This window comes from Magallana gigas, chromosome 1, assembly GCF_963853765.1.
Source record: "Magallana gigas chromosome 1, xbMagGiga1.1, whole genome shotgun sequence".
Lineage (NCBI taxonomy): Eukaryota > Metazoa > Mollusca > Bivalvia > Ostreida > Ostreidae > Magallana > Magallana gigas.
The window spans coordinates 25,951,288-26,012,235 of NC_088853.1; the positions used below are offsets into that span (position 1 = coordinate 25,951,288).

Sequence of the window (60,948 nt, forward strand, 5' to 3'; positions counted from 1 at the left end):
TGTTTTTTAAAGCAATTCCACCGTCCTCTCCCGGGAGCGCCATTTTCGAAGGCCGAAACCCGATGGCGTTTGCATAAACAAGGTGTCCGCTGAAAACGCTGCGCCCTTGAAACTCCCATTCCCCTTTTTGAGGCTTCAACGACATTTTAGATATTTTATTTTCAACACATTCAGGGAGAGATGGTTTTCGCCCCTTTATTTGCGTCAATTTCGCTTCTTTCAGTTACTTTATATTTTGGGGTCATGAAATGTCTCGGCAGCTTTTCTAATGGACATTAGATTTGAACGCACTGCCTGCACGGCTTTAACCACATTAGAATAATGGTATTGTTGTAATTTTCGTCCAGCCTCTTACTAGGACCGTTTCTCTTGGGTAATATGATTAAGTTGATATTAGATTTACAGGTCTTTGAAATAAGACACGCAAAATTTACGGGGCTTGGGTGGGGTGCTGCTGACTTTTTTCCATTTCCATAATAAAAACTAATTTATGGGGAGGGGTTGTTCATAGCACCAACGTGTTTTAGAAGCAGTTGATTTTTTATTTCGTTGGTATGGACCCACTAATGTTAGTATGCATTTACTAAAAATTAATAAAAAAAATTAACAAATAACAAGAAAAAGGAAGATTTTATTAATATACACGTAATTAATATATTTTAAGAACAACCGCGTGACCTTCCCACAATTGCTTTTTTAGGAATGTGTTCGTTATCTGTCTCGAACCCTAAGTTGCATCACTGTGTCGGTCCGGAGTATGGTCTAAACTTGGTAGAATCGTCCTTTGCTTTAAAGAATACCAAACCATGTGGCAAGTTTTCCTCGAATTTTCGCACTATAACTTTTGCATATATTTTTTTTAAGGTAAGCACATCTACTTTTCATCCCTCTGTCTTTAAAAATTGCGACAGCATATTTATCAAAATGATTCTCAGGCTTGTTTTTAACGTACAAAATGTCGTCGATTTCTAGGCTTCTTTGACTCCAGTGGTGCATTCCTACAGCATAAATGCCTTTGATAATAAAGTTTATCATTGTTTTCCTGAAATAAGTTTTATGAAAATTTGTATTTTAATCAATATTATGTATCTCGTTATTTCCATATATCGCGCTTGACCTATCAAAAGATATGATATGCAGATCGATATATTAAACTAGATTTTTTTTTTTATAAAAATCATGCATACTTAAGGGAAAAACTAACTGGAGAACACATAGAACTTAACTATTTTAAATCAAATTTATTTTTAAAATTAAAACTTTTATTTGTCCAGAATTTATAACATTGCTTAAATTCTATTCATAATGATTGCATTCGGTTATTAGGCTTGTATTTAAACAATATTGTTTTTTCCTTAACATCCCATTCATAACATTGTGGATTCTCGGATCAAGGTAGCCGAATGCAATTAAAACTGAATCTGAAGTAAATGCATCCTCTTTTTCGGCAACTGAACTATAAATAAGTGGAATGCCGACACTTAAGTTTTGGGAATCATTTTTCCAATTCTTTTCAATAAGTTCGTAAAGATCACTCAACGTTACTTTGGCTCAAGAATCTAAGAGCGTAAAGTTCACTAAGTGGTCCAGTAAGAACAGGCCCAGGAAATTGACAGCACAAAGTGTAAGGCTCATGGCCATAAAACCATATATTATAAAGTTAAGCCATACACTATAGGTTTATGTCCATAATCATTGAGCGTATCTATACAGTTTTAAATATTATCTTACCTGTTGATCGATCTGCTGCAAGCATGCAAGTGAGAAAACCATCTGGTCATACTTGCACGAATATGAGTTTTACCCATAAGATTATTGAACCAGTTTCAAGACTTTCAGTTTAAATCTTGGGACAAATTTCGTTTTGATTCAATTTTGAAATATGAAATAGTGACGTGAAATATACAAGAAAACCTTCACAGACTACGTTTTCATTTAGCCTCTGTCACTTCATTAGTTGAGGTTGACTTCGTTGTGAAATAAGTTTGATCTCTTAACCTTAACATTAAACAAGTAATAGCTTTCCAAAAAGCTTGCCTGACTAAACAAAATTATTCAATGGAAGCATGCATGTGTCAAATAGGCTATCTATTGCGATCTTTTGGAAGAGAATTAACACACACGCACACTTGAATAGTACTTGTTTATAATAAGTAATGTATATTAGTTAGACACGCGAGTTATGTACCCTTTTCTAGCTGTGCTCCGTAAATTGCAGTTTTTTACTATAGGAGGCACTCTAGCTCCCAGGTCGTCTATCCGAATTTTTTTAAGACCGGGAGCTACAGTCCTGCAGCTAACCCTTTTCAAGATGACTGAAATTGCCCAATCGATCGAAATTTGTGTGTGCTTCGATCGGCGATTTAGTTCCCCCAGTAAACAATCCAGCAATGTGAATACGTATTAGTTCTAATCCAAACTGATGATTCTTTGGCAATGTCGATAATCCAACACCAATTACTGTACTTACATTGTACCGTAATAGACAATATGTAAGAAATGGTTGCTATGAATGTGGCTAATCTATTTGAAAAGAGGGGAAAATCTATAAGCCCGTGACCTGAAACAACCGGAAGCTCCGTGAAGTCAAGTACACAAAAATCGCATACGTCATTTAACCTACTTTCTCTTTTAAATAGCAGCCGCGCTCTCGATAAACACCCTATTTGTAAGCGACACTTTCATGTGATGATTTGTAGCTTAAATGGCAGATACAACCGCAGGGTTTGTTATACAAAATGTTCATTCGACGTTGTGTTTCGTCAGAGGAAACACTGAATCAAGTCATCGAAGCGCACTCAATACACACGGATGTCAATTTGTGTCATGGTATGCAAAAAGATTTTCAAATCCAAGATGCTAACTTTTAATAACCATGTTTGTTTAGTTTAGTTTTTACAAGATTAATTGAGTATTTTTTTATCTGATCATAATTTCTGTCTGATGAGAATTTAAAAAAACGTAACTAAATTGCACGACTGTGTCCGTACGTACAACAGCTAAACAGCTTATTTATTGTATTGCTTTTTCTAATCAAATCATTAAAAAATTATTTGTACTTATTCATCACGTTAATATTATTATCGGAAGCCTATAGCTAACATATCATTTAATAATATTTGAGGAAAAGAATTCTTGTGCAACAAGTTAGAACAATATGGCTCTGAATTTATCTCTTACCCAAACTAACTCTGACGCGGACTTGAGGGAAGCCAACAATATCATACGTACTTACAATGAGGCCCTCACCCAAAACTTACAAAATAGACAGGAAAAGAAATTCGTCCGTGATAATGTCAGTTTGAAATCCAACAGCAGGACAAATAACATTACTAACGTGTCTCGGAAGTAAACCAAAGCAGTAGACTCTTTGTACGGTAAACATTTCCAACCACAGACGGGGAAAATTCTAACGCTAAGGTTTGTCCTGTACTGAACGTTTCTAGTGTATCTCTTACCGAATCTGAAACATCACTACTTTCCAAAGACTCAACTTTTGCCCTACACCCCGGTGTTAAAAGAGAGATTATTTGAGCATGTTGAGACATAGGAATTTGTCCAGTATTAAATTTTCCTGCCTGCACGAAAATAAAACTGGGGTAAATATTTCACTGTATACAGTGGTCCCCATCTTAATTATGTATAATTCATTTTAAAGTAGAAGGCATTTTTTTCTAGAAGCATCAAATCTTTAACTAATACTGTATTTTCTTTATTATTCAAGGTCCATATATAGCAGTTACTATACTTGTAAAGATCTGAAAAACAACATTCTGGAGCTGTTAAAAGAGTATTAAATGTAAGTACATATGTACGAGCTATCAAAAGCTATTGGTAAATTGCCAAAACTTACATCTTGTTTTTATGCAATCAAATTTTAAGAGCTCAATATTGATGTTATCAGTTTGATTTTGACATATCTACGGTATTTCTTTTTTACTTTTTATCTTAAAAATTGCACATTTTGTTTATAATTGTTTGCTCTGTTGATTTTATTAATAATAAAAATTATTTTATTTCAATTGTCATTCATTATTTACAGAATTGGCATGCACTATATGACCCATGTTTTAATGAAGGAGGCCTTAGTTCTTTGTGTCTCAGAACAGGACTGTCATTAGAAGAGGCAGAAACAATATGCAAAGAAAGCAAGACATCAATTAGGAGGCTATTGAAGAAAAATAAATAATTAGGTCCGTGTTCAGTGCACTTTATTCAAGATGGACAGTCTGAATGGACAAGTTGGAAAATATTACATGCAATATGTCTTGAGAAATGGTTTTGAAAAAAGTTTATATAGTGTATGTATATATATGTGTATTGTTTGTTATGGTTTTGCCAAGAGTAGTATATAATAACGTAAACATTTCTCAGTAAATAGATAAGATATGTACTGATAAATCCACATTGAATGTTGATATGTACAAAACTGTATAACTTATCTGATCCAGGGGCCCCTTGCAACCCTAGGTGACGATATATCCAAGGGTCTCTGGGGAGATTTTACTTCACTTGTTAAGTAATTTATTGGATACAAAAAAGTAAACATTTCCAAAAGGCATACCTTTTTAATGTTGATTTTATTACTCTTTTTGTGTTAAGCTCCCTTCCAAATTAGAGATTGTATTCAGCTCATATGCAGTTCGTCAATTTTACTTGAAAAAAAATGTAAACACTTACTTCCTTGTTGTTTCAATCTTGTTTAAATAAATAAAACTAAGTATTTCATAAACATTAGGTCTTACTGAATTCACTGAGCCTCACATATATAGTACTGTATAAGGTAGATAAGTTCACGGGCCTCATATAGAAGAGAAATTACTTAGACTGCAAATGCTGCTTAACGGAATAAAACGGCAACAAAAGTCTCACCAACCTAGTAGAAAACTTATCACCACCAAAATCTTACACGACATGGTAACATCACTTCAACAAGGGCACCGCTAAGCGGAGCATCCCCTCGCGACATGATTTATTGTGTGTAAGGATGTATTATTTAGGAATATATAGTTATGTTAATGATAAGACCACATTCTACTAACCCTCTATTACTGCAAAACCTACATTTTCTTTACCTGTACTAGATCTAATTCCAAAAAATATCAAGTTGTTGATTTAACTGCTTACTTTCGAAGTGAAGCGGACGATTGATAACTCTTACTCAGAAAGTTCGATTGATAAGTTGATTATGACATTGATTTAGTGAAATAATAATTTGTAATAGTATTAATGGTTTGGAAAGGCACATGCTTTTTTTTATTTTTTATTTCACAGAAATGTGCAATCTATGATAAATATTTTTAGTTTTGAACGAATTTTGTCATTATATATGAACCCCCCCTCCTCTACAATGGTTTAATTTTATCTAAGTTTTTGCATAAAAAAATTGACCAATTAATATGATGTTGCATTTGTTTTAATCTTTTACGTTGAGGCATACATGTGCAAAGGTTAAGGAAATTCCATTGGAAGTTTTTTTTTTAAATTTACTAGAAAATTGAGATCATGCCGAGAAATCCTCCGTGTAGGAGAACCGTTAGCAATTGGTAATTATATGAATATGTCAAAGTATTATGACTTGTCTATTAGTTTGTTGTGATTTTGCCGCCATTCTTATTTAACGTGTTCTGCGTGAACCCGGTGTTTTTTATTGACTTTGCCATCCAAATATGGTGTCAGAAGGGAATATAAATTAAAAATGTCGAAGTTTATTCCACCAGAAAACTTTTAGTTCACCAGGCCGACCGAATGACCAGAATGGAAACAGAGATTCACTCGATTCCAGATAGCAACGAAGCTCACGGAGGAGGACGAGGAAATCCAGATAAGTTCCTTAATTTATGCCATGGGACCACAAGCAGAAGGGATATTCAAATCATTTGCATTCTCTAATGGTGATGAGAGGAAATATAAGAAAGTTCTGGAGAAAGACAAATTGATAATAAGAGACAGTGTTTATCAGCAGTAAACAATATATAGAATTAAACACAATCATAATTTTAATATTTAATTCAATATGAAACGAGAAAAAAAAATATTTCTAAACTTAAATTTTTAATTAAAATTCAAAACTTTTCAAGAATTAGGTGACCTGAATCATACTTTGTTTTAAGGATTTTTTTTAATCTGCAGTACCTTAGTGTACATTTGATCAATGAAGGATAACCATAAATAACACAAATAAAACAAAAATGCGTTTTTGTAACAGTGGAGATTATTTTGACTTTAAAAAAAATTATTCAGGTTTTTACTCTTCAAATGAACTTTAACTCGACGCCATTGTGGCCCTTCAGGCCTTTGATTTTGTACCTGGAAGGAATATTTATACCCCCGCAAACGAAGTTTAGGGGGGTATATTGGTTTCACCCTGTCCATCTGTCTGTCCGTCCGTCTGTCCGTCTGTCTGTAGACGCAACTTTGTCCCCCCTATAGAATTTTTTATTACTGCATGGAACAGTTTGAAAATTTGTACATATGTTGAACACCATCTGAAGATGTGCACCTGCAATTTTTGTTAAGATCAGACAAGATTTAATGATTTTAAAACAGTTTTCATTTCCCTTATTCTATATATTGTACACTAAAGTTGAAAAGTAAGGGAGGTAATCCTTACAGATTTTATTAATTAATTAATAGAAAACACTCTAAAATATATTTATATAAATACATCCAGATGGAGTTTTTTGTCTTTATGTCTTAATTAATAAACAAATTTTATTTTTTATAAGTATTATATCAACTGACAATGCAAAGTTTTTGTTTGTCAATGATAAATTCTTAGGAGCTAATAAGAACATCAAAGACAAGTGTGGCTGAATTCATTTGTCCCAAGGGAGCCTTTATCTGAGCCATGGTTCAGATGGAGCATGTGTATAGGGGAAATTGATAATCTGTAAAATGGGTGATGGTTTTGGGGCTATTTTAAAACTGTTTCATGTAAACCAAAAGGTCTATCAGTATAAGGAAATAAATAATATAATTATTGATAAAGAAGTTAAACTATTTTTAGAGGTTGTTTAAATTTATTTGTCAAGTAAATTGATGAAGTGACCCTATTGGGCATTAATTTAAATGAAATTCAAAATTACTGATATGATTGTAGTGTTTTGGCAATTTTAAAATTGTTTGTAATATTAAATTTTCTTTTTTTACATATTTTTACATAGTATGGTAATTATGGTAATGTTTTGGGAGTTTATTAAATTTAACAAGTTCATCAAAGAAAATCATAGTCCTATGGGATCAATTTTCTGATATGGAGTTCCATTGTGCCATAGGAGAAAGTGAGGAAAATTTGAAACAACTAATTGCATCTGTCAAGACTCTTATTAGAAAGATATTGAAAGTTTTATCAACAGAGGAGATTGCTTGGCTACCGGTATTTCTATTCACTGCAAAGGGAGGGGTTATTGTCATTTTGTTGGTTTTTCTTTAAATGAATTAAATTAAAAAAATATATCATCAAATACATACATTTGTAAATGTATTACTGTTATAGATATGTATTTACAGTGAAATTCTGACAATTTTGATTTTAATTTTTCTTTGTTAACTAACTTTTTTTTTTACAATTCTAGAAATTTTTTTTTGTATGTGTTCCAAACCTTTATTATTCAATTCAATTATTTGTCCCATTTGAAATTAGCCTAGCGGGGGTATTAGTCCCATTAGGACAGTTCTAGTTTGAAACAAAATATGCAAGATGTAATGTCTTTTTTAAACTACATGCATCATGTTGAACTAAGTTAGAATGTCATGTAGATTGACTTTTTCTACTGTTATTTACATTTACAAAGTGTTATATCGCTGTTATATATTTGTAATCAATGTTATACCTCTGACAATATATTTTGAATTTTAACAAACCTCTGTGTTGCTTCCTATTGCCTTTTAAATCGAGCAACTAAAACAAACTTTTTTCCCTTTATGTCGAGTCCTCTGCCTGAGAGTTCATCTTTTAGCTGGCTTTTTGTAAGGCTCTCAACATTCACATAACGGCGGTCTCTTTGATCACTAAGAACATTGGCTAACTGCATTTTATAAATAACTGTTCTCAAGTCATCTCCTTATATAAAAAATAATTCAAAATAAATCAAATAGCTAGCAAAGCCATCTGTTATCATCAGATAAGTTACAAATGTAAGAAATGTTTGATTTGGAGAGAAAAATAAAAATTGTAATAATAGATTACACAATCTTACCATTTGGCTGCGACCACTTCTTGACTTTTATATTCAACTTGTCGTCCCCTTTCTCTACCCATATCTTATAGGAAACACCTATCCTTCTAAGCTCTTTACAAAGATCATCTTCAGTTTTCTGGTCAATGGACCACGTTACAACCTAACAATAAACAAGGTGCATTACATGTATTATTATCTATAATTAATTACACTTATGCATGAATGTATTTTCACTGCCTTAAATTACAGGAACATTTGGTATCGGTCTTGATAAAGTCAAACCTTTAATAACTCAGTGCATTTTGATCATCAGAATATAACAAATTATTCTGCTACCTGTTTAAAAAAAGTTTTTGAGAAATCCTAATCCGAAGATGAAGGTTATCAACAGGCATGTCATCATAAGGAATGAATGGACATAAGTCTTTTTCCTTGTATCCAAAGGTGTTTTCTGACAAGTTCCTCACTTGTTCTAATTGGCATCTTTGAATTGGGCATGAGGGAACTAAAATTGAAATGGAACTTTGTAATGTAATGTAAAAGTTTTAAGAATTGTACAATTTTAGAATGATAATGTTATTTACTTACTACTGAAATCACATATCTGTTTCTTAGAGCAGTGGCACCACATACAAAAGTACTGACACTGGGCCCATTGATCCCTCTTATTATTGAAAGTGTTTTCCAATCACATGTAATAATCCTTGAAAATTTCAAAATTTGGTGACTTAATATCATGAAAATATGACTTTAAAACAGCAAATTATGGACAATGTTACAATAAACTCTCATTAGCAACTGTTCCTCATGTTAATATTAAAAGAAAATTCAAATTTATAGATAATTTACCATTTTAATTTACCACTGAGAGAATAAATCTAGTGATTAAAATTATCTACTTTGATATAGTTGTTTGATTTTCCCGGTTAGAAGTAATTTTTAAAAAATTTCCATGGGGACTTATTTTACATAATATACCGTTTTGTCAATTTTCTACAATTATGAAGGCCGGGATTGAGTAAAATTTAGACAAAGTATCGGACAATTCCAAAAAAGTCGAACTAACATAGATTGTAAGAACTAATTCAAACTCATAAATTTTGGAAGCATATTCGAGGAAATCCAGGACAATTACAAATTCAAACTTTCAAAACCCCGTCTTTCAGTACTCTCAGTACCTTGATTAAAGAAGAATTACACACGTGCATGATGTTCATCAACTCCTAATCACTGTGTTTTACATAACATATAACCTTTTTATCAGTTGTGAATGTAAGTGCCGACACATTAAACATGCATTTGTTAATCCTTTTTGTGAAAATCTTGATATTGCTTGTTCCCATTGTCTGCCCTGTTTAGGAGAAAGCAACTTTTAAACCTTAGAACGCCCGGCAATAAATTTGGTTAAATGATATAATACAAGTGAAAACTGTCAATGTGACAGCAAACCGGGTTTTCTTTTATGTGAACTGTATCCATAATCCATGTCAACCCGTATCCAGTGAAATGGATAAGGTGAAAGGGTACCCTATATGGCGTATATGCAATATTTTGCCCAAAAAAATGACTAAGTTCAAAAGCTGGTATTTTTTTCCATAAATTATCTGAAATCAAAATCCTAGCAATATGCACACCTCTGATATATGTACAATTGATCTGCAAAAGAACAACTTCCTATCTTGAAAACTGTACGAGGAGTTATCCGTACAATGAGGGTACCCTTTTGGTAGCCGCCCGCCCGCCCGCCATTTTCACCATTTTAATAACCGAATTTTTCCGTTGGAAAACCCGGTTAACAAGTATTCTTTAAAATACACGTGGTTTAAAGAATGTGAATATTAATTGCACGTACGACTTAACATTTGGCGTAGAACTTACAAAAGGATAACTCGTACAACTGTTTTCTTTATATGTATATAAAATCAAAGTCGAATATTGTACGTACAACTAGAAAAATACCTTGACTTCCATTTTACTGCAAAGACACTATAATAAACCATGAAGGTCCAATTTGGCATGATGCTCACACAAGAGCAAAGCACTGGAGGCTGAAGAAACATAAATTAGTCATGATCAATTCATAAGATCCTGACAAATAAAAGCTGCTGAATGCTTGACCACAAGACATTATACTGAGTATAACCAGAAAGCAAGCAGCAAATTAGAAAATCAAGGGACAGCAAAAGTAAGAGTGCGCAATTCAAAGCCAAGGATGGGCGTCGCAGAGGTCCTGGCCATAGGGGATGGAGCAGCCCTCCAAGTATTTGAGAAGTCAAACAAGAACACAGATCAGCAAGACAGGAAAATGCATTCTGAAGGATGTGGCCTAAGCCATAGAGACCACAGGACCCATCATGCAACTCCGCCCGAGAACTGCATGCACAGTGCTTGAGAAGGACAACCCTAGCAAACAGGAGTAGAACTCCTACAGAATGCTCCACATGGGGAAGACGTGTGAGATGTTCAACACTGCCTACCAGCAGCACAAACTACTGAGTCTTAATGCACTACTACCTTGAGATTGACTTTGAAGCTTAACAACAAAAGGGAGTCTGCTGGAAGGAGACCCTTAAATGCCGGTACTGCAATTTCCGTACAGGACAAAATAACCTGTACGAAGAAATGCAGACAAACAACCGGTGTCCAAAGACTGCTAAACCAAACATAAGCCTATGGGTAGCCTTAATGGACAATCCAATAATGGGGACCAGCCTACAAGAAATATTCCTGGCCCTCAACTGTCCAGCCCCATTCTACACTGGACTGCAACGCAATGGGGGTAAGGTTGGTCCCAGGATGGTGGCCATGGTAAAAGAAGACTTGAGACGTGAAAGAACCTACGAGAAGGACACTCTAGAAAAGTGCGGATGCCCACGCCTCACACCCATACCAGTTGAAGGTGACGGCCGCTACAACAACCCACTGTACTGGTCTCGGGACAAGAATCCATTCCAGCTTGCAACACACAGTACTTACACCAGAAGTGAAAATGTTACCTCTGATAAAAAAGAATCATAGGTGTCACTGCAAAAAACAAGCTTTGCCGTAAGCGTACAAAGGGGAGCAAGTGCCAAGAGCATCCAGGAAAATGCTCAGCGTCCCTAACAATGGATGCACCCATCGGCTGTGAACACATCGCCACCGACGAAATCTGTCAAGACTTCCTTACAGACAGAGAAGCCACCCTCATTAGCCATATGACTACAGACGGAGACAGCGCTGCATTCCACGGTGTGCTGAAAGCAATGAGGGAACATGGAAGGACCGTGGAAGCCCTGAGAGATACCCGGCACCTTGCCCTGTCCCAGAAGAAGGCGGCGGACAATGCAAAATTTAGCCAGAACATGTTCCCCTGGAGGACCGCCCCTGATAGGCAGGCCAAAAAAGAAAATTTTCAGTAGACCTAATGAAGAGGTGCACAGCTGAGTATGATATAGCACAGAAAAAAATCTGCGGGGATTTAGAAAAGCTGATCCATACCCTAAGCTTTGCAACAGATGCCATAGTTGAGTGCTAGTCGGGCCAATGCGGCAGTACTTGCACAGAACACTCACTCGTTTGCAGCGGCCTACCTACAGACTGCTGGCCAAAGGAGTACCTACCACCAAACTCAAGGACCTTTAACCCCACCCTGGAGGATTAAAAGACCATACGCCGCCTCGTGGACTTCCGGTTTAGCAGGAGTACCATCACCACTACCAGATATGGTACAAATACTCAGAAGTCTGAGGCACTTCATAGAGGATACTCTAAATCCAATCCAAAGAATGTTACCTGTGCTGTGAGCTTTGAGCCCCCAATCTATTCTGCCATCCACCGGATGAACCATGGTCCTGGGAAATCCACCGTCCTAAAGTGTGCTGCCTTTGGTGCTCTCCTGCCTGAAGATACCCGGGTGACGAGACAACTAAAAAGAAAACGGGAGATATACATAACAGACAAGAAGAGGAAAAAATCATCCGTGTACCGCACAAGAAGACGGGCCTTCGTCAAGGAGAATTTCGAGATGTACTTCCGAAAAAAAACTGGTACCGAGGCTGGATATTCCAAGGGAATGAGTGATCCCCCATACCAAAGAGTGTCACTAAGAACAAAAGTGAACACTCGTACAACAAGCAACAAAAGTGACTTACCTCTACCGCTCAAAAAGACAATCAGGATAGCCGGCATGTTTTATCATTGACATGTGCTCTCTCTAGACTTAAGTGTAATGGATTTATGCAGAGTGAATTGTGACATATGTGTGAAATATGTTTATCATGTGGAATATGTAATGTATTTGTGTGCAACATGTACAAAAATCTGTGTGCCAGGAAAACATTTCTTGTGTTGTCAGGTAATGTAATTTTGACCCTACCATACTTTGATTATTCCCCCTCCTCCGACAATTTGTAGCTAAACTGTTGTAAAAACAATCACACCCCAAACTATTCACCCTTCCCCTATCAACTTTTTCTAATAAAACTTCTAATTTCACTCGTCTCCATTCAGCATCCATGATTTTTGTAAAAATCCCTTTAAGGACAAAGACTTCCTATAGATGCTAATAGTAACCCATGAAACTAAGGTAACCATAAACACTTTTTTTCCGAGTTTTCTCTCTTTAGGTTGCACAACACTATTAAATTCCCCGATTTATCTTACCAAACCCACTCAAATTTAGACTGCTCTCACACTCAGCTGTGTTTTCTTTCAGCTTCTCAGCCATACTGCCTCAGCCGCCGGCTGAGCTGACTTAAATACCCTTGGATCAGTTCATTCTAAGGGATATCAGGTCATTCCATTTTTAAGTTTGCGTTCAATTCGTTTCAGTATATTTTTACATATAGGTCCTACTATAGGTATATATATTTAAAGTAAATGATAGTATAATTTATTCTTAAGCAGGGGGAAGTGTAGCAGGAATAGGTTCAGTTCACGTTAATGATTCCATTTGTGACCCTATTTTCGTTTACAATAATATTTGGACGTTTCAAGTTTATATACTTACTTCTGTTGGTACTATAAATAGGTTCGTTTTGACATATAGATCGATAATAATCCTTCACATGTGTTCGAGCATCATAGAAGATATCCAGTCTTTGTTTATATTTTTCTATTTGTTAATATACCTGAATATACCATTAACAAGCTTTTGCTTTGAAAGTAACACCTTAGATTTATCTAAAGCACAATTAACAACCATAATTTTAACCATTACTCGCAATCGACGTCATCAAACAGGCAGTTTTAACATTTGACAAAAGGCGCAAAAACCCCCAGAGGAAATTCGAAATAGCAGTAAATATGAACGAATTCGTAATGTTACGCAGTATATAAATCAAAAGTTTTTTCTTATTAGTAACATTTGTGCTAATGAAACATATTGATGTAGAAAATATGCGTGAATACCAATGAATTGTTGATTTACTTACCCATTGAATCTTTCCACGAGCTATGTTTAGATGGTTTCGGAATAGATCAGTCGTAAAATTACCATATTCTCCTAATATAGACATTTCACCTTTTAAACCGGCATAAATTACAATCGTTACCCATCGGGATTTGTCCACTAAACAACGTAACACAAAGCATGAATGGCGAGATCACATTTTCATAATATCGGGATCGAAGTTACGAAGCGCCGCCTAGCGAGTGTGGTGGTTGCTACTTGCAATTATCGATTTTTATGAGGCTTGTACAATAGTGTTTTGATAGTAATTTGTTATCAGACACGATTGATTGCCCAAGCGTAATGACGCATGCCAATGTTTACACAACACAGTTGTAGGTCGTCCTACGGGTTATTTTTATACAATTTAATGAAGGTTATAATTCTTTTCATAGCCTTTAACGTTAAATGACCAATTTATAAATCTAATTTGGGCTAATTCTCACAATATCCACCGACTAGTTGTTTAATTTTCAAAATTCTCTTAAATTAATGAATCATAAACGGTATTTATTGTATTAAATGATAGATCTAAGTTATGAAAAGGGCAAGTTTTATATTTTATACGGATAATTATTGTAGATTTTTTTAATCGTTCTTCGAAGTACAGGAATATTTTTTTTTAATGAAGAAAAACATGGCAATTTTTATATATCAAAATTCTTTAAATAGAATGAATTCAAACCGGTTACATTGGTACTAAATGATAGATCTCTATTATGAAAAAGTCAAGTTCCATATATAGTACAGAAAATTGTTGTCGAAATTTATTTTCTTAAAACAAAAGGTGCACATATGTTTTTGCATTTGAATCAAACTTTTCTGCAAAATGATTTACGCCATTGGATATAAATTTGATTTACAATGCTTGAATATATTTTAAAATTGTATCTGGTGACTGTTTATGCCTTAAATGATGTTTGTTATAAAAAATAACAGACAATATTACACATTATGTCGACATGTTTGCTATTCTATCTGAAGAATATAATGCAATTTAAGATGTAATTAAAGAAAAAGTAAAGATGCACAGTGATGTGTTTGATAAAAAAAAAATTCAAATTTCTAATATGGATATTATTTATTGCAGAGAAATGCCTCGTCTCAAACGAAGAAGTGGTTCCATTGGTCAAAGAAAAAAGTACCATTCCAAGAGACATCCAAGTCAAAGTCTGTCCGATAAATGCGACTCCATATTCTCTAATAGTACTACAGCACAACCTCATGTGGACCACAACTATTTATCTCTAGCAGCCCAACACTAAGACCATGACTTTAGTACTCTATCTGCCCAACCTTCGGTCCTACACTATTCATGCCTGACCTTGGACTACTGTTGTTCTACAGGACAGATCACCACTGACATTATTTTGCCAACTGAAACTGTGCCTGTTGAAAATGTGACACACTGTCTGAACACATATGGATACCCTCAAGGAATAAAACTTGGTAAAGAACAGTTCCCTTGAATGGGGATCACACAAATTTGAGCTGAAGATGTCTTTCATGTGTCCCACTAAAGGTGACTCTAAGAACTGGGCCTGGCTCTGTGCCTGTTGAAAATGTGACACACTGTCTGAACACATATGGATACCCTCAAGGAATAAAACTTGGTAAAGAACAGTTCCCTTGAATGGGGATCACACAAATTTGAGCTGAAGATGTCTTTCATGTGTCCCAATAAAGGTGGCTCTAAGAACTGGGCCTTGCTGCAAAACCTGGCCAACCTCACGATCACACTTTCCCCGAACGAGTTGTGCATAGGACATTCTTATAATCTTGTCAGCGTTTGAAGACTTGCCTCATGGAGAATACTTTCAATGTCCCCGGAGCAGGAGGGGGAAGGAGACTCGTTGTTTTCTGCAGTGGCACAAGAAGTTGCTGTTACTCTATTGTCACTAGCTAGAAAAATAAGATAAATTTATTAATTAATATTTATATAATGCTACAAGATATTATTATTAATGAATTAATTTTTAATGTAAATATATTTTACGAACGATTCAAAATGATCACCACTGACATTGTCAACTGAAACTGTGCCTGTTGAAAATGTGACACACTGTCTGAACACATATGGATAGCCTCAAGGAATAAAACTTGGTAAATACTAAACTAAAATGCAGTTTACAGGAAGTAACGTTTAACAGTGACAATTTAATCCATTTTTTATTTTTCTCAGTAACTAGTGTTTCAATTTCTTTTGGTACAATCAAAGTGAGCATTTTGCTCTGGTCACAAACTGTGAAGTCCTTTTGTTTTTCTTTTTGGTCTTCCCTTTGAACACAATCACACTTGTCTTCCAGATAAATGTTTTCTTTATCAATGTTATCTTTCATCATTGGTGCATTCAGTCCATTTGAAACTTTTATTTCGAGCTCTTTTTCCAAGCCATGAGCAAACTATAATAAATAAACTGGTCAATGCATTTTTTACAAACAGAATATGCACATAATAAGAAATGCATTAAATCCAAAGACCACAGAGGGAATACAATACGTCGGAAACGAGTCCCAGGTGTGCAACGGAATTGAAGGGTTCATTTACCAGGTACGTGTACCTGTGTGACGGTTCCTATTTACGAGCGGTGTTCAGCTTCAAGGTTCTTTTGACATTATTGCAAGATTTACCGTGGATTTACCGTGGATTTCTAAGAATAATATTTCTAAGAATAATATTTTAGTCCCGTGATCATGATTTATTGAAAATTGAGATGAATCCATGTGTCTGTGTTCGTCCTTCGCTCTTAATGCAAATAGTTTGCCGTTGTAAAATATATACACAGTTGGAAATTCCTGAGCAGTATTCATGTTCTTAACTTCTGATTTCTATGGCTGCTCATCATTTTGAATAATGGCAGGATCTGCACGGTTAATATTGGTGCCGATACCTATGTTTGTCAGTTCTTTAATTCTAGAGTCCTATTAGCAAATCAAAAGTTGTATCATCTTATTTTTAAAAGCAGATAGCCGCCTATTTACATTCCTTTCTCTAAAAAACGTTGAATTTTGGCGGCAATGCTTGTCAGTTTGTTTGGTGGATAGTATATTTTTTGTTTAATATCATTGATGAATCTTTGAATCAAGAACTGCAAGTTTTCAATACTTTTGAATCGTTAGCTTAATTATATTTAAATATACTACAGTTATATATTTATGCTCAGTGTTTGTATGATTATGTACTATTAACCAATTTAAATAATAGTGTTAATCATTATTAAATATGTCTTGCATTCTGATTCACTGTACATATGCATATTAGTTTAGTTCTGAAAAATTGAAGAAAAAAAAGTTTCTGATTGATTTAATCTCTATGGATATTAGTACTTTTTAATTCATAAAACAATGCTGATTTGTAATAAATAATACTTAATATCAAAATTGCAGTTTGACTGAAAAACAATACATGCATTAGTGCAAGTATTTTGCTTCATTTTTCTACTATTATTTCTGTTTGCAAAATGATGACGAATTTTACAATGTTACGAATATTTAATGATTATATGATTTTTATTTTTGATATATTTAGTTATTGATTTGAATGTTTTTAGGAGGACATGGCAAAAACCAAAAAAATAAAAAAAAGTACGTGGACAGAATGTCACCGTCAAGACTGTACATGTAAGCTTGAAAGATAACACAGACACCATTAAAGTCTCGCTCTGGAGGGATTTGGCAGAACCATCATTTGTTGAAAATTTTCTCCGGATGACAAATGTGGTTGTGACTGCATTTAATGACGAAATCTCAATATCGTCAAACTCTAAAGACCTTTTTACACGGATGTGATTTTACAGATCTGACTCGCCACATTTTACAAATCAGACCGTGTAAATAGAAAAATCATAAGACAGATACGAAGTCAGATGGAATAGAGACATGCTCTATTCTGTCTGGCTAGTCAGATGGTTTTGACCAATCATTTAACATTTGACCAATCATATCATGCTACAAAATCAAACACAAAACCAGGCCATATGCTCACCATGGAATCTCGAGCACTGGAGTCACGACACTCAAAGCTGAGCTTGCTCCACAACGGGAAGAATAAATCATTTTAATTTTTAAATATGTTGGTGATAAATACCTTTTGTTTTGCTTTTCTTGTACTGCCTAGTTATGTGTCCCCGAAAACCAGATATGGAGTGCAGGATCTTCCTGGAGTCGGGGCACTGGTAACTGTGTTCTTCTTTTAGTGGCTGGTCACAAGACTTCATGGTCTGTGTTCTCCCCTAAAAGTTAATCCAAATCAATGACATTATCCCAACACAAGAAATCTTCCTGGTTCCTGGTTCTGAGTATTCTTCATCAAATGTACCAGAAGGGGTATACTTTGCTCTGGATAGAGTTTTTGTTCTCAGATTGTTATGGAGTGCGCAGCAAGCCAAAACAATTTTCTGGGCCCTCTCTAGTTCCATATCAATTGTACTTTTAAAAGCTCTAAACCTACTTGCTAAAATACCAAAAACATTCTCGACATCTTTTCTTGCCCTAGAAAGCCCGTAGTTAAAAATTCCTTTTGATTAATCAAATGGTCTTGAAGGATACGGCTTCATTGGGGTATATTGGTTTCACCCTGTCCGTCTTTCTGTAGACGCAACTTTGTCCCACCCTATAGAGTTTTTTATTACTGCATGGAACAGTTTAAAAACTTGTACATATGTTGAACACCATCTGAAGATGTGCACCTGCAATTCTTTTCAAGATCAGACAAGATTTAATGATTTTATGATAATATTCATTTTCCTTATTCTATATATTGTACACTAATGTTGAAAAGTATAGAGGTAATCCTTACAGATTTTATTGATTAATTAATATTATTAAAACACTCTAAAATATATTTATATAATACATGTAGATGAAGGTTTTTTGTCTTCATGTCTTAATTAATAAAAAAATATTTTTTATAAGTATTCTATCAACTACAATACAAAAGTTTTGTATGTTAATGATAAATTCTTAGGAGCTAATGCGAACATCAAAGACAAGTGTGGCTGAATTCGTTTGTCCCAAGGGGGCCATAATCTGAACCATGGTTTAGATGGAGCATGTGTTTAGGGAAAATTGATTATCTGTAAAATGGGCGTTGGTTTTGGGGCTATTTAAAAACTGTTTCATGTAAACCAAAAATTTCTATCATTATAAGGAAATTAATAATAGCATTATTGATAAAGAGGTTAACTATTTTAAGAAGTTGTTTAAATTTATTAGTGAAGTAAATTGAACTGACCCTATAGAGCATTAATTTAAATGAAATTCAAAATTACTGATATGATTGTAGTGTTTAACTTACTAACAAACAAAAATGTGAAAATTCTGTTTAACAAAAACATGTCAATATTTAGTCCTTCTTTGATCCAAAAATTTCCCTAAACAGTTCTAACTTCTTTTCCTGCATTTTTCCATTTGATCCATGAACAACTTAAATTTCTGATCCTGTTTTTCTGATTCCTCTCTAAAAAAAAGTCTGAAGGCTCTGACCTAGGGCGCTTTCTTTTCTCTTTGAAACATTTTGGCGAGTCAGTCTCCTTTGTTAAAGTGTCATCAGATGAGGAAGAGGTGGAAGGTCCTGCTGCTGATGACAGGGTGAACATGAAAAAGTTGTTAAAGTAAACACAACTTGAAGGGAAAAATGTCATTAATATGTCACTAAAACTTTCTAAATCTAAAGCAAATATATACAAGTAAATGTAAACCATCCAAAACATCAGAAGTATACTAATGCAAATCAGTGGAATGTTATATACAAGAACAAACTAACAATGTAGTACTTTTTAGTTTTTAAAAGTAAGTTAGATTGTAATACATTGATCTCGTTTTCTCATTTCAAGTTTAACATATGTGTAAAAAATCAGTATTTTTAAGGAAGTCAAATGACATTACTAATTAACTAGAATAATGAGATCTCAAGTATCATGCAAAAAAAAAAACCCACCAAAAACAAAAAACTCACAGAGATAATACATGTCACAAATTTACAACTACCTGAGTTTTAAAACTATTCTCTAATAAATGATTGTATAAAATTATTTTATCATTATTAGAAGGGAGCTGATATTTCAAAAAGAGAAAAAAACTTAACAGTGTACAATTCTAAGAAAAGTTATAAATGTGTGATAGTTTTTATAAGTAATATTTAGAGTACCTTTGAACGAGTGTATCTTCCGATACCGGTCGAGGGGGCGGAGCCCCCGAGACTGGTATCGGAAGATGCACGAGTTCAAAGGTTACTCTAAATGTTTTGTATCATTGCGTATTCAAATTATTGCATCAGTTTTAATAATAAAACTGTGATCTAACATGAAATTGGCGCGGCTAAAATTTGACCAATCGGACCTCAATCTGGAAACCACGAGAACAAAATTCAGTTTGCAGACAGTTAATTATGGAGGACGGCATGGATTTTTTGTTGTCCCAATGTGCGGAATCTGTAGAAAATCAAATATTTATGGAAGATTCGTTTGATTCTTTAACTCTTTCCCAAATAAGTGAATTACCGGAAATGAAGAATGAACTCGACATGGACGTTGATTTTGATATAGGAGATGTTTTACAAATGTTGGAGACTGCTGCTGAAAACGCCCAAAATTCGACCACTTCCGAATCTGAAGTTGACGATAAAATGAAAAAAGAACGATTTGGTCAGGTTTCAGATGATGAAATTCAACGTTTAATTGACTCCCAAACAAATTCAAATACGCGCAAGAATACCAAGTGGGCGATTGAGACATTCAACAAGTGGCGTATCGCGCGGGTCAATGTACCACTGTTGACCGAGATGACGAGTGAAACTCTTAATTACTGGATGCAACGATTTGTTTTGGAGGTTAGAAAACAAGACGGATCGGAATACCCACCGCGTTCGCTCTACTACATTGTGTGTGGTTTATTACGTTACTTGAGGGATGAAAGCATTCACAATATGAACTTTTTAGACGAAAAGGATCACAGATTTGCAGTATTTCAGCGGGTTTTGGACGCGCGAATGAAAGAACTGCTGTCAAAGGGATTAGGAACAAAAGTTCGCCAGGCGGATCCAATTTTACAAGAAGACGAAGAAAAAATTTGGAGCCAAAAAGTATTTGGTATGCATTCTTCTAAAGCGTTGCAATACACAGGGTTTTTCTATAACTGTAAACTGTTTGGACTACGTGCGTATGATGAACACAAATCACTGGAATGCGATCAGTTTGATTTAGGCTGTGGTGACAGAGGGAAATACATCCATTTTCATGGACGATCATCAAAAACTTATAAAGGAGGCCTAAGGCATATTCAGTTGCAAAACAAGGACATCAAACACTACTGCCTCAATGGTGAGTTAAACTTTGTAAATATTATTAAAGTATAAAATGTATATTTTTATAATGTGCATTTTCCCATGAGATATTGGTTAAGGTTTCCCGTTATTAGGATTTATGGAAATAGAGTAGCTGTATTTAAATTTTTTATATTTGTAAATACAGTACTTAACGTGACCATCGAATTCTTGTTTTGTTTTTTCAGCGGAGTCTGGCTGACTTTTACCTGGCATATATCGACGCCCTCGGACACAGGGGTCCATTTTACAGACGACCTTTGGCAAGTGGTATCAAGTACAGCGAGCAGGTTCTTGGGATAAACAAAATCAAGGGTCTGATGAAAGAGATAACCAGAAACGCTGGACTTGTCGGGAATTTTACAAATCATTCCGGTAAAAGGACTTGTGCTACCCAGCTGTATCAAGCGGGCGTCGACGAGCAAGATATCATGAGTAGAACCGGTCATAGGTCCGAATCCGCTGTTAGGAAGTACAAGCGTACAAATTCCGTTCTTCAAGAAAGTGTTTCGAAAGTTTTGGATCCGCCTAAGAAGACGAAATGTGATATTGCATTAACGCCCGAGATTGATCTTGATGTATCGCCATTATTAGGAAAACATCCCGACATCGACGAGAAAAGTGATTCCTCGAAGTCAGTCTTTAACAATTGTGTTTTTAATTTTACGGCATAAAACAAATGCGTGTGAATTTTTAAAACTATGCACTTTTGGATCCTAATTTTGCACTCGGTTCAGTGTCATGCTTTAAAAAAGTTTGTGTTTTGATATATGCAAGGAAACATTTTTTTTTCATTATTTTGTCAATAAATCTTTTTTTGCTTGTTTCACTTTATTTATAATCTGAATATGGTTTATCTGGATACACCACAGCTGTTAGAGCACAGCAAAACCATGGTGTATCAGAAATAAAAACACAAAGGTCATCAAAGCAAAACCATCGCAGCAATGATACAAATTTAATATAAGGGGAGCATTTCGCTGTCTTGTGGATCTTCGAGGGTGTTGGCAGCGGCGAGGTTGTTGACAGGGGGAGGTTGTTGATAAGGTTGTGGTCGATTCTGTTTAGGGAAAATTTGCTGGATAATTCTTGGATATATTATAAGGAGGATGAATAGGCACTGAATTAACACGATTACTAATTTAAGAATTCTTTGAATTGTCAGTTCAAATTTTGCCAGAACATCTACAATAAAAAAAAATAAATTAAAAAAATAAGATTACAAAAATTTAGAGTTCCCGTTCAAATGCTCGGTCAAAATGAATGTTTTCGTTTGAACAGGGGCAGACACTATTTGCAATGACTCTCAAGGAATGTTTTCTTCACTAGATGGCATATGATGATATTAATAGAAGAATTACTGAAATATAAATAAAGTATCAAATTAAGCAGAATGATCTTTAGGAATTTCTTGCAGAGGAAAGGCATGATGCTGGAATTGTCTAATATGTCTTCTTTTAAATTTCCTAACACCATAAGCAATTATGGTGATTAGGATGATCAGAAATAGATAAATTAAAAAAACCACATACTGTAGAAGCACATATTTTCGTTGGGTCGAAATTTCGTTGTTTTTGAACCAAATAAAATTCGTTGGCTTTAAATTTCGTCACATCATAATATCTTTGTATTCATTATTACTTTGTTTAAAAATTCGTCATGGATTTAATTTCGTTGATTTCTACTGCCAACGAAAATAACGAAATTAAATCCTCAACGAATATTTCTGCTTCTACAGTACGTTATATTAAATGTAGTACAAACAAGAAAAAAAAAGTTACCTATTACACCAGTCAGAATGTATGCGGTCAATTCCCAAGGCTTATTGTCATTGGAAGGTTGGAGAGGTGTCATACTTGTTGAGGTTGCAGTTACTGTTGTTTTGGGTTGAGTCGTTGTTTTGAGTTGAGCTGCTGTTTTGAGTTGAGCCGTTGTTTTGGGTTGAGTGTACTCAGTTGAGGCGTTACTGTGATAATTACTGTAGACGTTTTTGTGAAATCCATCACCTTAATAGAACAAGTTATGAACAATTAGAATGTGCTATCATATTTGTTCTAATATGTAAACAAAGAATATTCATGTTATGTACATATATGATAGAATTGATTGGGTGGGTAGACTTGATCAAAGTTCAATAGATAACACTTTGACAACACATGTTTCTTTTTCCAATTTTCTAATGAAATTTACAAACACATCGTGTTCTGCATATGTATAAAGCAACATTCAGAGGCGAAATAACATTTCGACAAGGGGCATCTCCTTCTAAAATTTCGATTTTTGATAACTGGCCCGCGAATTCACCTGAAACAAATCAAGTGGAGGATTCTGTTAGTTTTGTCATAAATAAGATTTCCTCTCTTAAAAAGAATCAACTTCATAGTGGCCCTATCCTCTCCATTCGCACTTTAGGATGATTCCTCTTTCACTTCCGCAGTCATTTCCATTAATTGCGATTGAAACTGCTGTAGAAAGTCCGATCGAAAACCCCAACACAATAATCAGACGTATCGTGCCTGCCATTGGTGGCAGGGGATAAATTCGAAAGAAAGACCCGGTCAAAATTTTGAAATAAAGGGAGAACCTGAGGTTTTCCTGGTTATTTGAGGGGTATAAATTGCTAGAATATTTATTGCATTCATTTTGTGGATAGAGGAGCTCATGTCAATGTCATTGATATATGACACTTTTATACTGGTAGCACTTTTCATCAGATATGGAATGGAAATGCGAAACTGTGGCCAAAGTTTTCACTTTCGGGTTGTGCTTGAAAAGTAGGGTGGACTCAGAGCACGAAATGTCACTCGAAAAGAAGGTGATTGACCCCCCATCAATTGGTGATTATTTGCATGTGTATACATTAAGCTACCAATCCTATGGTAGTTTATGGCAGTTGCTCGGGACTGGAGCGTGGTGCTGGATCCGTTAAAATGTGAAAAAGGGCAATTTTCCGGAAAATTTTGAGACCGTCCCTGGCTATTCTATATAGTGCTATATGTAACTTGTAAATTTTTTATTCTGAAATGTTTAACAATTCTCAAGAGTTGGGACCATGTGTCCCCTGCATGCAAACCAATTTTAGAATACTTGAAAATCCACTGGAAAATTAAATCACATATATGAGCACTATCTGCCTCAAATTTCTTCGACCAAAAAAACTATCCCCTGCCACCCACTGTCATCGGTCTACGAAGAAACTCGTACAGGAAATGATTTGAATTCTTTTTATTCAATATATATATGCAAAATCTTGTCTTTTAAAAAAAGATGCACAGAAGAACTTAGAGATTTGTTTGTTTGTATCTTATTGTTTTTTATAGACAAGTAGACAATATTCAGAAGATTAATATCTGTCATTGAAGATAAAATTGAAGTATGAACATTTTTCCAAAAAAAAATCAAATTTTGCAAAGAAATGCGAACGCTAACGCCTGTTTCCTATTTTTTACATTTTACATCAAAATATATCGGAATTTTTGTCAGATATCCTAAAACTAAGTTTTCAACTAAAAAGTATACTCAAACCCTAATCAATTTAATTCAAAAAAAAAAAATTGTAATCAAATTATTTATTTTTTAACAAAAATTTTGCTAACGCGGGGTCTTAAAAAATGTCATTGAAATCGGTCTCTATGAGTGAGGAAAATATTATTTAGCGGCCAATATTTGCATAAAAATTTAATAATTACATATTTACAATATATATTAAAGTAAAATTTCATTTGAATTCATATCTGTTTATTATTTTTCGAAAATTTACAAAGCAAAATCCTTTTTTTGGAATGTATTTCGGTCAGTAGACATATGCCCCCCCCCCCCCCCCCCCCGTAAAACAACAAACCCTTTGGTTTGCGCCGGTGTCTGAGGGTTAGGGGTTGAGGTACATGGCTGCGCAACTTCCTGCAATGACGTTTCTGTTTCAGCGCTAGCACTACCAAAATCTAAGTCTATCCCCTCCAAATTCTCTAAGTCTTTGTTTGTAATTACGATTTGCTGCTGTGTGCACGGCTTGAGGAAAAATGGCATCCCCTGTAAATGATCCGTGATATTTTTGAGATTCCCTTTGCCACGTCCTCTATCTGTTTATTTAACTGTTCTATGTCCCTGCGCACTGCCTGACTTTCCGCTTCGACTGCAGAAAGTCTCTTAGATACCAAATTTAGTACCTCGACATTTTCCTTTTTGATTTGTGCGCTCCCTTCTATGTAGGTCTCCAAAACCTCCGGAAGCTGCTGTGCTTCTTCTGAAATAAGACACAATCCAGTTGTATTTTTGAGTCATACAACACATTTATCAGAAAATAATATCGAATTTGTTTCGATGTTAGATAGATTTTTTTTCTTTAACTAATAAAAAAAATTATCAAGCATGAAACATTGATGAAACTTGAGACTTATCCGAGTCTTGTTCGTCACTCATTGGTCTGTAATACAGCACCCCAAGCAAACTGAAATGAAAACAATATTAATATTTATTTCAAAATAATAAACCCACAAATCTCTATTCCAATCTTTTAACCAGAGCATATCATAATACTGAACAGGAAGTATCCGACCTATATATGGGTATAGTCCACTAATGCATTTTCCATAGGCGGTAATGTTAACGTTATGGTTCATAGCTCCGGCCCTAATTTTCGTTCAGCAACGAGGGACCTCTTGAATGAAAGCTCATCAAATTGTCTCTTTCCTGTTAAAATTTCGTGGTTTGAAGTCAGATTCGTTTTCCGGCAAAATGCGTCTGTATTGAAAAACTCTGAAAATGAAAGTAAAAGTAATGAATTTCTCAGTTTGGAAAGGGTGTACATCAAACAATTTCAATTCTTTTCTTCAAATGATAATTCAATTTTGACACTTGTTTTAAAAATTGCAAATCCTCTTTTCTGACATGTGTCAAGCATTCTGATTTAAAATGTCCCAATAAATGTATATACACTCTGCAAGTATAGGGACTATTTTGCTTAAAGGCACTTCTTTGTTGTCCTACCGATTCTAAAAATAGAGGGATATACCCATATAATGAAATGATAAAAGTGCGACAAGTAAGAATCGGTAATGGCGGAATCTTAATAAATAACTTGATTAATGGTGTGTGTTGAGGACTGAGGGTTGCGGACGATATTGGGCTAGGGAACGAGGGTTGAGTGTTAAGTTAGGGGATCCAGAATGATGGTTGCGGGCTTAGGGCATACGGTTGAGGACTGAGGAGTGTGGTTTGCGGATCGAACAGGGTTAGGGTTAGGGGTTATGAATTTCACAATTTTGGTAAAGGACCTCATGTACATCATAATCATGCATTTAGTTTTTAACAAATGTATATGGGAGTAGATAAGAAGATTTCCTAAGATTTAGTACATTTAACTATATGGTCCAACCCATAGCTTGAACCCATGGGTCATGAATTTCACAATTTAAGCAGAGGACTTCATGGACATCATATTTATGCAACCAGTTTCATCCTCACATATGTGGGAGTAGAGAAAAAGATTTTTTTTTTTAATTTGGCGTTTTTTGCATATTTGGCCCCACATACGGCGCCCCGGGGGTGGTAGAGCCATGCATTTCACAGTTTAGATTTCTCTTACCATTGAGATGCCTCACACCAAAACTGGTAATAATCAGCCTTTGGTTTTTAAGAAGTTAAAAATGTAAAATTGTTAACACATGACGACGGACGAAAACGGATAGCAATAGGTCATCTGAGTTTACTCAGGTGACCGCAAAATGGTGGACCTACAAATCACTTCAACGCATCATTGTATTCGAGATATCAAAGTTCAACTGTAAGTAATATTTTATTTGATAACGTCAATGATTAATAAGACTGACCTCGAACATATATGCCTTAAGTTTGAATAATATTTTGTATATTTACCTTTTCTAGCACACTGGCCTTATGATGGAAACATACAACTGAAACCAATTTATTTTCAAAGTTTTTATATAAATCCGTCCAGTACGACATTTTTGAAATTCTTGTCACGCTGTTGAAGATCTCCAGTAATAAAATGACTGGACTCCATCAATGGATATGAAGAACCAGTTACTTAGAGAAGGGAAGCCATCTTGCCAGCTGCTGAATATAGGACAGTGAGTGAGGTAGGTTATTGACTATGTTTCTTATCATATAGGAATTTATTTGTCCCAAATCAGAATTGAGTTATTTCATTCATCCTTCATCAATAATATGATGTGAAATTTTGTATTGAATATTTTGTCACGTTAACACGGGAGTTTACCCGGATAGCTGTTTACCCTAGCTACATGTTTACAAATCGCACAAAGCTACAATTTGTAGTACAAAATAATGTTTTCTGTATTTACATGTACATTTGACATATTTAGAGGCAGATAATGCAGTGTTCGAATTTTTCTCATGGTTAAATTTTTATGTTTTCATTTATTTTTGTGATTATGATGACGTCACTTTAGCTCAGAATTCTCCAAATTATAAATTTCAACTTGTGGGTATGTGTATATAATTTATATGAAAATGACATTTCATGGTTTGAATGATAGAATAACAAAGCAAAATATTATCATGTCAGAAGCAGATTTTACTTCACTTCATGAAGAGTACAAAAAAAGATAAATATTAAGTATTTAAAGGTCCATGAACTAAGGGTTGAAATCAGAATATTTGTATGACATCACAGGAAGTAATAATGCTGGACAAAATAAAGAGCTACAGAAACTTCAACTCAAGATGGAGGATATTCCAATTGGATTTATATTATAATCCACTTAAGTCGAAGATAAAATATTGATTGACTCTTCTGTTTCATAATGACGTGCATTCCAAAAGCAATACCAGTTTTCTCAAACAGGTTCTTGTAAACCATTCCGTTTTCTGTACACCTAAATTTATTAACTGACTGTGAGGACAAAGCAAGTGTGATGCATATGGTCCACAAGCAAGTGTGATGATGCAACTTTTTCCCCGTGAAGAAATTGAGGGAAAATGCTGTCGAGAGGGACAATAACCGTACTACATGTATGCCCAAATAGTTAGTAAAAACCTGATATGTATTTTATCATACCAAAGTTTTATTTGTTCTCGTTACTTTGAGAAATCTACAATATCTTTAAAGCACAATAGTCCACTCCACACTTTTCAACAGTTGTTTTTCTTTGCGGGGTCAACCTAAAGGTCAGAAGGAAAAAAAACCCAAAAATTCCCCTTCATTATACAATCAAATAATTGGGCGTACTGGGATGAAATCGCTTGGGATTGGATTTATTCATTTGATATGTGGTGGCAACCCACATATTTAATAAGTCATGTTGGGGCAATCAAAATACGTACATGTAGTACACGTTTAACCGAAAACGGAGTTTTAATGTCAACTCATATAAATACAAACATACAGATACAAACGCCTATACTACAAAAGCTACTGTGATAAATCTATAGGTTTTCCCCAAAAGATGACGATAAAGAGACACAACATTTGTAAAGTGTGGATTGTGATCACAACTACGATTTCCACAGATCTATCCATGTAGGTAACTCACGACCAGTTGTGCGAGTAAGCGTTGGGTATTAGTACACGAATGAGATGCTGGCTGTGGATTTTCGACAACAATAATTATCATTCATGTAATATGCCACTTTCAAACGGCGCCACCGTCTAACAGTACTTTCAGTACTTTGATTTGTTAACAAGAGGTCAGTTAACCGAACAGGAAACAGCACTGTACTACAAGATTGCAAGAGTCCGCATCCATAAGAGGATCAAGAACTATGAAATTCTCCGACACACCCCTGCCACCTACAGACATATTAACTAAAAAATTTTCAACTTTGTTGTTGACTTGTAAATTTGCAAGCCCCGTTTTGAAAGAAACTGCTTACTGAAAATTCGTACATACTGTATTTAATCAGTTGTTTTACTTAATTTGACTTCCTGTTAAGGAGACTAGATGGTTAACAATATAACTATCATATCTACATGTACCTAATGTTTTGTTAATCTTTCTTTTGCTATTAACTATTATGGAGTAAAGAAATTATTCATATATTTAACCTTTTAAATGTTTTAAAGGATTTCAATATACAGTCTAAAATTGGCAATGGTCATCAAGCCAACTTTAGGAGTACTGCCGAGCTTGAAAACTTTCAAAATTTGATTTTGTTGTATGCCTCTACAAGATACTCGTACAGTCCACCGAAATAAACTTGCAGCCTTAGATCACAACGGACATTTGGCGCGGGAGACAAAGACTAACAAGGACACAGGGGCCAAGCCCGTTTTAACATTATTTTCAATGTAACCATAAATAAAGAAAGGGGTCGAACTCTGACCCAGATAAAAAACTACCAGCTCGCTTCAACAGCCTGATAAATCAATAAATATCTAACACATTCGCAATATGCATGAAGTTTTAAGAAAAGTGATGTCTGGGATACACTCGTGCCGAATTTAAAGCTGATGGGTCTTAAAATAGCGGAGATATGCGTCATTATTCTCCCGAAATCGCCAGTTTATTTTTACTAGGACATTTACCGGTCCAGGGCACACGATGGGATTTTGCCTATGACCTCAGCAGTATTGAAGGATGGAAGTGTTAGGTTTGTATCCAATCATTGGTCTTAAGACATTTATAATATTTACATAGTACATGTACCGAGAACTCTATATTAACAAGCTCTTTTGATTAGCTTAGATTAAATACCATAGTATATTTGTAATGTTGTTGAGAATTGTAAAATATTACAGGTATCAGAGATCCTTCAACAAGAAAAGTGGAACATGGTCCGTCCAGGAACTGAAGGTGGACAAAACTTATAGTTACATCCAATCTCTGGTTGAAAAGATTGTAAGAAGATGATGATGAAGGAACTAGTGGCAATGTTGTTTTGGAAGCAGATGATCCAAGAAGAATATCAAAGACTCTGGCCCGCATCCCCCCCCCCTCCCCAATAGCACAACTTGTAAAGGAGAAGAAGTCACGATTTGAAGATCCAGACAAAACATTAGACTATTCATGGGACTCTTGAAGGTATTCTATTATACCCCCGCTCCGAAAAATGAGGGGATCGGTTTTACCTGTGTCCGTCTGTCTATCCGTCCGTTCTTTCTTCTGTCTGTCCGTAACAAAAACTTTTGTCGCAGTTTTCACAGCAAGTATTTATCGCAGATGCTTGAAATTTTAACTTATTTGTTTAGGCATGCCATAAAGTGGGATATTTTTTTGGACCAATCGTACGTCAACTTCCTTTTAAATGACGACTTTGTTTATTTTTAGCCCAAATTATCGTCAAAGGTTTCTCAGTAATTATATATTGCATATGCTTGAAATTTTAACACACTATATCTTTAGGCATGCCATATGGTGGAATATATTTTTGTACCAATCAGACGTCAACTTCTCTTAAATGACAACTTTGTTTATTTTTAGCCTAAATTTTCAACGAATTTTCGTCAAAGATTTCTCAGTAGTTTATCGCAGATGATTTTTGGCCTAAATTTTCAAACGAATTTTCGTCAAAGATTTCTCAGTAGTTTATCGCAGATGCTTGAAATTTTAACTCACTATTTGTTTCGGCATGTAATTTTGTTCCAATCGGAACAAGCCTCCTGTTAAATGGCGACTTTGCTTTTTTGCATATTCACATTAGAGCGGGGGTATTTATTGTTGTATAATACAATGCATGCAAAAGGACTGGATACAAATTCTTCAAAACAATAGTCTTTTCCATAATACTTGTACAGTATAGTTACATGTATATATTAGGAGACCACTTAATACTACGGAAGGAATCGGAATTAATTTCTTTACAACTTTGCTACAATACTGCATTAGAAATGTTTATTCCTTTACAAGTTATTAACAAAATCCTTTTGAAGCCTCTAACTCCCTAGTTATAGGGGGCAGCCCCTTTTTTATTCATACCGAATGAAAGGTCTCTGTAAGACCCACAACGTTTGAAATACATATTCTAACATTATTATCATAGGAAAACTAAAACGGAAAATACGTGATTTCTTGCATATTTTGTAACCTCTGTTTCAACACCTATACCTAGCCTTTTATTTGCATTTAAAGGGGCATGGTCACAATTTTGGCAAAGAAGAAATAATATTTTTTCGATTTTAACGTTTTCATTGCTTCAGTAAGGCATTTTTAAGAGGCAACTAAAATTAGAGTGTCATTTGTTGAGTTATTAGCGAGTTACAGAGCTTGAAATTTTTCGCTATGTAAACAAAGCGTTTGTTTACATTTTGAATGTTGAAGTGAAAATTCCAGTTTTAGACTTCAAATGCATGCATTATTCGTTAAGAACTGTTTATTTATGCTTAAAATGAATAAGAAGAGCTTTGTTTACATGACGAAGAATTGTGAGCCTTTTATCTTGCTTAAAACTCATCGAGAGGCATCCAAATTTCATTTGATCATTAAAAATACATTCCTAAAGCATTGTAAATAATAAAAACAGAAAAATAAAATTTGACCAAAATCGTGACTATGCCCCTTTAAATAACAAACGAAATAGGTCTTGCACCAATTCAATGTATCAGCTTCCAAACCAGCCAATCTTTGAGACTCTGCCGGTCATCGTTCAAGCTAAACCCATCCGACAAAAGACCTTAAAAATGAACATAACATCTGGCAAACCTTGTAGCGAGTGTGTGGAAGAACAAGAGGGAATTGACTATCAAAAATCAGAAACAAAGAAGTACAAAGAAAACAAAAAGATATAACCTTGACTAATGTGACTTGTCGAATCTCAGTTAAACTTTATAATGCCTACATCAAAAGTGAAGACAACATCGCAACGAAAAGTGGTGGAAGTACATGTACCTGTTCCTGTATGAAGTATGTATTGAAAATTCATACATCTTGATGCGCAAGTCCCCAAAATATTGCCAGAGGACTAAAACAACAGCGTGAGGACCATGGCTCAACTGGAGTTTAGAATGAAACTTGCCCATTTTTGGACACCACTGACCAAGTACCATGCGGAAGAAGTTTACATATCAAATAAATTTACATATCAAATTTTATTTCTATCGGGCACGGTCTCCAATCAAAATGTAAGCGATAAACTTAAATAATATTTTAGTGAATGTTTACATTGCACATTGCACATTTTATTCATCCGCCATTTCTTGATTAAGCAAATTTATACTATTGCAATGAGTTGTCAATAACCAGGGAGGCAAAGTTGGATTTTTTGTACACAATTTAGTTGAATAAAAGGTATACGAATCTTGTAATATGTTTAATACTGCAAGGAACTTATTTTTTAAGCGCATTAAAAAGGCCGTGGAGAGCATGAATTTTTTGACGATTGCCAATCCAGACGATCGCTAGAAGGCTGCCGAGCATTAGCTCGACGCCTTAAAAATGAGAAATGTCTGTAATGATGTTAAGAAGTGTTAACATTTTGTTTTTCGGAGTGAAGAAATTTTAAGGCATTGATTTCATATATAAGTTAACTACATTTTTTTCTTCTTCCTCACCTGCCAATTTGAATAACAGTTGTGCATAATTAAGACCGCGGAAAATTAACTGGCAGGATTAAAATAAGCAGTTTAAGGAAATTTCATGTGTTACAAAATGGGCGACAACAACAACATAATTAAAACATTTTAACCTCCATGAATTTTGAACACCGACGACCGTAGCATAGTGAAACATTCAATCTTACCTGTTTACAAAATAACCGTTTACAATCTAGAGCGACTTCGGTTCATACTCGAGTGCGTCATCACATGACACGTGGTTTAACTGAACTGACGACTAGCGTTAAACGTGTACTGCATTGTCATGACTGCCTTAGGTGTGTTATATGTTATGCTGGAGAATTTGTTAGACGATGAACACGATAGTGTACACTTTTGGATCGAGTCTCAGAAACTAGACAATAAGCCAGATTATTGCCTAGAGTCAGTTTGTCTCCAGACGACCATATTTGCCTCGTATAACAGGGCTTGCAGAAGATATCAAATTATTCACCAGTTTAATTCAGGCGACTTGAAAAACCACTTTCGCTTAAGCAGAGATATGTTCGAGTAAATTCTTGTTCACATCGGACACAGGTTAGCTCAGAACCTACTAAACAATTGTTAATATTTACGTGTTACATGGTTAACACCGAGTCTACGAGAGAAGTAAGTATTTGCTTCAATGTTGACCTTCCAAAAGTGCAAAAAATTATTGCGAGAACCAGGTGGGTCATGTTAATGCACGTATAAAATTAGAATTTACATATTAATGTACCACTGTACTTTTACCTGTGAGATGTAATGACAACTATGTTTGCACTTTTTAATTATCATTCTACGATCACAATCAATATAGCTTATGTAGAGAAAGCTTCGAAAAGAAAGTTCTGAAGCTAACATTATTTAACAGGTTGGGATTCATCCCTCGATATCGCGATTGCCTCTGAAATGAGGGATATTTCCTTTTATGGTCACAATAAAGTCGCGCCAAAGCGGGATTTTTCGTGCATTTTGATTGTTCCGACCTTTTTGTTCATCTGAAGAACATTCGCAGAATGTCAGCAAGTGTGGTAAGTTAAACACATATTACTGACTATGTGTAAGAGAAAAAATTATAAAAACGATGTATAATTAATAGTTATTGAGAAATATTTATACCAAAAAGTTGTATAAGACCACAAACATCAAAACATATGTTGAAATTTAAAGGTACCTGAAGAGTTTAAATGTCATTCCACCATTATGAATCGCCACCTAGTTGTGTCGATTATAATTAACCAATCAAATTTGATCTTTTCCTTTTTCTATGGCGTGAGCAATGTACGGCGAACTGTTACTGCTAAAAATTAATTATACGAGAAGCATTTTTATTATACTTTTTCTTTAGTATTCCTATAATCGTTTTCCGATTAAACATATAAGAAAAGTCTTGGATGAAGATTTTACCTTCTGTTTAAAGGGGAACATTCGGGGTGTGAGTGGGGTGGGCTGGTTGCATTGATAAAGCTCTCTTGCAATAAATAAATATCCATTCAAACCATCGTGCATTTATAATTTTTCATAACATGTTGTAATATATTGATGTAACATTTCAAATCGTTAGTATTCACTTTATCACCCCCCCCCCCCTTCCTTCTCCAATGCATAAATGTTGTCATTATAAATACACAAATGCATTACAATTCATATATGTACCTATTTTACAAAAAAAGGTTTCTAAGAAAGGGGTGGTGTCCCTTAAATCACTGAAGGTGAAGTCTGTGGTCTTGAGACTGCATCTCTCATCACCAAGACGCTCAGTAGGAGAAAAACACTTTATTCTCCAAAGTTTGTAATTTGAAGTAGTATATTCAGACAATTGCTTTTAAAACCTATCAACCAAAGTTATTTAAGACTGCATATTAATATTACACGTGTAAAATTCATATAGGCACACGAGCTGCACGTCGTGACGGGGGCACATGTTAGAGTTGAGGTACATGTACCCAACTCTAACAACAGGTATCTTTACCGGAGTCATGGCTTGCCAGCAGAGGTGAGAACTGTTTTACATAATCAACAATTTGCAACAAAGATATTAATAAAAGAGTTTCTGAAATCATGTTGGCTATAGTATGTAATTGTACATTGATTTTAGGGTTTTTAGTTGATTAGGAATGTTATTATATTGGTATTCTTTAATATGTAGAAAAATCAGCCAAAGCAAAGTACTGTAGATGAAGAGAAAACGCAGCCTGGACCCTCAACAGGACCTGTGAGATATCCTTCACCTTCACGGCCTATGCGTCAGCTGGATGCAGCAACACAGACGGTTTCTGTTTATGAGGAGGAGGAGAAGTGCCGCATCTGTGGGGAGGGGCGACTTAAGACAAGGGCACTTCGGATGGGATGCTCCCAACCAAACTGCAACTTCTGGGTACACGCCTGTTGTCTTCACATCAGGGCAAAGAGCCAAAGGGCTCTGTCAAAGTTTGAATTGTTTTGCCCTCAGCATTGGAGGGAAGAAATAAATTGATGTTTATTTTTATTATAGTTTTACCTTCTTTACTGGTTCAACTCTCTTAGTTCTTCCAGAAAGAGAATGATGACTTGCTTAGGCTTTCCTTTCACAGTCTACCTACTTTCTTTATAGGACAACACCAGACCAAGGCTCATGTTGTCCAGAAGATCTTCCGCCATTTTAATCAATGATGCCCTAGTCTGGTTGTCCAGTGCGTGGCGTTTTCCCCTCTCTTCTGGAAGAACAAATATTGGTTGGGATTTGCGCCTGAATAAAACGTCGTTGCCAGAAGAATCCAAGAAATCTTGCATGCTATCTTGGCGCGTTTTTTTTCTGGTACCAGTACCAAGGAAAGAGTACTGCAAAGAAATGGCACGGCTCGTGAATGCTGCCTTTACTGCCAAAAGTTGGTAGGAACCTTTAATACGATGCATATATATAATTTAATATGATTGATTATATAAGGAATTAGATATTTTATATTAAACTCACTAGGATGCTCGGATATACATGATAAAGTATATAAAATATATTTCAAGCATTCGTTTGTCTATAATTAATATCATTACATTTTTTTTTTATTTTGTAACAATTTGCAGCGGGTTTCCTACAACCAGGATCTTTCCGCGAGGTCATCTTGGTCGGCGATCGGAGGCATATGATGTTTGCGGCCGATAAGCAACTCAACACCCTCTCCCAGGCCAAGGCATAGTTTAATGACGGGACCTTCAAGCTAGTGACGAAACCATTCGTCCAGCTTGTGTCTATCCATGGATTCACCAGAGCCGAGGACAAGATTACGCAGTGCCTCTTGCCTTCGCCTTGATGTCGAAAAAAAAATATATTAATAGAACTAAGAACTGTAATTTATTAATATTATAAAATCGAGAATTGACTTATTGATATAAGATTTTATATAACTTAATACTATTTTAATTACAGGTTTTGTAGGCGTTTTTGGATCACCTTCCAAGGAAGCCTTCTGTCAAGACATTCAATGTGGATTTCGAGGCTGGATTGTGAACACCTCTGCGGAAAGTCCTCCCCACGGAGAGTATAAGAGTCATTATCAAAAAATAATAGAAAATTTTCAAACAGGTAAACATTTTGTTGGTTATTTTCACAATTTTACAGAATAAAAAGACTTTTATTGTTTGAAATTACTTCTTAAGAATTGTGTAAAGCATACATTAAAAACAATGAAAGCATAATGTACTGGATATATTTATAAACCACATGAAAGTGCAACAAAAAGAGTGTGTGACATAGCAGAACATGGTAATTTGGACATTAAAAAAGGCAAACTTTCTTTAAACATGTCATGCAAAAAGAATTTAAGTGTTTTGCTAACTGTAGAATATTGTGTGGTATTTATTAATGTACAAATTTATATTATTTTTCCTTGACATAATTTTTTATTGACCCGTGACCAAAATTTTGGCGGATTTTGAGAATGACTCATAACCGTTAGAGCGTTCCACTGGAGCTAGGCGGTATTCGCAAAAGTGCAGAACTTGGGACTTAGGTTGGATATATTCTGAAATAAAAACCTTTAAACTGTAATTTTTTTAAAAATAAAACTTTTTTTAAACTAATTTATTTAAATTATTATATATTTTAAATACTCATGTATACAATTGTTAGTAACACTTGCTTTTCATCGTAGATTTTTTTAATTAATGTAAATATTATTCTTTACAAATGTTAGTAACAATTTAAATAAGATATTATCTTTGAATATTTTCAGGTAGCGTATCAGGAGCAAAACGATGTAAACAAGTTCATGCGGAAGGTGATGGCGCTACCCCTCCTTTCAGCGGAACACATAAGGCCTGCCTTCGAGCAGTTGGTTTTGCAGGTTTGCAGACCGTCCAACCCTGTCGGAGACCTGCTGTTCAATGTGAACATAGATCACCAGCACCATTTGGCCTAGTCCATCCTGGTCCGTCTACAACAAGACCATCCGGACTAACAACGATTGCGAAGGATGGCACACCCGGGTGAACGTAGATCATGCACAGGTATATTGTTTGTTAAGTAATTGTTACGAGGTTTACATTCATTTTTCATCATTAACTATATTATAATATCCTATGAATAATTTATTAAGGTATACCAAGGTTTAGAATCATATTTCATAATTAATTATATTATAATATTCAAGCTATTTATAACTTTTGTGGGGGTTTTTTGACAGGGAAGAATAAATGTCATTTTTTTAGCTACTGTTGGGGTTGCTGCGGAAAGAGGCTGAGCTTCTCCATATTGCAGAAGAAGTTAGTGAGCGAGGGAAAACTCATTCGGTATCAGCGGAAGTCAGCAACACAGGTAAAGCATGCTCATTAGGTAGATTTCACAATACTATGTAAAAAACTTCAATCATTGAATTATTTTGTTGAATGAAACAATGTACTGAAATATGCATTTTTAACCGGGTTTTCCAACGGAAAAATCCGGTTATTAAAATGGTGAAAATGGCGGGCGGGTGCCAAAAGGGTACCTTCATTGTACGGATAACTCCTCCTACAGTTTTCAAGATAGGAAGTTGTTCTTTTGCAGATCAAATGTACATATATCAGAGGTGTGCATATTGCTAGGATTTTGATTTCTGATAATTTATCGAAAAAATACCAGCTTTTGAACTTAGTCATTTTTTGGCAAAATATTGCATATAGGGTACTCCATTTCACTGGATACGGGTTGACATGGATTATGGATACAGTTCACATTAAAGAAAACCCGGTTTGCTGTCACAATGACAGCTTTTCACTTGTCATTTATTTGTATTAATTTTATATCGTCAAATCCACGCCAAGATCTCTGAGAATGGAGACAGTATGAGGACAATGAGCTGTCAACCAAGGCCTTGTTGAAGAAACTTGGAAGAGTCTACAGTCCTCAGTGATGGGAGATGTGCAATGTGAAAGACTAGATGTCATTTACCATTATTTATTGCCATGTTTGATGTACACGTTCTCTCTCTCTCTTTCTATATATATATATATATATATATATATATATATATATATATATATATGCTCTATATGATTTCAGGTGATATTGAAGAAAACCGGGTCCCACAGAGGGTCAAATACATAAGTTAGATATATTTCATCTCAATATTAAGAGTATTCGAGTTTAGAAACTTTTGTCTCAGATTTTGACATTCTTTTACTGAATGTTTGTGATAATGATATTTTGTTGAACGGTTACGATACTATTTTTCGTAGAGATTGAAACTCACACGGAGAAGGCATTCTCATTTATGTACCTTTGACCATTAAAGCTTCTCGACGTATCGACATTGAACCTTCATCAGTTGAGTGCATTGGTTAGAAATATGTGAACCCACCTGTAACTTTTTTCTTTGTTGTGTATATCGGCCTCCGAACAGCAATAAGTGGTCACTCGATAAAGTGTCAGATATTTCAAGTAAAATCCTAATTTAAGGTTATTTAAATGTTGACTTTTTAGAAAAATCTCGTTTATATCCCATTAGTGATATCATGCTGAAATACGACCTCACAAGCACAATCCACGAAGCCACCCGAACTACAGACACGACGAACACCCTTATTGACCCGTTTGGAAAAGCATTGACCTTGTGTCTCTTCACTCAGGCGTGATAAACACAGACAATACATTAAGCGATCACAAAGCTACATATATTTTTCTAAAAACGGGTATAATTAAGACTACAAGAATAAGGATGTTACAAAACTTAATACTATTATCGAAAATACCGACTGGAATTCAATTATAAGTAATGCTTTTTCTACTGTAAAGGCTACTGAACCTTTTACAGATAAATATCTGGAACTTGTAAGAGAGTGTATGCCTGAAAAATCGGTAACAGTTAGACCTAAAGACAAACCTTTGTTTAACACTTACGAAAAAAAATAGACTTGGACATAAAGCACTCAAAAGTTATTCTCCTCTAGACTGGGATAAATTCAAGTACATTAGAAATAAATTTAACAACATGATATAAAAACCGACCGACCCACCGACCGACCGCAGCAAAGCAATATGCCCTCCCTTCTTCGAAGAGGGGTAAAGATATTTAAAAACTGAAAGATCTGGTCTACAAATCATGAATTCAGTTTTCATTTCAGCTGTGTGGGAGTAAAATAGATCATTTTCAACATTATATGCATTAACACCTGTACATCCATTTTGGCCCTGCCCTAGAGTCAAAACCCATACTCCAGAGGACATGAAAATTAACATTTCAGTAAAGGACTTCCTGGTTAACATAATAATCAGTCAGTTTTTTATACAGATGTGTGAGAATAGAGAAGAAAAGTTTTAAACATTATATTCATTAACACTTTTTTGCCCCCCCCCCCAAATGTCCTGATCCCCTGACCCAGGGGCCATGAATTTCACAATATGGGTAGAGGAGTTAGTGGACATCATAATCATATATTCAGTTTTTTGCACACACGTGTGGGAGAAGAGAAGATTTTTAACATTTTTACTATATGGCCATATCGGCCTTACCCTGGAGCCCTAACAAAGGGGTCATGAATTTCACGAGATGTTGTTTGATGGCATTGTTGATAAATGCTTTACTAGTCAACTTAAGCGGAAATGTTTGTTTGTTCTTCTTTAATTTATCATCTGCTTACATTAATTACTGAATTTTTTAATACTGAATTACTCATTTTATAAAAATACTTGTACTTATGAGATTTGATATAAAACACTATGATTGTTCAGAAAGAATTGTGATTTTATATAACAAAGTTGAAATTTGATAAATTCTTTCTGGTTCTCTGCCAAAATTATTTGAGAATATTTCCTCAGCTAGAGCCTCTAAGGATGCAATTGAAATAAATCAAGACATCCCAACACACACGGACACTCAAGCAATGGCCCATAGCAGCTACAAAAGCCGTCATATTGTCCAATCAGTAACTTGTGTGACCCCAAACGGTGCAGTTACATATACTTCCGAATTGTATCCAGGTTCAACTATAGATGTAGCGATTGTTAGACATAGCAAAGTCCTACAGAAAATTCAAGCGGGAGACCTTATTTTGGCTGACAAAGGCTTCACCATTCATGATCAGATACCACAAGGTGTCTGATTGAACATACCGTCTTTTTTGTCATCAAGAGATCAGTTTACCCAACAAGAAACAGCATTGTGCTACAAAATTGCAAGAGCCTGCATCCATAAGAGGATCAAGAACTATGAAATTCTCCAACATATCCCCGCCACCTAGACATATATAAACCAAAAATTTTTCAACTTTGTTGTCGTCTTGTAAATTTGCAATCCCCCTTTTGAAATTGCTTACTGAAAATTCGTACATACTATATCTTATCAGTTGTTTTACTTAATTTGACTTAATTTGACTTCCTGCTAAGGAGACTAGATGGTTAACAATTTAACTATCATATCTACATGTACCTAATGTTTTGTTAATCTTCCTTTTGCTATTAACTATTATGTAGTAAAGAAATTATTCATATATTTAATCTGTTGATTGTTTTAAAGGAGATCAATATACAGTCTAATATACAGTCTAAAATTGGCAATGGCCATCAAGCCATCTTTAGTACTGCCGAGTTTGAAAATTTTCAAAACTTGAATTTGGTGTATGCCTCTACAACATACTCGTATAGTCCACCGAAATAAACTTGCAGCCTTAGATCACAACGGGCAATTGGCGAGGAAGACAGACTAACAAGGTTTGTATCCAATCATTGGTCTTAAGACATTTATAATATTTGCATAATACATGTACCGAGAACTCTATATTAACAAGCTCTTTTGACAAGCGTAGATTAAATACCATAGTATATTTGTAATGTTGTTGAGAATTGTAAAACTATTATATAGTATCAGAGATCCTTCAACAAGAAAAGTGGTATATGGTCCGTCCAGGAATTGCAGGTGGACAAAACTGATATCTACATCCAATCTCTGGTTGAAAAGATTGTCAGAAGAAAATAAGACGATGATGAAGAAGGAATGAGTGGCAATGTTGTTTTGGAAGCAGATTTTCCAAGAAGAATATCAAAGACTCTGGTCCGTATTCCTCCTCCCCCAATAGCACAACATGTAAAGGAGAGGAAGTCACGATTTGAAGATCCAGACAAAACATTAGACTATTCATGAGACTCTTGAAGGTATTCTATTATACCCCCGCTCCGAAGGAGAAGGGGGATACTGTTTTACCTGTGTCTGTCTGTCTATCCGTCCGTTCTTCCTTCTTTCTGTCCGTAACAAAAACTTCTGTTGCAGTTTTCACAGCAAGTATTTATCGCATATGCTTGAAATTTTAACTTATTATTTGTTTAGGCATGCCATATGGTGGGATATTTTTTGTACCAATCGGACTTCAACATCCTTTTAAATGACGACTTTGTTTATTTTAGCCCAAATTATCGTCAAAGGTTTCTTAGCAACTATATATTGCATATGCTTGACATTTTAACACACTATATGTTTAGGCATGCCATATGGTATAATATATTTTTGTACCAATCAGACGTCAACATCCTGTTAAATGACAACTATTATTTTAGCCTAAATTTTCAAATTTTCGTGAAAGATTTCTCAGTTGTTTATCGCAGATGCTTGAAATTTTAACTCACTATTTGTTTAGGCATGCCATACGTCGGGATCTAATTTTGTCCCAATCGGATGTCAGCTTCCTGTTAAATGTCGACTTTGCTTATTTTGCATATTCACATTAGAGCGGGGGTATTTCTTGTTGTATAATACAATGCATGCAAAAGGACTGGATACAAATTCTTCAAAACAATAGTCCTTTCCATTATACTTATATAGTATAGTTACATGTATATATTAGGATACCACTAAATACTACGGAAGGAATCGGAATTAATTTCTTTACAACTTTGCTTCAATAATGCATTCGAAATTTTTATTCCTTTACAAGTTATTAACAAAATCCTTTTGAAGCCTCTAACTCCCTAATTATAGGGGGCGGCCCTTTTTTTCTTCATACCAAATGAAAGATCTCTGTAAGACCCACAACTTTTGAAATACATATTCTAACATTATCATCAGGTAGAAAACTAAAATGGAAAATACGTGATTTTTTGCAATTTTTTTTCTAACAAAGCGTTTGTTTACATTTTGAATGTTGAAGTGAAATTTCCAGTTTTAGACTTAAAATGCACGCATTATTCGTTAGAAACTGTTTATTTTTGCCTAAAATGAATAAGAGATGGACAAATCAGCTTGAAAAAGATTTTCACTGGTATATTGAACCTATGTGAACAAAAACAGGGCACGAGTCTTGTTTACATGACGAAGAATTGTAATCCCTTGTGTCTTGCTTAAAACTCATCGACAGGCATCCAATTTTCATTTGATCATTTAAAATACATCCCTAAAGCATTGTAAATAATAAAAACAGAAAAATAAAATTTTACAAAATCGTGACCATTCCCCTTTAACTCATTCAGCCCTACTGACGAGTATTCACGTCATATTTAGCCGCTGACGAGTATAGTCTGGGTTTTCCCCGGCAAAATGGCCGATGTCGACTATACTAGTCGCTTTACCTGTATGTTAAACAAGCAGTGATTGGTCGAAGTTAGAGAAATTCATGCACACGTGGTTATACCAACCAATGAAATACAGGTTAAAATGCTTTTGTGTGAAGTGTTCTTTTATTATGATGCGATATAAATAGCTGAAGAGAAAGGAATTCGGCACATGAGTTAAATTTATCGATCGAAAATGGCGGACGTATTGCGGGAAATATTACAAGACGACAGTGGCGAAGAATTTGAGGGTTTTGAATTGGAAGATGTAGAAAAAGCAGATAATACTTATGTCTATCATCTGCTTGCGTTGGATGATGCCGTTGAACAAGGATCAGACTTCGAAGTGTCCGATATTGAATCAGAATCAGACCGCGAGTCAGAAACTGAAAGTAGTGACGATGACGATATCGTGCTGGCAGATTACAATCGTTGGACAGAGAATTTACGGGACATGTATGTTCCTGCATTCAATGGACCACAAGCCTGGACCTACACAAACACTCGAAGCGGATAAAAATGAAATAGATTTCTTAAATTTATTGTTTCCTGGGGAGTTATACTCAAAGATATCCGAGGAAACAAACGCTTATGCTCAACTCGGCATCAGGGCTAAAGCAAATCCTGGATGGTACGACACAACCCCTGAGGAAATACGTGCTTTTTTAGATGTTTAGTCGTAATGGGGATTATTAGTGCACCTGCACGAGATCTCTATTGGCCAAAGGACAAACTGTTTCATTTGTCATGTATTGAAGAAAGGTTCACAAGAACAAGATTCGAAAATAGTCAGAGGTATTTTCACGTGGCCGACACCAGACAAAATCCACCAAGGAACCAGCCTGGGCATGACAAACTTGTTCATGTACGAACAATAATGGAAACAAATCAGAGAAAATTTCAAACGACAATACAATGCACACAAAGAGGTTTCTATTGATGAGGCTATGATTGGATTCTCAGGCCGGCTTGGTTTCAAGCAATATGTTCCACAGAAACCTACTAAGCGTGGAATAAAAGTGTGGGTTCGTGCTGATCCACACAATGGATTTGTGAACGACTTTCAAGTCTACACTGGAAAGGAAGGAAATGTTCCAGAGGGTAACTTAAGTGGCAGAGTTGTCCTGGACCTAATGGACTCTGTTTTAAATCTCGGACATCATGTGTATTGTGTCAGTTTTTCTCGTCCCCCGATCTGTTTTTGAAGCTTTGAAATGAAGGAACTGTTGCGTGTGGAACAGTAAAACCAAACAGGAAAGGAATGCCAAAGGACTTGGACAAGATTAAATTAAAAAACCAAGGTGACCACATCATCAAACAGTAGGCAAACCTTGTAGTGAGTGTATGGAGGGACAAGAGGAAACAGACAATCCTGTCAACTAACACCAATCAGAGTAACCAAGAGGTACAGAGAAAACAGAAAGATGGGACCTTGAAGAATGTAAAGTGTCCAATGTCAGTCAAGCTTTATAATGCTTACATGAATGGTGTAGACCATGCTCATCAGCTTAAGTCCACATACAACATTGCAAGGAAAAGCCTAAAGTGGTGAAACTACCTGTTCCTGTACGATGTGTGTATTGTAAATTCGTTCATCTTGATGCGCGAGTCCCAAAATCATGGTTCGAGGACCAAAAACAACAGGATGAGGACCAGAACTCAACTGGAGTTTAGAATGAAGCTAGCCCATCAGCTGATTTGACTTTTTTCTATGAAAAGGAAAAGTAAATCTGAATTCAATGTTAAGCATGTGATGTAACATCACTGGCCCAGCACCATGCCGAAGAAGAGGAGGTGTAAACAATGCACAAAATCTTGTGTTAGACGAGAACCATTGAGTGAATGTTCCCAGTGTGATGTCAACCTATGCAGCGACTGCTTCAAACCATTTCTTTAGGAAAAATTTCCAGACATTTATGGACAATAAACAAAGCAATATCATTGTTTATTATGACTTTGAGAAGTGTTTCCTTATGTTTTTCTTTATGGAAATAAACAATTTTTAAGGTATGATAATAAAAGTTATATCTTTAGAATCTGCATTTATTCTTCTTTGTTCCCTGAAAATATGAAAAACAGATGTGAATAATTAATGAAGCAGTAGCTGTTTATCTAGTGACTGCTACCCGCTCATCAGCAGCAGCGATTCTGCTGTGGCTTATCTCAAATAAAGCAGCTGGGGCTGAATGAGTTAAATAACAAACGAAGTACGTCTTGCACCAATTCAATGTATCGGCTTCCAAACCAGCCAATCTTTGAGACTCTGCCAGTCATCGTTAAAGCTAAATCTATCCGACAAAATACCTTAAAAATGAACATAACATCTGGCAAATGTATGGAAGAACAAGAGGGAATTGACTATCACAAATCAGAGCAACAAAGAAGTACAAAGAAAACAGAAAGATAGAACCTTGACGAATGTGACTTGTCGAATGTCAGTTAAACGTTATAATGCCTACATCAAAAGTGAAGACAACATCTCAACGAAAAGTGGTGGAAGTACATGTACCTGTTCCCGTATGAAGTATGTATTGAAAATTGAAAATCTTGATGCGCGAGTCCCCAAAATGTTGCCAGGGGACTAAAACAACAGCGTGAGGACCAGGGCTCAACTGGAGTTTAGAATGAAACTTGCCCTTTTTTGGGCACCACTGACCAAGTACCATGCGGAAGAAGATCTAGAGTAGGTATAAACAATGCATTTCAATTGGTGTTAGACGCAAACTGTTTAGTGGACGTTCCCAATGAGACGTTCATCTCCGTAATGACTGTTTTAAACCATTTCGCTTGGAAAACCTGCCAGATATCTATAAACAATAAAATGAGAAATGTTGTAATGATGTTGAGAAGTGTTTACATTTTGTTTTTCGCTTTGGGAATGAAGAAAGGTTTTGTAATTAACATATATCAGTTAACTACATTTATTTTCTTCTTCCTCACCTGCCAATTGGAAAAACAGTCGTGCATAATTAAGACCGCTGAAAATTAACTTGCAAGATTAGAAATAAACAGCTTAAGGAAATTTCATGTGTTACAAAATGGGCGTCAATAACAACAAAATAAAAACATTTAACCTCCATGAATTTTGAACATCAACGACCGTAGCATAGTAAAAAATTCAAACTTACCTGTTTACAAAATAACCGTTTACAATCTAAAGCGACTTCGGTTCATACTCGAGTGCGTCATCACATGACACGTGGTTTAACTGAACTAACAGCTGACGACTAGAGTTAAACGTGTACTGTATTGTCATGACTGCCTTAGGTGTGTTATATGTTTTGCTGGAGAATTTGTTAGACGATGAACACGATAGTGTACACTTTTGGATCGAGTCTCAGAAATTAAACAATAAGCCAGATTATTGCCCAGAGTCAGTTGTCATTTAACCTCCATGAATTTTGAACATCGACGACCGTAGCATAGTAAAAAATTCAAACTTACCCGTTTACAATCTAAAGCGACTTCGGTTTAATAATTGCCCAGAGTCAGTTTGTCTCCAGACGACCATATTTGCTTCGTATTACAGGGTTTACAGAAGATATCAAATTATTCCCAAGTTTAATTCAGGCGACTTGAAATACCACTTTCGCCTAAGCAGAGATATGTTCAAGGAAATTCTTGTTCACATCGGACACAGGCTAGCTCAGATCACTGTGGAAGACTTTTCGAGACAGAACCTACTAAACAGTTGTTAATATTTACGTGTTACATGGCTAACAACGAGTCCATGAGAGTCTCTGAGAGAAGTAAGTATGTGCTTTAAAGTTGACCTTGCAACAGTGCAAAGAATTATTGTGAGAACCAGGAGGGTCTTGCTAATGCAGGTATAAAATTAGAATTTACAAATTAATGTACCACTGTACTTTTTACTGTGAGATGTAATGACAACTATGTTAGCACTTTTTATTTATCATTTTACGAACACAATCAATACAGCTTATGTAGAGAAAGCTTCGAAAGTAGAGTTCTGAAGCTAACATTATTCAAATTAAACACATGCACAAGAATTTACAGTTTGATTATCTTATTTTAATACCAGGTAATCAGATGGCCAAATTCTGCTGAACTACATGTCATTGCTACAAGGTTCAAGCTACATGTTTTCTCCCACTTTTAGTGTCCTTGTTGAAACAAATCTTCGCTTATATTCCTGTCCTGGAGGAGACTTTGATTATATAAACATACAATCGTTTCCCTCAATGCAGCCTCAGGTATTTGTTATATGAAAAAAGTTCAAAAAACAGGATTAAAAAAATACAAATATTAAGGTAAAAAACGTTATTAAAACGGAAATAATCCTGTAAAAAATTATACAAGTTGTATTTCAATGGGGATTTTGCTGGTTGTGGGCGACGAAACAGTTCTTCTTACTTACATCTAGAATGGGTGGCCTGGAATTTCCCCAGGATGCAAGTATTGTGGAATTCTGAACTATTTAATAGAGATGAAGCTGGCAATTATATTGACCACGATAAATTCATCACATTGATAGTCCATATCCACTAAAGCCATGGCTTGTAACTCCATTCAGGGATATATTGTTTCATTAGTCGTTTTCTCTGATTCAACTATTTTATGAAATTTAATTATTTTAATATGAATCACATAATATTAGAGTTGTAATCCGTGATTTAGATATTTTTTTATGCAGTAATGCCAGTATGCATATTTAAATTTTCACTTTTACTACCAGTCTATGGGTAATAAATGAAAAATTAATAACCAAAAAAGGGTTTGTTTAATCTACTCAGTTGCATAGTCTCAAAAGAGAGAGGGAAGAAAAAGACCAAAAACAAGGACAACAAAACCAGCAAGAAACCACGCTAGAAATGGATGAGGAGGAGGACATTGACAAATAATTTTTCAGATGAACTTTATTCATTTATAAGCTTACCGGGTATATTCTGCGAAGGACGATGTTCAAAAGTGAAAATTATATGACACATACTGATATTATGTTCCAATTGGTCTTTTAAAGAAAAAAAATAGAATTAGTTTTAGAGTGGCTTTTTAACCAAAAGGCATGCAAGAAGAACAGGATAAAAAAATATCATTGGTCTAACATGGAAACAAGTTTAGTTACTGTTGAACTAGTGTTGTTACCAACATCTGACAAACGTTGGGTCATCTTCACGTGTCAGTTTCAGGTTGAGTGGTTGTTTACAGTGAATTATCTACTCATCAGGAGATAGTGCCTGTTAATCGACCTTGTGGAGTAGCTGTAGGAGTGCACCCAAAAAACACAGATGAATTTTCCAGCGATAGATTTCTCTTTATAGTGGAATTACTGAATCTTCCTCATATGGTGGCTCTGGGAGATGTTAGGTTAGATCGAACCGCGCCGGTTGACAACAAGAAACAGTTTAATGTCGTGTCAACACTTACCCGCAAGAAAGAGGTTGTCTTTCTTCGCTTGCGTGAAATTGTCGTGACACGATCAATCGGACTAAATATGACCAGTGTTTTGGTTGTAAAATATGGTGATGTGAGCAACGAACAGAGAACAATGGAAATTAATGTTTGGGAAAACATGTATGGACAAAGTGCGAACTTGGCACGAAATTTCAAATTTTCTCGCGGATCTAAAGACACAGAGTTCAAATCACGAGTGACTTTTTGTATATAATTATACTAGCGGAAAATAGAAACTGTGCATTATAACATTTAATATAATTTTTCTATATCTATTGTTCGTATTTATGATATTTAAACAATCGATAATGGTAATGATTTTGACTATATAGGATGGTAACAGTCCGGGTGCACGGACTTTTTCATGGTTAGTGAGCACCTGTTGTTTATTGTAGAATTTGTACGCACGTGTTTTACTGTTTGGAATAAGAACTGTAAAGGATTTGTTTCAACTTTTTTTGTTAAAGCTGAACACCGCTCGTAAATAGGCACTGTCCGCTATATTTCTCTTTCAGCACCGCTCTTCCTACACCCCTATATAAGCCATAGACCTCTTAACAGTTCAAAGCATATCGCTGTAGAGGTCTCACCTGTGTGGACATACATCTTGCCTCGCTATGTTACTCGGTCGCGATGAAATTGTCAAGTTTTACGCACTTTTTCAAACCAGGAGAGTACTAACATCAAATGAACTGGTCATTGGATTATTTACAGACATAATATGCACATAAATAACAATTAAATGCATAAAAATCCAAAGACAACGCATGCGCGGATCTAGAGGGGGGGTCGGGGGGGTCCCGACCCCCCTGGAAAATGAAAATTTATTAAATTTACATAGTAAAATTATCGCGAAAATATGCCTCGGACCCCCCCTGGCAAACACAATTATCCTTCGGACCCCCCCTGGAAAAATTTTCTGGATCCGCGCATCCAACGAAAGGAAAACTACACGTCTGCCACGAGTTTCAGATGTGCAATCGGGTGTAACGAAATCGAAGGGTTTATATACCAGGTACCTGTGTGACGGTTCCTATTTACGAGCGGTGTTCAGCTTTAAGAAAACCACGTTAGTTTCAACAAAATTTACCCTTATGTCATGCCACAACTCAATGAAAATCAACGTGATCGTGTTGTTGTAATGCTGCAAGCTGGAATGGCACAAAATACTGTAGCAAGACACGTTTACAATAAAGTCTTAGAATTTAATATTTTATTATCAGTTATTTCGGAGTAGGTTATTTACAATTGAGAAATGCTTGCAATTCTATCATTAATCTGGGTTGTCATATTATTCTTTTATTTTCAGCTAGGATGGCCGATGTTTTAGAATTATCGGTTGAGCCAGAGGAGATGGATGAGCTTTTTGGTGCATCCTTTCCTAGGGTGTGGCCCTCACATGGACAAGCGTGTTCCATCCCTAGCTGTCCATCTGGGGAGCACGTCTTTCACAAAATAGGATCCTACAAGTTCCACAAAGAATTTGTGCCTGTCTGTTGCTGCCCAAAGGAAGGATGCTCATTCCGAGCTTTTAAATTTGCGCCCATTCGTAAAAATTTGGAGAAGAAGCACCCAGGAGCTCAGGGTTGTATTTTATGCCGAAACATCAAAACCCCGAGATATTGTGATCCTGGGTAGATGGTAATGTCCTTGCCTACTGTACATAGAGACGCCAGGGGCAGGGCAGCAGAAGCCAGGCGTCCAGCATCAGCCTCCACTACACCACTATTCAACCTTCATAGATGTTATAACGCTAGGGACATGAAGCCTCATCACTTTTGACATTATTTATGTAATTAAACAAAATTTGTGATTTTGTTTATTTTTAAGGGGGGAGGAATTTAACAACTTTGTTTATTTTCATTACACAGTTTGCATTTTTCTTAAAGTTTTTACAGTTTAAACAGTTTATTGTCATTCTTAAGGGTCAAATACTTACTGTTGAATTCTTTCTACTTTCATATTTTGAACAAGTTAAAATTTATCCTATTTATAGTGACACCTCTACAGGAAATAGTATCCATGTTGTCACTTTTGCCTAAGTTATAAAGTTACCTGTTCTCTGATTGACTAAGTTAGTATAGTTTTCATTGGTTAAAATTAGTGAATAGAATACAGGTATATATAAGAGAGTGTTTGGTCAGTTTTCTTCACTTGGGTTGGGGAGTGATTACCTAATGGTAAGTCTCCCTTCCTATTCTTAGCACTTAAACCTCTAGGTTTAACAGCTACATGTATAAATATATTAGAGTAAGGTTTAGCATAATAAATCATGATTTATGTAGAGTTAGGATTTAGTTCATTTTTGTAGGGTTTAAAGCATTTTATTTTATAATACTGATTTTCTTTGAGGTTTGGAGTGCAAGTTTAGATAGTTTTTTCCCTTTCCAGGTCCTGGTCCAAGCTGTTGTAGATAACTTATTTTTTTCATAAGGAGGATTATATTAGTCATTTTTACATTCATTTGTCATAGAGGAAGAAGTTTGATATCTAAAGAGATGTAGCTCGTTCCTCATTCATCGTTCCTCTTCTGTTGTTATTATTAAAGCTATTTTTAGATTCTATCCCAGTAGGAACATATTTTGATTTTTGGCAATTATTTGGCACTTTTGCATTTTCTTATTTTGTTATTAATTGTAGAATTTAATTAAATTATTAAGTATCCATTGTAATATCAGTTCATTATAAATTCAGGTTATACCTATTTTCATAGTTATTTTCCCTTTGAGTATTTCTGTTTGTTAATTTCCATTTTTCTTCTATTATTATAAAATTCTTGTTGCTATCCTTGACATAAATCAACTCTATTAACATTAATGAATTGTGTGAAATCTTACTGCTGTTTTCATTTCAGAAGTTGACCATAGTTCAGGAATCCCCTTACCTGGGCTGATTTTTAACTGAGTAAGTATTTGACATTAGAGTTACTTTGATCACAAGAGGTATTTCCCTTGTCGTACTAGTTCCGGTTACATGTGTATTTTATTGTCTGTTGTCTGCCACATATTGTCAGGTAAGGCACTAGATATTTTTACTATATGTTTTGAAGTTTCTCGGCTACACAACCAGGTGTGATAAAAAATGGCGCGCGAAAATTTGTATTGATTTTACTTCTGTTTAGATTGAAAGTGACGCAGCAGAAAGCAACCATGGTCTAATGTGTACCACTCAAACTAACAACGGTAAATTGAATGCCGTTCAATTACTAGTACAATTGAGCATAGTAAATGGCATATCATTTTTCTTTATGTTCTCACTGCATTAAATTTATATTCCATTTTCGAACCACTGAAGTATTTACAATCCATTTCTTTTTTATGATATGCAGACGTTCAACAGATTGACCCTCTGGTTCACCCTTTCATCGTGGTGGAGGAGGAACAGACAGTGGGGGAAGCTGTTAGGGAACAGTCCGTCCCTTCAGACATAGACATCTTGGAAGATCTTATTTTAGAACCCGGATGGGAGGCAGACCAAGGAAATGTTAATAAAGAACAGGACAGTGATCTAGACGTTAGCGAGAAGGAAAAACAATCAAGTAGGCTCTTTTTGTACCAGAAATAACAACAATATGGTGCTATACTAGTAACTGCTAAGAAAAGTGAAAGAATATACTTTTGTCGTGTAATGGCAATATTAACGCTCAACTACTAAGTATACTGCAATTTCATTACCGTATTTTACGCGAGTACTTAATACCGCGATTTAGCTGTTTTGCATCAAAGTGAGAGCAAAAAATTGCGATCACATATATTCTTTGTTATAATTACATATACCTTAAATCTCTTCACATTTCTCTTATTTTAGAAATAAACTTATTATACGTTAAACGCAAAGTAACTTTAAAACCTTTAGTTCTAGGTTAATCGGCTTGGGAAACGGGGCTATAATACGCCGTGGGATTTGAAAACAGATGGTACCCTGGGCTCGTCCTCGAGATCAAGAGCAAGGACTCTGCAAGGATGAAATTTTTAGAGCCCGTTGGGAAACGATTTAAGTGGCCAACAAAAGATGACATTGTAGATGTCGATATAAAAGCAATAATTTGTGAAATAGAAATAACCCCCAATGCGACCGGAAGGCTTTGGACTGTCCAAAATGTCGACAGAATAGACTAAAAATTCATAAATGGGTCTTACTAGAAAGGAAGAGAGTTGCATACAAGTTTTCATGAACGTTATTTAATATTATCATTTGGAACATTTAAAGTTTGAAATCGATGCACGCTGATATATTGACTATCAGTAATATAACAAAATATTGTAAACTGTAATTGAATATTACATTTTAAAAAATATTACTTTCAGAATTAGGTATGGAATTGGAGGGAACACTTGTCAATATTAACTATTACTTTTTAATCAAAATACTTTCACCGTTTTTTAATTTTCAAATTTTACAATAATTATCCGCAACATGATATTTATAAAAGAAATGTTCTAAAATTCCAGCGGGTTTCGTAATTAACTATCTAACCCGTTGTACTACGCCATTAAATTACATTTACGGGAGAGATTTTATGAATTTTGATTAAATTTATTCTTTAATTTCATCAGAAGAAGGTATCTCGTACCACGTTACTTGTGTTGATGTTCAATAGCTTTTTTTTTTTACTGAAGATGAGAAGGCTTCATTACTATTTAAGCAGTTGAACATCGTAAGCGTTGCCTCTGCATTATACTACATTTATAGGGTGATTATATTTCGATTGCTATATTCATAATATTATCTGGCATCGAATTGACATTCTGACGACTACTTGATCATTTAGCACTAAGCAACTATCAGTTTTTGGTAGCAAGTTACCATTGAAGAAAAAAAATGATGCAATGTTTCAGTCTTAATGTGCGAATTGGAGAGAGAGAGTAAATACACAATCATGAGAACAATGTTTACAAATTGTTGTTTAGCCTATGAACTGTCAGCTCATTGGGTTTTATGAACTTTGTCTCATCAACCAATAGGCTGTTCATTAGATCTAATGAGTAAGGAGGTGGCTATTGCTCATATTATGCGGCGCAACTCTGAAGTCGATCATGATGCGATCCAGAAATGCATAAAAAAGGGATTTGAAAATAGTGAACTGCTTACGCGAGTAACGACAATCAATGGCATCATTAAATTTTGTTATTTTCCGTAATCTTCTTTAGGGTGTTTTGAATTTCGAATAAATTCTATTACAACAAGGTGTATTTTTCGGAATATAAAAACGCTTTTTTTATTAAAATGTTTTGTTGATTTACATCATTATTATTATTTGTTGGCATTTTTGGCGAATTCTTGCCAAAATAACGAATATCAATGTTACAAAATATCGTAATTTACCAATTTTCCATACATTATTTAGTTTTTTTTAATAATATATTTTTTCTTTTAACGGAATTTTCTTTTAAAATGAATTATCTTATTGATTTACTTAATCATTATTTAATGGCAAAATTATGAAAAGCAATAATGTTATAAAATATCGTAACTTTACAATTTTCGTAATAGGAATTTTTACAAAATTTTCTTTTACCTACGAGATTTTCTTTTATGAGTTTGTTGATTTAAAATAAAAAAATTCTTTTATCGATTTACCTGAAATGTTTTAAAAGGAAATTTGTTTTTCTTGGTGGGTTTTGATACGACAATTTTTAATAGGTTTTATGATAGTTTTTTCTCATAATTAAGCGTGTGTGCATTTGTGTGTTAGAGAGAGAGAGAGAGAGAGAGAGAGAGAGAGAGAGACAGAGAGAGTTTAATATGAATACGTGTCTTCGACCATTTTTTATTTTTTTATACATGCATCATACGTATCATGAATATATTTCAGATAAGGGTGTACAAGTAGGCTTTTAAAAACTTGCTTTACACTTTGTCCAATTTCATATAAACGTGATAAAAATGTTTATTAACATATGCTGTTGTTATGTTGTTGTTTTTTTTTCATACTGGATTTTTCGTGATTGATAAAAACAACTCATAAAAAGTTGATTTTTTCATAGCAAAACTGCAATTGTTAACTTCGAAGCTACAGGTATACGCAATATCGAGAGAATTACGAAAATCATTAATTTTACAGAACTATTTTACGGAATTATTTTTTCCGTCGGGGTTCTATTTTCTAGTCATATATCGAATGATAATTCATGGCCGTCCTTCAACATAAGTACTGCATAGAATCCATAGATTAGTTGTAAAGGGACACAAAAAGAACGATGTTTACAGTTTAAAGACATACTGATTAATTGTGGATAAGCACCCAGTACATTGACGCGTTTCGTTTCTTCCAATTCTTCCTGGTACAAATTGGGTCACCATTCATGATATTGTCAAACATATCGATGGTTTAACACTACACGTAGCTGTATAAAAGAAGTGAAACGTAAACTTGTTATCAAAGTTCAATAAAACTAAATAAACTCTGCACTGAAGTTTTTTTTGTTTAAACTAATTAATGTTTTGTGTTAGACAACTTTATCGTTTGTTTATAGTATGAACAAAAGCAAACGTACAGGGAAAAGGGAAGTAACTGCTACAAAAACTATGAAAGAGGTTATATTACAAAAAAAAGTAATATTACGATTTTTCATAATGGACTGGACTGACAACAGGCATACCGCTGCGGCGAGTTACACAAAATGAAGTTTGTTAGTATATGGACTCATGTGATGCCATGTTTAGGTGGCAGGGGATGGTTTGGAAGGAAAGACCCGGTCAAAATTTTGAAATAAAGGAAGAACCTGGGGTTTGGCTGGTTATTGGAGGGGTATGAATTGCTAGAATATTAATTGCATTCGTTTTGTGGACAAAGGAGCTCATGTCAATTTCATTGATATATGACACTTTATTACTAGTAGCACTTTTCATCAGAAACAGTATGGAATGAAAATGCGAAACTGTGGCCACTTTCGGTTTTGTGCTTGTAGGGTAGAGTGGGTTCAGAACACAAAATGTCATTCGAAAAGAAGGTTACCAATCCTATGGTAGTTTATGGCAGTTGCTCGGGACTGGAGCGTGGTTCTCGACCCGTGAAAATGTGAAAAAGGGCAATTTTTCAGAAAATTGTGAGACCGTCCCTGGCTATTCTTTATAGTGTTATATGTAAGTTGTACTTGTTTTATTATGAAGTGTTTCAAAATTTTTAAGAGTCGGGACCATGTGTCCCCTGCATGCAAACCAATGTTCGCAAATTTAAAAATCCACTGAAAAATTAAATCTCATTTATGAGCACTATCTGCCTCACATTTCCTCGACCAAAAAAACTATCCCCTGCTACCTTAAAGCTGAACACCGCTCGTAAATAGGCACTGTCCGCCATATTTCTCTTTCATCACTGCTGTCCCTACAACCACTATATAAGGCACAGACCTCTTAACAGTTCAAAGTACTTTGCTGTAGAGGTATCACCTGTGTGGACGTACATCTCGCCTCGCAGTGTTATTCGGTCGCGATGAAATTATCAAATTTTACGCACTTTTTTAAAGCCAGGAGAATACTAACATCATATTATTTGGTCAATGCATTATTTACAAACAGAGTATGCACACAGAATAAGAAATAATTGCATAAAATCGAAAGACCACGAAAGGAATACTACACGTCGACCACGAGTTTCAGGTGTGCAATCGGGTGTATCGGAATCGAAGGGTTTATATACCAGGTATCTGTGTGACGGTGCCTATTTACGAGCGGTGTTCAGCTTTAAGTAGATTGACATACATCTATTGGTAAGGATAGTCTGAACATTTTCTGCCTCTCGGCATTTAGAATTAAGTTGTACCGGTAATGTACGACCAAGATTTTAATCCCGCTATGTTCAACATAACTCAGTTTACTGTTTTATGTACAAGACTATTATATGTAACAAATTTATATAGTTGTTGTAGTTTTAAGTCCTATGGTGTATTTGAGCTAAACATAGGCGTTTATAAATTTGGATACCACGTACGAGTTAACATAAACAATATCAATGAGTTAACTCGTTCTTAATTGTTTCTTGCCTAATTGCTAGCGCTCTCGAGCGCTAGCACTGCAGGTTGCACTACAGTATTAAATTCTACTATATATTCTTACCAAAATTGCACAACTTTACATACAGATTAAAAATTCAAAACGAACTTCTGGAAAAAATCCTCTTGACATCTTTTTAAACAACGCTTCATTTACAAGTTTCTAGCAAAATACACACGTGCATCCAGCAAGGCGTGCGACTTTGTTTACATCGAAGTTACACATGTGCTTGAAAATCAAGCCCGGGACTTTTCACCCCCCCCCCCCCCCCCTCCAGAAACAACGCGCATCAAAAATTCAAATGACCTCGCATTATTACAAAACTGGGATAGTTAGACCTCTTACACATTGTTTTTCATCTCATACAAAAATTCAGCTCCTGTCTCGAGCGGAACCGCCCCGAATTCAAAGGAAAATTCGGGAATTATTTTGGCTCCGCCATGTTTTGACGTGAACCTTCAGTGAAATACTGTTATGACACCTGCACTTACGTTAGTCCTTTTCACTGGAATACGCATGCTCGACTCCATAGTAGGGGATTCTGGGAATACTGTTCTACTGTAGATAAACTGTACCATTTTAATTTCGTTTTATCATCTTCACGTGAAGTTTTGTGTTTTATCGTTAATGCCAAAAAGTAACAGTAGCTTCGGTCTTATAATGCAAAGTTATTTTCAATATTATAATAAATAACATGTAGCTAGCTTTATCTTAAATTCCTTCAAGTTCGGAAGACAACTTCGGATATGTTTTCCGAGCTTGCCGGAAAGGCCCGAGAAGATACGATTGCTACAAAACAGTACCAATGGTTCCCAAAAAAAAAATAAACTCGAAATTGAAATTACAGGAGATACATTATGATTAAGGCACAGACAATGAGCTATGTCATTGCCGATGTGTAGCCCACTCTAGATTCACAATTTCAAATTGAGACCCTACTCCAGCACAATTCCTGTACACAACTATGCCTTCCTATTGTTAATAAATCGATTCAGAAATTTTAAACCACTGTTTTAGAAATCTGCTTCTGTGTTTTATGATTGCTACAGCGCTAGCTCACCAATCTTTTTTAAAAGATAAACTTGTTTAGGAATATAATACACAAACGATTTATATTAGGTGGCAGGGGACAGTTTTTTTGATACAATTCACTGTAGCCGAGAGATGCATGTCTTCGGAACTCTGTAACTAGAATTTCCTCAGTTCCCATTCAGCACAAATACCTTTAATTCACTCTTTATAAGGCCAATCACTAATTTCTGAAGAAAATTACTAGTCAAAACCTGTAAAATTCTCTACATACTGGTTTTTATGAGATTTTGACCCTTTAATATTTTGCTTATTTTTCATGATTTTTCAGCTTTTTAGACCTCCCCCAGCTAATTCCCTGCAGAGGGTTGACCTTCCGTACCGCGTGCATGTTGCACTATCACATGTCAGAAACTTACCAGTGTATAGTTTACAATGTCCCATCCACCTACTTTTCGTGTTATTTTACCTCCCGTCTGTAACTTGCAATTTCACTGTGTAAAGTCAGCACAACAGTCATAGCCGCAGGTTTCGCATTTTACTTCTGATTCTCATGTACCTAACATAAGGGCACAGGCACTTGTTTCTGAGAAATTTTTTTACCCTATAGTATAATAATAACACAAGGTATCTAACTCCGAATGAGGTAAACCACCCCCTCCCGTGTGTTGCAGTCGTTTTCGCTTTTATACGAAATGCAATGCAAAAGTGTTTAGTACCATTTTCTTCTACAATAAATTATCTAAACAACCATATATAGCATGCTTACTTTTGTTGTATTCTAATGTGCATAATCTGCGTCAAAACATGATAGACTCCAATTGAACCGTAGGCACTGACATGATGGTATCGCAGAGAATAGTAAATCGGATTCTGATTAGCTAGGAATCTTTTTCTAAAATTACACAGGAAAACTGAACGAGTTATTTATAACCTCGAAGGAAAAACATGGATGCCAAACAAGTCTTTGTTTTTGTATTTTTCTTTATATGTGTAAGCTGTCTATATATAGTTATTCATTTAATTCATAGTTAAATGTTGTATTTAATTCATACCATGTACAAAATCCTTCTTTATGCTCCATATGCAAAATTCACTGTGTTTTCAAATTCTACCGCCTGAAATGTTTTCAAAATCTATCTTCTTCTTTCTTTCAACGCAAGGAAAATTCCCGAGGTATACCGAAAACCTTGGAATTCACCAGTAGCTAAAAATAGCAGCTAGCAGTGGCTGATCATCAATTCATATTTAATTAGCGAAACGTTTATTTTGGAATATTTTATTTTATTTAAACATCATAAGTTTTTTGCAAATTTTAGACACTGAAAATGTTTTTTAAATCACGTTATTTTATTTTTTTTATTCTCTGCGATACCATCATGTCAGTGCCAACGGTTCAATTGGAGTCTAACATGTTTTGACGCAGATTATGCACATTAGAATACAACAAAAGTAAGCATGCTATATATGGTTGTTTAGATAATTTATTGTAGAAGAAAATGGTACTAAACACTTCTGCATTGCATTTCGTATAAAAGCGAAAACGACTGCAACACATGGGAGGGGGTGGTTTACCTCATTCGGAGTTAGATACCTTGTGTTATTATTATACTATAGGGTAATTTTTTTTCTTCAGAAACAAGTGCCTGTGCATAAGGGGCCTACATATTGCATATCAATTTCAACAACAGACACCCCTCTAACTAATGATAATCATTAAAAATCATTTCATGAATTTTAGCAACAATCATAAGCCTTCAAGTACAGCAACTCTCAATTTTACAAAAATTTTGACGGGTACTTTATTCGAAACTGTCCCTTGCTACCTTTAACATACACTAACATTCTCTGAAAAGTCATCTTGTCTTAAAATTAAAAGGTTTATGCTATTCTGAGAAAAAGTACACCACATTTTGACAATTCCATTGAGGTTTAAGAAAAATATGGCCATTTAAGTAAACCCACCATTTCCACTTTCCTCTATTTAACACAGATTCATAGGGCTCTCCATAAAAAAGCATCTTTACCTAACCTTTTAGAGGTCAACTGTTGTCCAACCTCCTTAAATAAGAAACCTTATTCAATACTACATACATTTGCTTGATATTATCATGATAAAAGCATCACATCACTTAGAAATCCCTCTACATGTATACCCTCCCCCCATCTTTTGATTTTCACAAGAAGGATTAGTTTGAACATTTTAACCTAATATTATGAAACTTTTGGCAGTTTCCTTAAATCATTTCTTACACATATTTGAAAACAACCATCACTGATATCTAAAATTGATCTTTTATGGTAAATGGATGATTTGTAGCATTTTTATTCAGAAAAAGTCATGTCGCACTACATGTGATTTCTTGTTTTCATGAAAAACTAAGCCTATAATCATATTTAGTGGATATCTTACATATTCTGGTTTCTAGTCTCCTTTTAACTTTGCTAAATTAGTAAGACCTACAAGTGTGATGTGTGCGTTTAATTAAAATGAAATTCAAACACACCCGGGTACCTGGGGACGGATGATAATTCCATGAAAAATATTCAAATTTTACATGTTTTTCTACATTTTTGATGCATATATATAATAAAAGGGTAAAAATATGTTGTTTTTTATTCATCTCAAGAGAAATTATCATAGCATATGTTATTTCAAGGTCAAATGTACATTTACATATCCTACATGTAATGGTAATGAAGTCCATTGGAAAGAGGGGGTGGCTTTTTCAATTCTGAAAATACATCAAAAATACCATTTTTTGATAGGAAGGAGCAAAAACTTGAGTTTTTTGACATATTGTATACTTTGATAACTGCATTTGTCTACATGTAAAGTTCATTTAAAATAAAAATATGCTGTTTTAAAAAAATTGGGTGATATAAGTCAAATGGCTTAATGTTATTTCGTAAAATCAGACAGCAAAATGGCTGCAAATTCATAAATTTAATGATTTAATTGATAAAAACTGTTTTAAAGTATCTATTCTTATCTCAGTAATTAACTTAAGCCTATTAATTGTCATCAGGATAGGAAATACCTACTCTCTTAGCCAATTTACTCTAGTGGTGGTCATTCTACACATTTAAGAGGGAGTTACTCCCCTTCAATATTTTAGCTAATAAATCATGTATTGACATCTATAGCCAAGAAAATCATCCATTTTCACAAAATGTATTACTTATGGTACAAAATCCCCTCAAAATTACAGTTAAAGGAGAAATATGAAAATACCATGTAGTCTTGAAGGTGGCAGGGGACAGTTTTTTTGATACAATTCACTGTAGCCGAGAGATGCATGTCTTCGGAACTCTGTAACTAGAATTTCCTCAGTTCCCATTCAGCACAAATACCTTTAATTCACTCTTTATAAGGCCAATCACCAATTTCTGAAGAAAATTACTAGTCAAAACCTGTAAAATTCTCTACATACTGGTTTTTATGAGATTTTGACCCTTTAATATTTTGCTTATTTTTCATGATTTTTCAGCTTTTTAGACCTCCCCCAGCTAATTCCCTGCAGAGGGTTGACCTTCCGTACCGCGTGCATGTTGCACTATCACATGTCAGAAACTTACCAGTGTATAGTTTACAATGTCCCATCCACCTATTTTTCGTGTTATTTTACCTCCCGTCTGTAACTTGCAATTTCACTGTGTAAAGTCAGCACAACAGTCATAGCCGCAGGTTTCGCATTTTACTTCTGATTCTCATGTACCTAACATAAGGGGCCTACATATTGCATATCAATTTCAACAACAGACACCCCTCTAACTAATGATAATCATTAAAAATCATTTCATGAATTTTAGCAACAATCATAAGCCTTCAAGTACAGCAACTCTCAATTTTACAAAAATTTTGACGGGTACTTTATTCGAAACTGTCCCTTGCTACCTTAGCAATACAAATTTAAAATTGTTAACCCGTTCGTAATTCTTTCGGTTTAATTTTTTCAGTGATCATTAAAGACCGGACCTTGGGTATAAATAGCAGCCAATCACGAAAATGGAGGAAATTTCAATTTTCTTGCCACCTTTCACTTCAGAGAAGACATTCTTGAATTTAAACTTTAATCAACAAAAAGCAATA

At 35.0% G+C, this 60,948-nt stretch overlaps 1 protein-coding gene across 1 annotated transcript; it reads left to right on the forward strand.

Annotated features, from left to right (window-relative positions):
* Positions 1 to 19,747: 19,747 nt before the first annotated feature.
* On the forward strand, positions 19,748 to 38,512 carry LOC105320824 (uncharacterized). Its single transcript, XM_066085726.1, has 9 exons — positions 19,748 to 20,946; positions 21,123 to 21,568; positions 29,654 to 29,753; positions 34,575 to 34,802; positions 35,019 to 35,097; positions 35,486 to 35,592; positions 36,634 to 36,744; positions 37,109 to 37,214; positions 38,361 to 38,512. Exons 1-9 carry the CDS (start codon positions 20,002 to 20,004, stop codon positions 38,510 to 38,512), a joined length of 2,274 nt encoding a protein of 757 aa, XP_065941798.1. The 5' UTR covers positions 19,748 to 20,001.
* Positions 38,513 to 60,948: the final 22,436 nt, after the last annotated feature.

Coding starts and splice junctions, on each gene's coding strand:
- LOC105320824 (XM_066085726.1), top strand. CDS start 20,002: ATGGAGGACGGCATGGATTTTTTGTTGTCCCAATGTGCGGAATCTGTA. Junction 20,947..21,122: donor TCAATGGTGAGTTAAACTTT/GTAAATATTATT, acceptor TTGTTTTTTCAG/CGGAGTCTGGCTGACTTTTA. Junction 36,745..37,108: donor TCGAGCAGTTGGTTTTGCAG/GTTTGCAGACCG, acceptor TCATTTTTTTAG/CTACTGTTGGGGTTGCTGCG.